General features: G+C 34.0%; 5 protein-coding genes across 9 annotated transcripts; 4 read left to right on the plus strand and 1 right to left on the minus strand.

Annotated features, from left to right (window-relative positions):
* Positions 1-3051: 3051 nt before the first annotated feature.
* LOC105167436 (DHHC-type zinc finger family protein) lies at positions 3052-11487 on the minus strand. Its single transcript, XM_011087152.3, has 10 exons — positions 11300-11487; positions 10959-11116; positions 8113-8226; positions 7166-7576; positions 6624-6692; positions 6440-6511; positions 6234-6362; positions 6066-6146; positions 4987-5187; positions 3052-4602 (listed from the first exon to the last, which is right to left on the minus strand). Exons 2-10 carry the CDS (start codon positions 11001-11003, stop codon positions 3496-3498), a joined length of 2229 nt encoding a protein of 742 aa, XP_011085454.1. The 5' UTR covers positions 11004-11116; positions 11300-11487; the 3' UTR covers positions 3052-3495.
* A 15676-nt stretch (positions 11488-27163) lies between these two features.
* On the plus strand, positions 27164-32481 carry FAR1 (FRS (FAR1 Related Sequences) transcription factor family). 4 transcript variants are annotated; one of them, XR_002287649.2, is made up of 11 exons: positions 27164-27368; positions 27754-27904; positions 27997-28038; positions 28576-30759; positions 30842-30898; positions 31084-31152; positions 31300-31362; positions 31483-31551; positions 31640-31684; positions 31774-31955; positions 32028-32481. XR_002287649.2 is itself a non-coding variant. In XM_011087154.3 (10 exons), exons 4-10 carry the CDS (start codon positions 28648-28650, stop codon positions 31825-31827), a joined length of 2469 nt encoding a protein of 822 aa, XP_011085456.1. In that variant the 5' UTR covers positions 27164-27368; positions 27754-27904; positions 27997-28038; positions 28576-28647; the 3' UTR covers positions 31828-32000. The 4 variants fall into 4 exon arrangements, 1 of the variants encoding a protein (XP_011085456.1); XR_016066641.1 differs by having other exon boundaries at positions 31774-31935; positions 32025-32481; XR_016066640.1 differs by having other exon boundaries at positions 31774-31935.
* Positions 32482-43011: 10530 nt separating this feature from the next.
* On the plus strand, positions 43012-50695 carry LOC105167439 (glucan endo-1,3-beta-glucosidase 3). Its single transcript, XM_011087156.3, has 3 exons — positions 43012-43213; positions 43293-44591; positions 50402-50695. The coding sequence occupies exons 1-3, from the start codon at positions 43153-43155 to the stop codon at positions 50434-50436; spliced, it is 1395 nt and encodes a 464-aa protein (XP_011085458.2). The 5' UTR covers positions 43012-43152; the 3' UTR covers positions 50437-50695.
* Positions 50696-59877: 9182 nt separating this feature from the next.
* On the plus strand, positions 59878-60429 carry LOC105167576 (VQ motif-containing protein 22). The gene has a single exon (XM_011087350.3). It carries the CDS (start codon positions 59878-59880, stop codon positions 60427-60429), a length of 552 nt encoding a protein of 183 aa, XP_011085652.1.
* A 3379-nt stretch (positions 60430-63808) lies between these two features.
* LOC105167440 (choline-phosphate cytidylyltransferase 2) lies at positions 63809-68795 on the plus strand. Of its 2 annotated transcripts, none has more exons than XM_011087158.3 (8): positions 63809-64109; positions 64681-64794; positions 65220-65315; positions 66720-66762; positions 66897-67052; positions 67209-67289; positions 68112-68222; positions 68328-68795. In XM_011087158.3, the coding sequence occupies exons 1-8, from the start codon at positions 63907-63909 to the stop codon at positions 68517-68519; spliced, it is 996 nt and encodes a 331-aa protein (XP_011085460.1). In that variant the 5' UTR covers positions 63809-63906; the 3' UTR covers positions 68520-68795. The 2 variants fall into 2 exon arrangements, with proteins under 2 accessions (XP_011085460.1, XP_088739201.1); XM_088883075.1 differs by lacking the exon at positions 63809-64109 and adding an exon at positions 64228-64334.
* The last annotated feature ends 3294 nt before the right edge of the window (positions 68796-72089 follow it).

The following is a 72089-nucleotide window of genomic DNA, read 5'->3' on the forward strand; positions in this document are numbered from 1 at the left end:
GTCTATAGCGAATTTGCTACATGTTTTGTGGCATGTGTATCATCACAAATGTTTGTTATTTTATTTTTTTTTTTTGAAATTTTTCGATATTTTTATGCACTTGTTGATTATTCATGCCGAAGACGTCAAAATTTTGTCTCAATTAAGACAAATATTTTCCATCCAAATAATTCGTAACAAATAATTATTATTTTTATAGTGAAATACCTTTTAATTAACAAAATAATTGACTAAAATCCCTCAAATATATATATATATATATATTATCAACCCAAAAGTGACCATTTCTTTAAGATTTTCTATCCACGATATTCTATTTATGCACAACTAAAATAATTAATAAAAAATACTTAAAAAGTATCGGTTGTTGGCCAATTCATTTTTTTTTGTTTCATAAAATTAAATAAATATAATAAAATTTTAAATTATATGTATGCATCGAGTGTGCTCCTATAACTAGTATATACAACTTCGTGTCATATACTTGAGTGAGGACAACAACTGCCAAATCCAGCTGTACTTCTGGTTCCGTCTCTATTTATAGACTTTGCTTGAAATTTTCTTTTCCTAAGATCAATATTTTAAATTGAGTCGTGTGACGCTCTCTCCGGAATCATAGTTAATTACCCTGATAAATTTATATTTATCCTCATAAAATAATTGATACAATCAACATTTAATATACACGTCAAGCGAATTAAGTACTTCATCAAAATCTTGGTATGACATTTTTCATTATAACATGAGAAAAATGAGAAACGTTGAGTATCTAGATATTATAAAATTTAAGATACTAATTCAGTCACAATTTAAGATTCTCGTTTCTATATAACTAGAGCTCCCATACTAACGATAGCATTGCTGACCCAACTATAAGACTAACAACTGGCTTACGATCTAACTAGATGAGTCATTGCGTTCTACCTCCTGAAAAAGTACGTGACACGGAATGAGTTGCCAACTCAGTAAAGTATAGCTAATTAGTCAATATATATACGTAATACGTGCGCAGCAAGTAAAGTATAATACAATCAAACGAATCAATAAATATTCATCATATAATAACAACAGATATAAGACGTAACGCATACCTACTATCATATATTAGTCCATGATATCACATATGATATTATCGTTTATTTTCTTAGGCCCTGCTTACCTAAGTTGGAGTACATTATTCAATGGTTTTGTCTACTATCAACATCTCAATCGGTATCAAATAATATATAGCATAGGATACCCGTTAAATATGATATCCTCACACCACCTCAGTGCATAACAATATTAACACAGGATCCACAATGAACATGGCATTCCAACACCATCCTAATGTGTAGCTATCAAGTCGTGTCATAAATTAGACACACGTATTTAACCGAGAAAAAAAATTTACTATTAACTATAATTCTACACTATAAAAAAATTATTTTATAGCAACAAATTTTGTAACAGCGAAATTATTAATTTAGAACAGTTTTTTAAAATTGTAACGGCCCTTGTAACAGTATTTTAAAATTGTAACATTTACCCTAAAAAAATATATTCAAAGAAAGCCTAAATCTTCTGAAAATGAATTCAAAACATTATAAATATAGAAATTAACTAATTGAAGTTGGAAGAAAAAACAAAAAAGATTTTAACTGTAGTGACACGCCGTCTCTATATGTATATAATAAATAATTTTTTATAATTTAAAATATATTATAAATAAAAAAAATAAAATATATAACCAACACATCACATCTCACAAATAAAAAAAGCAAACTTAGGGGTTTAGTCGATACAACCAAAATTTAATGTCTTAGTATCACAAACTGTTGTTTATAAGTGAAAAAGACCCCTTTTTTTAAATTTAAAGTCTTGAATGGGTGAGTTTATAAATTTTTTAAAATGTCTTATAAGATATTTTAGAATTTATAGAGGTTGTAATTTTTTTTTAATTTTTCTAGAAAAATAACTTATAAAATTCAAAAATAAGATGTCAAAAATTATGAATTTTTTGTTTTTTTTTAAAAAAAAAGAAAGTAAAAAGCTCCCAACTTACTTTCAGAATCTTAACAATTAGTTTAATTTTCTTCTGATAAATTATAATTTATAAATTCATTATTAATAATATATTATAAAATTCATAATCTTATTTTATCCAAATACTAAAAACTAAAATGTGACATCTTATTAACTCAAAAACCATTTTATGAATTATATCAACTTATAAGATTTTATAGAGGGACAATTACATTTACATCCGTTGATCTATGGTCGGTGGTTGTATGTACAATCACCTCTGCCCTTTGTATAATTACACAAACCACTCCTAATAGCCAAAAAGCAAGGATAATTTATTGTAATAATATTGATGTTTTTAGAGGATTTATGTATAATTTTTCAAAAAAATATAAATAATTTGTGTAAATGATATAGACGTTTCTAATGGGTGTATGTAAAATTAAAAAAAAATTATTTGTGTAAATATCATTAACATTTCTAATATATATATATATATAATTATCCAAAAAAACATAAATAATGTACGTAAATAACCATAGATAAGAGAATATAAATATATTTATCCCTTTCATTTTAAAAATAGCCAAACACCCGCAAAATCCTCCATAGATAAGAGAATATAAATATATTTATCCCTTTCATTTTAAAAATAGCCAAACACCCGCAAAATCCTCCATAGATAAGAGAATATAAATATATTTATCCCTTTCATTTTAAAAATAGCCAAACACCCGCAAAATCCTTACCTCCACAACTTGCAAATTCTAATCTGCTCATTCAGGTTAAATCGATTCAACTCTTAATGCCACAGTCCGATGGTTTTGATCAAACTTACTCAATTCCATTGCAAGTTTTCATTTTCTTTTCTTTTTTTTTTTGGAAATACGTGCACTCGTTGCAGTCAAGCACCCATTCAAATTTGAACCCAAGACCTCCTAACAGATCGTGAGTCCAATCCGTTGGACTGACCCTTAAGAGGGCCAACCACATTACAAGTTCTATCCATTGATCGCCCTATATCACACATCCATCAGACAACAAGTGTAACCCGTTCACTATGCAGTATGCTTAAGCTCGTTCAAATCCAAATTTCGCTGATCAATAATATACATAAATCTAGAGCATTAAGTCCTCCCGAAATATAGCTAAGAATGAGTATAAATCTCACAGACAGTGGGAGCACAGCGAGCCGCCAAACGGAAATAGCCGTGAATTGATCTCAGTTACAAATACGTACATGACAGAAACAAAATGGCTAAATTCCAGAGATTTTGGGAGTAAAAACTTTCTTGCCAGAAAATAGTCTCGAGTCCGAAGAAACCGCTGGAACCTCCCACTCAGTTGCCCTAAGAAGCTGCCCTTGTAAGAGAGGTTCCTGTGGGGTTCCAAGATCAGCTCCCTTTGAAGAGGTTTCTTCCAGTTTGCAGCTTCTCCAAGTTCAGCTCCGTATTGCTAGAAGGTTTGAAAGAATCGGCTCGGATGGCTGCCTTACTTCAGACCAGATAATGGTGAAGGATTTGAATCTGAATCCCCTGGAACGAAGATAGGAAGCTGGTTTGAGACAGAGTCCCTCTTAAATCTTGATTCTCGTGGCAAAGTTATGGCTAGTTTATCCTGTGCGTCTCTTGAGCTTGAAGCCCCCTCCCGTTTCAGACCATCTCTAATGGGAGCGCTTAGAAGTGGGCCACCAAAGAAGATGGATTGCCCGGTGTAAGTTAGCTTCTCAGACTGCCGGGCTTCAGGCTTTGCTAAGGGCCGCAATGGCTCCTGAGGCGGAACAGCAGGTCTTTTATCTTGGGTGCCCGTCACAGAATGAGGATTTGTTACAGCTGCTGGAGGTGGTAAGGATGGTCGTTTACGGGCCTCTGAAGCTGATACCGGAACAGAAATGTACCTTCCGGCTTCTTGATCCCAAACCACAGACGTCCTTTTGACGTCTCTAATCAAGGAGGTTGCCTGAGCAGCAGGAGCAGAGAGCAGTAACGGGTCTGTGCTGCTGTGCCTTTGCATAATCTTTTCATCAAATCCTGACAAGCTGGGGAAAACAGGGTTGTTTTTACTTGGGACGGCAACTCTAGAGGTTAGGGGCTGCTCTGGGACGAGAGCGGGTACTGAACTAGCAGCAGCAAGTGGGTTGAAAGCACGAGCTTGAGGAAGAGGGCTCAGTGTGACAGATTCATGAACATGGCTAGGGCTGCTGAAACTGCTAACACTTTGAGTGCCTGTTTCATATTCGTCCCGGCTACCTTGACTGGGAGCAAAAGAGTTCCTCAGAGGCGAGAGCCTAAACTCATTCCTCACATCTTTGTTTCCTCCTGTGTCAGTGCTCATACTGCTTCTAACACTTGCATTCTCGCTGGAACTTAATTCAGAATCAGGCAAACGGCGATTATCAACGGGACGTAACACAGAAGACGACGCCCTTGCTTTTGCAGCAGCTTTCATTGCCTCATTCGAATCTAGTTTAGCAAGCTTCCATGCACTGATTCGAACTCCCTTTTTCGGTCCCTTGTTCCACTTGTCACCTAATCCGGCTGCATCTGGATCGACAGTAGACGGGACCATTCCAGGTCCTAACTGGGGTGCAACTTCTTCCTGATATCCAGAGTTTCAAAAGCAGAGCAAACAACTTAAGCAGAAGAATGTAAAATGTCGGAAATATCTGCAGCTTCAGAGAACTTCAGCATCAGAGAAATCCCTGTCCAATGGAATAGGGCTATGCAAAAAACTAAGGCAAAGGTAATAGATTGATAACTGCATTTTAGCACATCGGCAGAGAGGCTTTAGATCAGTAAGAATTCAACAGACACATCTACATCGTAATATCAGGAGTGAATCTAAGTGCGGAGCCAGCTTCTGTGTGTTTTAGTATAAAGGAAATCCCGAAAGGTGATTGGACAGTAGGCATGAATACACCAGGCAATTTTTCATAGGACATAATCCTTGAAGGAACAAATAGACGACGCATGCTGTATATACCTGGTAATCTACAAACACCCTCGGAGGTGTGCACCATGCTCCTTTATATTGGAGACCTAACGAGCTTCCACCGCTGAAACCGGTTGTTGCCGATCCAGACGGAGAATATAGAATGTTCGGCAATTCCTCGTCTACAGATGCTCCTGCTGGTGCTTCGCTCATGGTCCTCATTGCCACAACATACTCATACGTTGTAATGCCCTGTCATAAGAAAGCAACAAATAGGAAAGCGAAAATTCAGACAACTCAAAAGGCATTTTTACATGCATATGCAAAATCAGAAAACCAAGTTTGTCTTTTGGAGATAATCTGTTGAGTTCAACAGTTCAAGAAATCTCATTAGAGGTCAAGTCATAGTCCAACTCAGACAGACTCACGTGACTTGGTACGGTACTCCTATGTTGATCAATGCTCTGTCAGTCTCAAAATGCAAGCTTCTATTTGACAATGCATAGATGAGATGAATAAAGTGAGAGCTTTGTAATCTTACTATTTAACCAAAAAGTAGGGATTGAGGATTAGTAATAGCGACGTCAAAATGCGGTGTTTGCAAAAGCTCAACTTAAGAGCTTATCAGCTTTTTGCTAAAAATAAGCTGAAAAAAGTGTTTTCGATTTACAGCTTATGCTTTTGAAAATGACTGAATTAAGCTCATTTAAGTCAAAGCTTCTCCCAACTAACTTTTGCAGCTATTAATAAAATTATAAATATTAACCTTTTTCCCCAAAATAAAGACTCCAACTTCAACTTTTCTCCACTTTCCACTTTTGTTTTCAAGCACTCCCAACTTTAACTTCACCTAAATTTACAACTTTCTCTTCAACTTATTCCAACCATAAAAGTTAAAACTATTGCAAACACCCCCTAAATACGAGGGCACTCATGGAAATAAAATTTCCACTTTAGGAAATAGTGTCTTATCCTCGGACATCAGGAAAGCAAATAATAGTAGTGACTTTGTGACAAAAGCATAATTCTTTTACTTATCAAAGGGAGAAATACAGACAAGAAGAGATTAATTAGTAGTAAACATACTTATCAAAACAAAAAACACACAAAATAAGACTTTCAGGACATACCTTTCTAATTAGTATCATGTGGAAAAAGAAAAGTTCCCCCAACGGTACACAGGCCAGCAAAGACACTGCTGTACATATAGCCTGCAAAAATGAAATTGATGTTAGGGGATAAACATGCTTTTAGTTTGTAAACTCGTGTATGCATATGGTATATCCAAACGGCATTACCACAACAGTCGCGAACGGAGCACGAGAGAAACCATTTCCTAGTCTATCAACTATTTCAGCCTCCATATGGCTCTTATGAACGAAGCAACGAACTAGAACGCCAATGCCCACTCCAGCTTCGACAACGAGCTGGGAAAGAGAGGGCAGAGAGATCAGTCTTGTAAAATGTTATGGTTGCTAAGAGCTTAGTTGCCTTCAAAACTTACCCAAACTAAACTGATAGCCATAAGTGAGATAAACGTTACATAGTTTTTCCGGCCCACGCAGTTATTAAGCCACTATAAAGAGTGAACATAACTAAGTTAGCTTCTTTGATGGGTAAAATTTATTCGAATTGATTTCAGGAAGGAAAGATGCACTGGCAGAATCTATGGATGTCATGGGATGTACCCGACAATGGTGATCAAATCCATCAACACACTTGTCACAACTTCGACAATGTTTGCTGAACTTGCGAACCTATGAACAAGTAAATATGGTAATCAACACAGGAGCCATAAGACAGAGGAAGAACATAAAAGAAAGATAAGAGACGTCGTAATCAACACCAGAAGGTACATGCGAGGCCTCATTGTATTAAACAAGTTAGAAAACTTTGCCTTAGAAGGCCTATAAGAATGAGAAAATGGAACAGTAACAAGGCTTTTAAATATAATGAAACATCCAAAGGCGTCATCAAGTGCATCACAAATCAGATTACTATAACTGTTTCCCAATTATTAACTCAAGGTATTAGAGAAGCATTGAATACCCTACTTAAAACAGAAATGAGAACATAAAATTTGAAAACTCCAAGCTTTATCTATGGGGCATGGCAGGCAAGTAAAGAGCAACAATATTTAGGTTATTATCATTTAGATGTTAAAAGCAATTGATAGCATTTGACCAATTAATTTTGCAAATGAAATGATCATGGTAACGAAATTACCTACCTCAGCATTGCACAGCGTGCAATACAATGCATCTTCCCCTGTACCTTCCTGCTCAGCTGCCTCGTCTTGTTTCCGACAATCTTCATGTACGAAGACTCCACAGAAAATTCCTACGAAATAATAGCAAAAGGAACGCCTTCTTGGGAAGTTAACTTGAGCATGGGATTTTACAGACTCAACTGAACCTTTCTTGCTAGAATTAGCTCCTGCATAGGAGCTTCGGGAAGCTGAAGATGGGCATGAATGACTTCCATTGCTAACTTCATCAAATTTTCTGTTCAGGCCGTGGGCAATTGATTCGTGCTTTTCCCTTGCTTCGTTTCTTAACTCAGGATAAAATTTGGACATGATACCAGGATCTGCAGGGTTAATTGCAGTGCAGCGAACATACAGAATGAAAACCAATAGAGCCTGCATTTGAAGAAATCCTTGAGCTTGCATTAAGCAGAAATTTCAGTTATGTACAGAGTCTTGATAAAAATTCTCAAATGCAATGTAAACTATGAAAGAGAATTGACAACTGCAAAGTGATGAAGCCAATAGATATATCAAATGAATGCTCAAATACCTGAAGACAATTTTAGAAGATATTTGCCTTCTAGCCCCTCAAAAGAAGGAAATTTGATTTCAACTCAAACTCTTGTTATAACAAATATTGAGGCCGTCTAGATAACTATAGGCAACGAGGCTACTAAATGCTAAAACTTTCTTGATTTCATTGACTATTGACCTCACTGTTATTAAGCCATCAGTTAACTTAAAGCTAGTTTAACTGTGCTACTTCATTCTTCATTTCTTCTTATTTCCTAGGTATTTGGTTTTGATATTCAAGGCCTCCGTTGTGCCCATAAGCGTCTTTTCATCAATAGAATTGTCTATTCTAATATGCGTCCAAATAAGGTAAAGATTGACTTCAATAAGCTATATGTGCAGATAAATTCACATACCACAGGGGAATAGACGCCAATGAGAGCATACTCCCATATTCGGCCACCCATGAAAGGAGCAAAGAAAGCATAAAATGCTACCACCAACAAGCAAAACACTGTAATAGCAACAACCTGCAAAAGAAAAATTCAAGGTTTGGTCAATGAACTTGCATGTAAAAGAGTATGAAAAAGCAAATCCTCAATCAAATCAAACAATAACTTAAACTATGCCATGTCATAGTCATTTTACAGAAAACAATTACCTTTACAAGCTTAAAGTAGAAACCAGGCAACCCACAACCCTCTGCCCACACTTAATCTCCCTATATGAGTTGACAAGGACTTTAAGATGAGGACTAAAGGTCGAAAATATTAAGCACCTTTACCTTTTTGGCAAGTCAATGATTTAAAATCAAATACAGTAAGATATTTTGTATTTTAGGGGAGAGTGTTCAAATAGATATGCTTTCAACAAGGAAAGAAGGATATATGACAATGGACAAAGAAAATATTACTGAATTTTACTAGTCCTTTTTAGCATTTCCTAATAATTCTGTTAGATTCCCCTTTTATTATGATCCATTTTCCTTCATCCTAGTTATGATTCCATAATCTGAATCGCTCTCCCAGCATGATTGGGACTCTTCCTGACCAAAATATTTCAGGTGGTTGAAGGAACAGAAAAGGAAAAAAAGACATCACATATTCTCCACATGCCACAATGGAAAACTATAATTATTTCAACCATCAACAGCCATCAATCTTTTATTCAAAAAGGCTGAAACAGGAATCCTAGATTTAGAATCATGCTGCAACAAAAATGTTTGTTTGTTAAGTTTCTCGAAGATGGTGTCAACATCAGAAACCCGCAAATCAAGAACTTCATTTTGAACCATTGGCATTGCCTTCCTTCACCCCCAACTTGCTCGCCATAAGACATCATGCATTTGGATTTCGAAAGTTTTATGAATGCAAAAGTTTGCACGATATACGAATTCAAGGCAGATTATTTACAATCCTAAAAATTTGTTGATTCATCATCAAGCTCCTTCATGATGATACTCTTGGGCCCTAACTGTCCCAACCATTCAGGTGGTTTGATGGAATTGTTTGTCAACCTCATCAAAAGAAGAAAATAAGTTCCAATATCATTAAGGTAGTCATTTAGTGAATGGAGACAAAACTACCAATTATATTTTCAAATTACTAATCCATCATCGATCGACAAGTCGCTCAAGTTTATCATGTTAATATGTTAGTTATTTGTGACTTTTATTTATCCAATGTGACCAGTGTTCAAGGCTTCAAGCAACAAGTAATCTCTCAGGACTTGCAGAAAAAATATGGAACTTTTGGGCTTCATTGTCGCTTTCAAAATCTTAGTCCACTTACAAAGGAAAAATAAAGGAATGAATGAAGAAAAGAAAAAGGAAGCGAGAAAGACATCAGAAACGAAATGTCGTGGAGGAGTGTCATGAAGCTTCCTCCCCAGTTTTTGCTAGGGTACAGTGGCTTTGCAGGCAGGATTCCTTGCTGCCTTTCCACAATGCCATCATTGAGCAGAGACAAAGGAGATGAGGTGGAACTTTAGAATTATATATGTCACAGATAGAGCAAGAAAGAGATACAATGAATATCACACAATTGTCGTAGAGAACTCATCCGGTGCATGTGTTCCACACAACAAAGTGCCATAAACCTCTGTTTTAGATATTAAAACACAGAGCACAATAGGAACTTCTATTTATTAACAGATCATTGTATAAAACTTCCGCAATGATGACAAAAATGACTCAAGCACAACACAAGAAATAGGAAATCCAAAGGCATCTCAAAGAGTATCGTTACTATCGAAGAGACCCCAAGATAAGGCGACCAAGTAAATTTCGAATTATCACGCAATCAATATCCTGCACATGGTGAAAACATTCATGTAGGGTTATGCCTATAATCAGGCTTCGGGTAATAGCCGACAGGATAAGCACCGAGGTTCTTAGCTAGAATTTAGTTTATTCTGCAGACATTCTATTTTTTCACTCCTAAAAATAGGACTAGAAGGAATTAATTAATTCCTTAACTTCTTGTGATCAAAGCAAATACCACCTAAAGCAATAAACAGACTTTCTCTCAGGCAAGCATTTGTGCAGTTGTTGCTCTCATAGTGTAGCCCCTTAGCACAATTTCAAAGTTCTAAATACAGCTTGCAGTTCACAGCTCATCTGGAATTTCAACAAGTTCCCCTGAAACGATCCAAAGGGAAAGATGATTTTTCTTGAGTTGGAAACTGAATTTTCAACGAGCCCCTGACCTCTTATACTCATGTTGGTATCTAAGGGACTGGACATCTTTCTGCTAGTAGTTCATAAAGGAAAAGAACATATCTTTAAAACAAATTATAACGATCTTCTTGGTAAACAAAATGCTCGTAACAAATTTTATGTTCTAATAAAAAATGCATGCATAACAAAAAGGTGGAGTATCAAAAGGGAAGAAAGAAATACTTGACTGACTTCATCACAAATCTCAGAAAGAGTTCTCCTAAACCTCAAATGAACCAAGTCCTCGTACAAATTATCGATCTATCTATGAAGCACACATCTTCCAAATAATATAATTTGGTAGAGCATGGCTGTGAAAGCTAAAACCAGATACAACAAAAATCAACTGAATATCACAACGTCAGAAATTGTGAATACAGGGATGGCAATCCTCCCCAGCCCACCTACCCCACTCCTGAGCAAGTGTCAGTTCATAAACCTCATAAAGCAATCTACTCACAATTTGCTAAAACCAACACAAAAACTGAACTTTTACACATTAATAATAGATAGATAAAGGTGAACTCTGAGCTACAAGAATTAAACCTGAAAGGTGTGTGCAGGCAGCTGCCAGCCATGCTTTCTCACCATCACTTTCTTACTTCACCACAAACACTTATCCCCTCTGCTGCCCTTTCCCTCAACACACACTACTCCACTGCTTTCTGTGTGTCGATTTCTCTTCTTTTCTCCTTCTCCAAACCCTGAAAATCATCCTTAGTCAAATGGGTCTTCGCTAAAGAACCCAAAAAAGAAAAGAACAAAAAAAACAACTAGGAAGAAAGAAAGAAATTCCAAAGATAACCCCTTTTTTCTTTTTCTTGCCAAGAATCAGAATATTCTACTGAAAATCACACAAGAGTCCAAGACAAAAGCTACAAAAATACCGGAGGTCAACACTTTGTCCGTTTTACTGAGGTGGGACGCAGCGCAAACAAAGTACAAAACGCAAACGGACAAAGCAGACGGCGGGGAGGGGTTGAAACTTAGAAGGGGTGGAGGGGTGCGCTGTGTGTGTGTTTTTGGTGTAGCTCAGCTTTATTACATCCACACACACATACATTCTGATGTAAAGAAAAGAACAGGTGGGCTTAATGTGGTATAGTTGTTTTGGCCCCACAATTATTTATTATTTTCCTTCCCTCCCCTTTACTTTCTATTTTATCATAATTTGATCATTTATAAAAACTTTACACTCACATTTGATATAAATATCAGGAGAATTACATTAACACCCACTCAACTATAATTTCGTATATAAATTATTTTTATTTTTTTAAAAAAATACGCAAAATAGATCATTCTTAATTTTTAAAATAAATTACCACTGCTTTTTAGTTGTCATTCGTCGTTTTTATAATTACGCAAAAAATAAGAATGATTTTTGTAATAAAATATAAATTAGGGATGTAAATATAATTAACTCTAGAAAAATATTTAAGTAACAAGAATTAGGTTATAGTAATTGAAATAATTATTTCTTTCAATAAGTATATGGATAGTGGAATTTATTAATATGGGCTAATATTTTATTTTTTTTTTTATATTTTCTGTCTGTCTTTTTTTTTTAAAAAAAATGGTTTTTTTTGTGCATCCGATATTAATTTTTTAAAATTTGAATTCAAATTATATTTGATCTTGACTATATATCAATTTAATGCAATCTCGTATTAAATTTATAAGTTGGGCTCTGAATTAAATACGTGACTATAGAAGCGTTATCTGAAATATAAACATTTTTAAAAAAATTGGAAAAATATCAATTAAAATGTAGTTTTTAGAAAAATATATTATTCATCATTTATCTTGCATTATTTTTTTTATTTATGGATTTGAAGGTACGAATTTCAAATTTTTAATAATAAAATATTTTGCTTTGTTCGGATAATTTTATAATTGAAAAGTATTTCAAATCTTTTAACTTTCATTTTGAATTATAATTAAGGAATATTGATGGATTTCAAATTCGAAATTTAAATTCCTTTGTTCAAATACAACCTTGGATATTATACTGATTTTGTGGATCCCATATCAGTCTAAAATCGCTCGAGTATTTGTTTTATTATTATATATGCATATTTTTTTTAGTGATATATTGGTTCAATCAATATATCAATATGACGGAAAACAGTAACAAATTATATCGATTTAGTCAACACATCAATATGACTATGAACAGTAACAAATTATAAGAACTTTTTTTTTTTTTTAACAAAAACCACCTAGAGGTGGGGGAGCTTTTCGGAGTCCCCAGTCCTTCTATATTAAAATTCACAAAATGATTACAGTGGGGAGAGCTACCTCCCTAGAATTTCTAGTAAAGTCGTAAATAAGGAGTACTACTCCCTTACAAATAGAGCAATAATAAACAAGGAGTACTACTCCCTTACAACAAAATACTCAAACAGGTGTCGAAGACTCAAACTTGTTCATGGGACCTCAGCCTTAACCTTAACCATTAGGCTAAAAAATCATTGCTATTGTATATAATTTATATATATATATATATATAATTTATTAATAAGTAATTAAATTCCTCACTTTAATTTAGATATTACACATCAAATAATACTTAATTTTTTTGTCCTTATTTCCCCTAATAATTGAATGCCCTAAGCAATCAATTTACTCATAATCAAGATTTATTAAGCCTACACTCAATAATACTAACCCTAAGCCTCCTCATAATTAAATTCACATTCAATTTTTCTCTCCCTAAACCTCTACTAATTTCATTCAAGAAAGTGAGACAAAAAATGTTTTTAATTTTGAATTGATTATATAAATTTTTTTATTACAAAATTCGAGTTTTTTTTGTGCAGTTCTGTCTGAAAATTGTTTTATTTAAGTCGTTGAATCAATCCATGATAATGTCATTAATTATGTGTAATTCAAAAATCAATAGCCCATTTGGATTAATTGTTTGATTTAATTTTCATAATTTGTTTCATGTGTTAATTTAATCAGTTTGATTGGACTGCTCAAACTCAGCTACCCTTATATTTAATGAGTGGGCAAAATGCAAGCAAGGCCCCGTTTGATTCGTGTGATTGAATATGATAAAAAATTATTTATTATGACTAATTAAATATTTTATTAGTATTATTAGAGTCCGGTATTAATACCAGGCCAAATCTTATTAATTATTCCTTCCCTTTTCTCCTATCTTTCTCCGATTAAAATTCGACAAATTCTGTATTCTCTAGGCAAGATTCTTTTGTTGCAGATGGACGACTGAAACAACGAGGAAGATAGTATTATTAACATACGCTTATTCCTCCCCTTTTCTCCCATGTTTCTCTGATCAAAATCCACGAATAAAATAATAATTTAAATAATAATAATAATAACAATAATTTAATAATAGAATATAGTAAAAATATTACTTCTTTCTTTTTTGGACATTTAAAAAATATTTGAGTTTTTATCGTTAATTACTTAAATGAATATGTATTTTCAACTTCGGCTTTGTATAAATGTAGACAAAGAAAAGGAAATATTTCACAAATTAATTTTATTTTAAGCAATTGTATATCAATAAATAATTTAGTGGTTTTTTTTAAATTGTTTTTAAATATTTCACAAGCTACAATATAAAAATATAAATACCTTAAAAATGGATGCCCTTTACTGTATTTTTATCTTTAATCATACGTTATAATCATTTCAACTAAACACCATATTATATTATCAAATGAGATATCCCACATACAATATCTCAAACCAAACATCATATAATACAAGATAAGATTAATAATCATTCAATTTTCCATCATATCTAATCCTATCACACGAACCAAACGAACCCTAGTACGATGTTATAAACTCCTTATAAAAAAAAATAGTACTTTATCTCTCTGTGTTTTCTAAAATACAACAATATTCTTATGATATTTTTACATAATAATGTAAACAATCACAAAATTAATTTAGACCAATTTCCCAAATACTAATATTTTTACATATCAATCAAAAAATTTAAAATAAATTAGAACAATACGCACAATATATACTAAGATTTTTACATAATAATGTAAATAATCAAAAGATTAATTTAGATCAATTTCTCCAATATTAATATTTTTACATAATAATAAAAAATTAGTATATTCTTTTTTATTAACATATTAATGTCAATAAATACTTCTATATAATTGGTGTAGATAATGTTTAGTGGTACGTCGCCTCTACCGCGTGGTCATGGTCGTGGCTCGCTAATTCCACCAGTACTATGAGATGTTTCCCAGATTAGGGAAGCATCCCCTCGACCACCCACACTGTCCCCTGTCCCGCAGACTCCAGATGATGTTGGTACATCTGGAGCTACATGTATGGCTGTGGACGATGCGTTACAGCAGTCTGCCACACCAGTGGCTACTCCACCACCACCATCAATCCCTCTACCATTAGCGCACCAGTACATTAGCCTCTATGATGCGAGGTAAGTTTGTGAACTAATTTTTTTATTGTGAAAGTATTAAAGCGGTTCCACGAGCGCATCAATGCGGTCGTGCGGGGATATGTAACACCCCATACTCGCTACATTTAATTATCAATATTTGATCATTTCTTTAATTAGAACTCATTCTATAAGTAATTTTCTTTCAACCCATAAAATATATTCTAATTTATCAATATAATATATATCACAAAAGGTAATAGATACCTCCAAATATTTATATTTACCCTCACTAGATGACTCATGTGCATAACCTCAAGAAAAGTAGTACCACAACTTTAAACACCAACCCGATAAGAGAGTAGAATATTTAACAACCAAACAGCCAAAAACTCTGGCTTCAGACGTCACGGCTGACCCACCTAATAAAGACGACGGCACAGCTCAAAGTCCAATGTGGCTAGTCAGTGTGACCTATTCCTTGAAAAGTACGTGGCAAGGAATGAGCTGCCTACTCAATAAGTATAGCTAATCAGTCTATATATATATACAGGCAACGATTCACGTACATGCAGTCACATCGACTAACAGTCATTCATCATATAGCAACATCAGATATAAGCAGTAATACATACTCACAACTGTAAATCAATCCACGACATAATATTTGACGTTATCGTTTATTAGCTAAGGGCCCTACTTACTCTAATTGGAGTACATCAGTCAATAGTTTCGCCGGCCATCATCATCTCATCGTCATATCATATACAGCACATGATACCCATTGTATGTGATATCCCCATACTCTTGTACTCCAGCTGTGTAGCAATATCAGCACAGGACATTACAACAAACATGGTATCCCTACACCACCCCAATGTCTAGCTAACATCACAGGATATTCCCCGCTGCCCGGAATACCCTGTTACCCTACGCGCCATGGTACCTAGCTTAATTCATATATTTTTCATATCACATCATCATCAATCACATTATCATAAACCATTGATTGTGTTCCCAACTAGGTAAGCATCATATTTTATTTCAATTAACGATCATTATTCTATTCTTTATAATAATTACCTCTTCAATAATAACTCCCAATTTGATTTCATACAACAATCAATTATATGGTCATCAAATAATCATATCCCGCATGTCCCTACATTACAATCACATAACACATAATAACAATTTCACCGATATTTTGGTAATCTAACAAATAATCCACAATTAATTATATAAACAATCAATATACACAATCTACAATATAAATATAAATCCAAGTTAACGATCAAATATAAGAAACCAATATATATATAATATATACAATCCTACACATATAATTATTTATATAACCAATTAGCTATACTTACCTTAAATCCCAAAATGCTTCGGTTTCACGAGGGAGTGCTCAACCCTCTACTTTGTCGTCACGTCCTATAATAGAATATTATACGTATGATCAATATATATATAGAATATCATAAACTTTAAATAAAATATTATATAATATTCGTACATTTTCTACCATTCTTTTAATATTCTATTTATATTAAAGTCCAAACCCCTATTCCATTTTATTTTAGATAACTACACTTTCTAAGCTTCTCAAACATATATTTAATTTACCAAATAATTCATAAGAATTCATTTAATCAAACTCCTTATATATTTATAACTATCATTTTTAATAATATCCGTAAATTATATTACCATGGAAACCTCATTTTTCCTATTTAATAACATAATATTTCTTAAATATAACTTTTCGAGATATTTCTATGAATTTTCTACCAATTTATCGTTACTATATAATTTAATTAAGCAATAATACATAGAATTACATATTTTAGTTAATCATTCCGATGGAATTGTGTAAATTAGCTATAATAATAATTAAATATAACAAATTTAATAATTTAATTAACCAACTATATCATTTTTATATCAAATGTGATATTTAATTCGACACTAGTTTAAATAGGTAAAATTATAAAATATTCCGGTTAAATAGTATATCGCTCAGTATAAACTAAATTTAATAAAAGGATTGATTAAATAATATAATTATATAAATTAATGAAAATAAAATGCAAATTCTTACCTCGCTGCGCGTCAACTGAAGAAGAGAAAGGAAATTGCCGGAGTTGTGTTGATGGTTTGTTTATATAAATACATATAAGTATGTTTATCATGGGGGATTGGGGTGGTGGGTAATGGCCCACCCCTCCCCCAATTCATTATTCCTCTCTTTTTCTTTTCTTGTCTCTTTCTTTTTTATATATATATAGATATATTATTTACTAATATATATATAAATCATTTACACATATATATTATTTAGTAATATATATTATATATATGATATTATTATTATTTTATTTATTTAATTAGATTTTTCTCAAAATACCCATCACGTCCTTCCTAATTTTCTTAATCAATATAATTTGCCCCCAAATATTATTACGAACTCTAATTTAATCCGTTCAAATTTTATTATATCCCAAATTCAATCTATAATTTATTTATTAATTAAATTTAAATTTTAATTATTATCAATTAGTCTCCCAATTACGTAAAAAAATCTACGGATGTCACATATTTTCCCACCCGTGGTCGTGTCTGAGGCAGGTGACGCCAGACCACCAGTATTCTGGTTCGAGAGCATGAAGGTAATTAGTTTTAAATTAATTTATTTTTATCTAATATATAATCTAATTATTTAATTTATTTTCCTAATATTTTGTTTAATCATATTACTGCAGAGACCTACTAGTGGGACTATGTCGATAAGTCCATGTTCCGAGTCTTTCACATGTGGGTCGGGAAGTACATCTGAAAGACCTTCTTTGTCGCACGGTCCAGCCTGGCCTGACCAGGCTGGCGAACAAGGTCTGACTCCAGCTCCAGTTAACGCGGCAAAGAGGTTAATTAGTGGAATGTTTTGGGGCTAAAAGAAATGGTGGTTGGCAGTTGTTGTGGTATGCTGGATTCCTAGGTAAAGTAAAACTTTTTGGGTGGCGCTTGTATCATGGTGCATTACCTATGTATTTTAATTGAAGAGGAACAACATGTTATCTTGGGTTGCTACTGTTTAGCTTGTGAAAGCTTATTTACATGCTTATCGTTGGATGCATCTGGGCTTAATGGGATGTGTTGTCTTGTGGCTTCTTTTATATGATGCGATGGGTTCTAAGGATGTTGTAATGGTTTTTCATGAAGGAGTGGCAACAATTGGAGTTGCGAAATTGGGGAATCAAGAAACAAGGAAAAAAAAAAGGAATAGAGAAATTTGGAAAAGAAAAGCAAAATCTTGAGGATATTTTGGTTCATTCATTTTTTTGACTTTTCATAAATGACGGTAAAATTGTTATTTAAGCACCTACCGTCAAATTAACTGAAACCTCTTATAAAGATATATTTTATTCTCTTAAAAGAAAGAAACTCTAAAGTTCCCATACTCTCTCTCTTAAGAAAATTTTTCGCAAGTGGGGGGTCGTGAAGGCAAATCAATATCTTCTGAATTTGCTGTTTGTTCTCTCTCTGTGTTCGTAGTTATATTTCTTTTGGAGTTTCTTCGTCTTTCGTAATTGCAATATTTGGAGTCAAAGGATAAATTTGAATTAGAATATCTCACGACGGTCGTCTGAGGCACGCATATGTGCCGCCTTGATATAGACCAACTAACTGGGCTAAACTCGATGGAACTTCACCACACACACTCGAAAACACACACTAGAACCCTAGCTTTGGCCGATCATGGAGAAGGTGGGAATGCAGCCTTGGACGGCGTTGGAGATGGGACGGCTGATGACGGTGATCAGGCCGGCGGTGAGCAGAACGTCGAAGAGGGAGTGGGTACAAAAAAGATGCAGTTTTTTCGAGGAAAACAGGCGCATGTTTGGATTTCTTCGCCGGTGGACTCCACGCCGGTGGAGGAGGATAATCAGACTTCCATGATAGGTATGACATCTGATTTAACGGAATTTATTGATGCATGTAGGCATTTAGATGCGGATAAGGGGATTGTGGGCATGGAGGACGAAAGTACCCGATTTCCAAACCCACTGTTTCACGTCGGTAGGGCGCGGAGATTGGGTCCAGTTGATGTTGTGGAGGAAGGAGATGATGTCCCAAGCGGGAACGATGGTTCTCTCATGGTTGTCTGTGCGTCGTCCAGCAACTTAGGGTTTTGTGGTATTGAGACGCCACCAGTGGGGAAGACGACAACAACTCGTATTTCTACCACCAGATACGAAGGCAGTGGCTTGAGACGGGATGGGAGAAGGGATCCTATGGAGAAATACGCAACCTTGAAACTACTAGATGGAAGTTCGATGCTATGGTTTGAAGGCGACATGCATGGCGCCGTCAATGGTGGCGATGAAAATTCCTTAACACCGGCGGATTTAAATGTCGCAGAATTCCTAAAATTGGCCTACAGAGTGTTAGATGGAGATGTTTCATCCATGGCTGCGCTGAAGGAACTCCAAAATTGTTGGGAACATAAGTTTGACCGGCACTCAATGCAAACGGATATGGTGGCGCTGGTAATAACTCGATAGGCACGACAATGCATTGGTCCAGTGTCTACGATCATAAAATAGACGGGGGAGATTCATATACCGCCGGATCAAAGGGCTACGGCACCAGTTTTTTCAGAAATAGGTTTGGCTGCTGGAAAATTACAGTAGCTGATAGATTCGCAATTTTTTGACGACCCTGACTCGCCGGCGATGGGTCCGGCCACTAATACTGAACGGCGACGCTTGATTGTAGACGTGGACAGCATGGTGGCTGATCATGGGGCTGTGAACGTGGAAGAAGTCCATGTGGATGGTGATGGGTCCGATGACTTGGCTTGTGAGGTGAAGGGTGATATGGCGAATTTTGGAGCTACAACAACAGCTGATGGGGCTGTTCAGGTGGCGAAAGGGGTGTTACATGCTGTGGATGAGGTGGAAATATTACGTGATGTGGCTTCCAAATCATCAATTTCTGACACAGTACAAACTCAGCCTACGGGCCTTTTTGTAGGCAATATTTTGTTACATACTTGCCCCGAACCTATTGTTGACGACAAGATTGCATATGCCTTTAATAATTCGTCTCGAAAGACCTTTTCCTATATTGCCCCGACTATACAGAATGGTGAAGTCATTGTACGTCCAACATTGGAATCTATTCAAACTGGATCTCGTCGATGGAGATCTACTGCGGTAGGGTACTTCCTAGACAAACGACCCTATTTTCATCATTTGAAGGAGTATGCTAAATCAGTCTGGCTTGCATTACGGGAGGTTACTGTGACAACAAATGGGTTCTTCTTCTTTTAATTCAAAACGATTTTTGACATGGAGGAGGTTTTTGAGGGAGGGCCGTGGCTATTTCAGGGACAACCTATAGTTCTTCAGAAATGGGAACCTGTAATGGTGAAGAGAAAACTTAAGCATACGCAAGTCCTTGTATGGATCAGATTACATCATCTCCCAGTAGAATTATGGATAGAAGAGGGGCTCAGTACGGTAGCTAGTGGCGTGGGAAAACCTTTGTACCTGGATGCTATTACGAGAGCATGCACGAGACTGGATTTTGCTCGTGTATGCGTGATGCTTGATATAAGTTCCAAATTGCCGAAGCACATTATTATGATGACTCCGGATGAGGATGGAGGGGAAGCCCTCTAGGAAGTAGACGTTGAGTACGAGTGGCTACCGCCCAAGTGTACCAGCTGTATGACGCTGGGTCATAGTGCCAAGGACTGTATGGTGAATAAAGTCGCTAAACCGGGAAAACCTCCAATTTCTGTTTATGTGTCGAAAGGGAATGTTCCTCGATTGTCCGATCAGGTGACGGATAAGAGCCAATCAACGAGTACGAATGTGCAAATCCAGAATCGTGAAAAACTAGCAACAATGAGGGGTCTAAGTCGCGAGGAAAAGGGTAAGGCCATTTTGTCATATAATGCTTTTGATGCCTTACAATTGTTTGATGATGCATTATGAATTTCCTGGGGGTCCTAAAGCATGCAGCCCCACTGCTATTATACCATGTTGAATGTGAGCATATGGAATGTACGTGGCCTGAACAAGAGAGACCACCAACTAGCTGTCAAGAATCTAGTTGCAGAGTTCAGGTTACATTTAATTGATCTTCTTGAAATGTGTGTTCATTTAAATAATGCTTCCCATATACAACCATTCTTGTTGCCTTAGTGGAAGTGGTTTGTTGATTATGTGATGGTTGATATTTGTATTTGGCTAGCATGGGATGATAATTATCTGGATGTTGATGTGCTTGCGTTGGGTCCTCAATTTATCCATGCACGAGTCAATTTTAGATTATTACTGTCATTTATGGTGCTAATGAGGTGGCTGAGAGGAGGGAACTATGGGAGTCCTTGGAATCTTTTGCCCCCCTTTTGGCTAACATTCCATGGATGGTTGGTGGGGATTTCAATGCTGTAAGGGACCTCAGTGAGGTTTGTGGTATGTCGGGGGATATTAGGATGACTATGGAGGAATACAACTCATTTATTCAGAGCGCTAGTTTATTACCATTACCTATGCAGGGTGAATGGTTCACTTGGCACAATTGTAGTGCAAGTCCACGCAATCTATGGAAGAGGTTGGACCGGATTCTCACTGATGATACTTGGACGATGAGATACCCGACTCTACTCTACACTTGTCTTACCCCTCGGACTTCGGATCACTCGCCCATGGTGATCTCAGGGGATACTCAAAGACACTTCAGAGGTATGTTTAGATTTGACAACTACCTTACACTCTCACCGACTTTTATTTCTAGTGTGCATAATAATTGGCAGCACGAGGTAGTTGAAATTCCCATGTATGCGATCACTCGAAAGTTGAAAGCCTTAAAACCTGTATTTCGAGAACAAAGAAAGAAAAAGGGAAATCTTTCGCATAACGTCCAATTAGTGAAAGGGTTTCTTGATATGGCACAACAGTTGGTTAGCTCGAGTAGACATGATGAGGTCCTCTTATTTTAGAGCACTGTTGTAGTCTGGTTTACGCCAAGGCAACCAAATTGGAGCAGACTATGCTACAACAAAGGGCTAAAATGCAATGGATGAAGGGAGGTGATCAGTGCACATGAATCTTCTTTCAGAAGATAGCACAAAGACGGGCTGCGAGAAAGATCCTTCATATTAATGATCCTCATGGTACTACCCTCACTGAGCCGGATGCAGTGGCACATGAATCTGGCGCTTGAGCCCGTGGGCGCGACACTTATTAGATGAGGAGGAGACCTTGCATCTTACTAAGCCATTCACTGCAGAGGATGTGAAGATTGTTGTCTTTGATATTGCAGATGATAAGGCCTCGGGGCCAAATGGGTTTTCGTCGGCCTTCTTCAAGGCTGCATGGCCTGTAGTGGGAACTGAAGTCACTAAGGCCGTATTGGATTTCTTTGCTACAGGGAGATTCCTGAAGCAAATCAATAGCACAATCCTGGCGCTTATCCTAAAAGTACAGACCCCTTCTACTGTTGCTGACTTTCGCCCTATCTCCTATTGCAATGTTCTTTATAAAGTTATTGCTAAACTCATTGTCCAACGATTGAGTATGGTGTTGGATAAGCTTGTTAGCCCCTACCAGGCGGCCTTCATACCTGGCAAAAGTATTGGAGATAATATCACGATGGCACAAAAATTATTCACTGGCTATAACCAGATGCGATTACCTCCACGATGTGCTTTAAAAGTGGATATTCAGAAGGCTTATGATACAGTGGAGTGGGACTTTCTCCTTGCCACTCTTAAACTCTATGGGTTCCGGAGACATTTATACGATGGATTGAGGAATATATCACCACTGCATCATTTTCAGTGGGTTTCAACGGGAAACCTCATGGGTTTTTTCGGGTGCCAGAGGCCTGCGTCAGGGTGACCCCCTCTCACCATATCTGTTCGTCCTAGTTATGGAAGTGATGCACTTGGTCTTCTTACAAATTATTGAGCAGGATGAACGATTCACCTATCATCGGAAATGTGACGTCTCTAATATCTTTCAATTGGGCTCCGTTGATGATGTTATCTTGTTCTGTCATGCTGATATTGACTCTATACACGTCTTCAAGAAAGGGCTGAACCGGCTTGGAGATTGGTCGGGACTTCATTTGAATTCTCAGAAAAGCCACCTCATTCTTTCCCGGGCTGCGGAAGGCTTAAAAGAGGAGATATTGGCAATACTTGGCTTTCATGACACATCTTCTGATGAGGTATTTAGGACTTCCCCTAATATCATCTAGACTGACTATATCAGATTGTCTTCCATTGTTGCATAAGATTGATGCACGTATTACTGGTTGGGAGGGACTGTCTATTTCATATGCGGGAAGGGTACAAATTATCAAATCTGTCCTCAAATCCCTTAGTGTTTATTAGGCTTCGGCTTTTATCCTACCTAAGAAAGTCATTCATGATATTGAGAAACGGCTGAGGAAGTTCCTATGGAAAGGCATAGGAGATGTTGGCTATGCTAAAGTTGCCTGGAATGAGGTATGCAAACCTTTGAGCGAGGGATGACAAGGATTGAAGGATATTGGCACACTGAATAAGGCACTCATGTGCAAAAAATTGTGTAATGTCATTCACTATGACATAACTTCGATTTGGGTGAATTGGCTCTACCATGGACGATTACGTGATCCCTCTATTTGGACGATTTCTGAACATAGAGGCTCATGGGGATAGAGGAAGCTCATAAGGCTCCGGACTTGGCTGCAATCAGAGGTTGAATATCGCATTGGAGATGGGCAAGACTTCTATTTGTGGAGAGATCCATGGCTCCCATTTGGCCTTCTTATGAAGAGATTCCCATGAGGATCGAGTACTACGGGCTTGCAGGAACATATCCTGTTACATGTTGTCATACGCGAGGGACAGTGGCACTGGCCACTTATCACAGATATGGAATGTTTGGAGATTGTGCATACATTACCAGTGATCCATAGAGGGAATGATAGTATTCGTTCGAGATTTACGAGGGGGGGTTCCCACAACCCAAGCCCTTTGGATTCGAAAGTAGGCTGGTCTTCACTACTTTCGGGCTCTTTCAAAATACCACGTCACATGTTTATACTATGACTCGCCATCCTAGAGCGACTGCCCACAAATGACAAGCAATGGTTATCACACTTGGGATGATGTGTCCTATGTAACGAGAACTATATAGAAACACATTCGCACTTATTTTTTCACTGCCAATATAGCCAGCGCTGCCTCACTGCCATCCGTCGTGTGGTTCGTTTCCTATGGCCTAACAGGGAGTGACAGATGGATATCCAATGGTCCACTCAGAAATGGAGAGGGAAGCACATCGTTAACATGGCTAATCGCGCCCTACTTGGATCATGTGTTTACCAAATTTGGAGGGAATGCAACTTGAGACGATTCGAGCACATTGAGAGAACCCCGATTAGTTTAACGAGATTTATTATAGAGGATTTCAGATTACGTATTCTTAGCATTGACTTACCTAGATCTGTTAGCACAAGTGCACTCTTTAGATTGTGGCGTATCCCTTGGCTTGTCGAGGGAGAACTGACTTTCTGAGCATTGTTGTACCCATTTTTTCTCTTATTTATGAAATTTACCTTTACCCAATCTCTTATAAAGAGGGAACAAATGTAATTTCAATTTCATTAGTAAGTGCGGAAATCTATATATCTATACAAATACAAAAAAAGAAAAGTCCTCTACACTAACAAACGACGGTTAGTGACATCCATTGCACCAATTCTTAAATATTATAATTATACCCCCAATAAGATAATTTTATAAATTAATTATAATTACTTTTTTTATAATAAAAGTGACTCTAGCCCATTTTAAGACCAATACACTAATTCTTTTGTTGTGTTGATAATATTTTAAATTGGTTTTCTTTTGGTTCTTTCTTTCTTTTTTGAAAATATGAATTGCCGGTTTATATATTTTATTTTTATTTATAATATATTTTAAAATATAAAAAAATATTTATTATAAGCACATAAGAACAACGCGCCACGATAGCTAATATTCCCATAATAGGAGGGGATGACAATATAATAAACCTTGTCTGAAATGAATAAGAGTAGTGAGTACTAACACCGAAGTTTGGGGGTCACGTTGATGATCATATTAGGTTGAGGATCATCAAGGAAAATAAACAATTTTGTTAAACTTCCTCTCTTCTAAGGGTGGCAAATGAATCAAGCTGGCCGCGAGCTTTGTGAGCCGATTCAATTTTAAGCTCGACTCAAGCTCGAGCTCAGTGTACTTTGTTAGGCTTGAGAGCTTTATATATATATATATATATATATTTATTTATTTATTTATTTTTAAAATTTTTAAATATTTAATTCCATATTCAATACTTCATCAATGTTATACTCAAAACTGACCATGTATTGTAATTATTTATCAATATCATATATTTTAATTTTAGATAATAATAAACTACGATACTTTTATTTATATTAATCGTTATACAAAAGCAAGCTTAAACAATAATTTAGTAAATTTTAATATTTTTTAAAAGAATTATTTAATTTGACACATATAAATTTTAGGTTATATTTTAATATCTATTTATAAACTCTTATGCTTTTTTAAAATAGCAAGGCCTAACAGTTAACCTATAATTTTTTTATATCTATTTTTGACTTTTATATTTATATCAAGATACATAGGATGCTTATTACTTATAAATTTATGCCAAAAATTGATAATTCTCATGAATTAATCTAAAGATAATAATAATAATAACAACAATAATAATAATGATGATGACGATGATGATGGTTGAACAATTTTAATTATTTTATTTTGTTATTTTATTATATATACAATTAGATCAATCACTATATTGTAGTTTGATTTAAAAAGTTCATCTCTTAAAATTTTGTCGTTTATAATAAGATCAACAACTTTTAAAAAATAACTTATATTTATTTTTTTTAATTTTAGTTTCACTTATTCATCAAACTCTTTTTATTTTCGTAATCTTAAAGTACTTGGAGCTTATAATTTTTTAGTTCACTTATTTGTCAAACTAAATTAAAAATAAATTTATACATGCAAATATATATATATATATATATATATTTATATATCTACTCAATTGGCCAACTTATTTTTATTCACAAAAAGAAAAAAGAAACAAAAGGCCAGTGGTGCCCTCCGGGAGGACCAACACATCCCATGCGCATAACGCTCTAAGAAAGCCTAGGATGTCTCAGCCCACAGTCTAACTAGGCAAGTCCAGACAACCCAAATAACCCATGAAGCCCAACAAGAAGGAAGGAGGCCAGGACATCCTCGACTCGGACCATGATTAAAGTTTAACAAAATATTCAGTCCAAAAGACCCACACACATAGTAGACCCTTTATCGTGACATCCAGTTGGCCTAAGTGTCAGTAACTGCCTCGGACCACATTAGCCCTAGGAGTCCCACATGAGTAAGAAGGGCCTCCCTAACGGCAGAGCTCACAGACGAGAGGTCTTCCAAAACAAAGAGGAATCCTCCTAAAACACTCTTAGCTATGGATAAGGATGATTTATTCCTTATCCCAACCATCTCAACCAACTTTCATAAGATTCTCGGGAGTGGAATGCACCCCCAGCAGACGGGGAACTCTCTTTATAAATACAGGTTTAGTCTTGTATTCAGGGGACACCCTCTTACTCTCAAAATTATCTCTTAAACTCTCCATATTATCACGTGTTCTAGCACTTTTCAACAACTTAATTAAATTCACTTACTTTTTTGCTTTATTTCATTCAGAATTTAACGTCGAAGTGCTAACGCCTTTGTTGTAGGCCCCCACTTCAAAATTTACATTTGCTTCAGCCTAAACTTTGAAAAATTGTCTATATCTATTGGATCCTTGCGTTTTTTGCACGCGTCAATTAATAACTATACAAAATTATATGCAAGATGAACTATTAAAAATAAAAACCTCTGAATTTGGAATCTTATTGGATTCCAACGGAATAATTTATGATATAAATCATACTCTTTTAATCAAAGAGATATTTCAGCGGTTCTCGTGTATTTTGATAATTCGATGTATATATATTTTTCATACTTTTACTAATTATATTACCATTAAACTAATTAATAATTTATATTTATAACAATAAATTAAAATTATTGTATCATACATTTCATATTTTTTATAAATAATATGGTAATATTTAATATTATTTATTTATAACAATATAATTTAATTAAAAAAATACCACCCAACAATTTTATTATAAAAAAAACACAAATTCAATTTTATTATAAAAAAAATACACATTCTAAAACCCCAAATTCTTTCTCTCTCTCTCTCTATTATTTTTTAGGGGTTTCTCTCTCTCTATTCATTTCTTTCTCGTTTCTTCCCACTCTTTTTTTTCTTCTTTCTCCCCAATTTCCAAATCTCAATCCTAAAAGGGTTTTCCCCAAACCAACAATTGCAAGCCCCAAATCCATCTACCAGCGGCAACGAGGAAGCCGATTGCTGTTTTGTCGGCCAAGCAAGAAGCTGGAACAGGTGCGCCATTACATCTCATAGTCTTGGTCTCACCGTTGGCTTGTGTATGGGCGGCGCCTATGAGGAGAAAATGGTTCTTTAATTTTTGTGGTGTTGTTCTAGTCTTTTTATACTTGTTAATATTGTTCTTCTAGAATCAGCACTAATTCATATTATTGAATTCTCCAAAAATCTCCAATTGCATTTCGAGCTATTCTGGAGAAACCCTTTTGGGTGTTTGCAAGAATAACAATAAAATCTACAATCAGCGCTTTTTTTGGGTTTTGAACATATATTTAAAGTTTATTATGTTAGATATTTGTTATTGGAGATGTATGTAATTCTTGAATGCTAGAATATTATTCTTATACATTTTGAATTTTCTGTGTTGGTTTGGTGCTTCAAGAAATGAAAATGGATATGAACTGATTTGGTATGTGAAGGGGAGACTGTTGGGGTGTACGGTGGAGGAGTGAGTTCTGAGTTCTGTGCAACAATGGAGGTTCCCATCATTCCTTCAATGCTTTTCTTCCCCGTTTGTGTTCTCTCCATTGCAGGTAAGATTCACATTCATATGCTCTAATAATATAATGTTGAGAGTATATTCAGATTCTGGTGAATGTTCTTCTGCTGTGTGTATTTGCTGTAGATGGTGGCTCTGTCCGCGTGAACTATGGTCTCTCCATTGCAGGTAAGATTCACAATTTTGTAAAACTTCCTCCTTTTCATATTAACGCACGCCTTTGTGTGAATTTGAATTCCACACTGAAAAACCCTTGAGAAATTAGTACGATATGTGTTGGCGAAGGTTCTATCAGAATAGGAATTTCGTTAACTCAATTTCTGTGAACTTGTCGCGGATGAATTGGTAAGCTCTTGTGTTATTGGATTCAATTACTTTTCTGATTTTTGCTTAATTTTAGGTTTTTCTCATGGGTAGTTCCGATTGATGAATTTTTGGGATTATTTTTAGGTTTTACTGATTGGATCGAATTGAAACCCAGTTTGATTTTGTTGTAATTTTTTAGTTGAAAGCAAGTAGAAATATAGAAGGCAGCTAATTTGGTTTTTGCCCCCCCTCTCTCCTTTGGTTTTTGTTTGTGATGGTTTCATTTTCAAGGGTAGATTGAATTTGTACAGATTTATGGTAGAATGGCAAAAAGTGCAGTTTTTAGCTTTCATTATTTTTCTAGTTCTGTACCTTACTAGAGGTTTGCATAATTTACAGGCGAAAATTGAGTTCCTGTTGTCATAGTGTAATCAACCTTGGAACTGCCTGTTTCTAAATGCTTTAGATGCTATGGTGGATTATGAGGACAATGTGGAATGTGGTGAAGAAGGGATTGGTCTAAACATGGTTGATGTTGTAGATGCTGGAGAAAATAGGGATGGTCAGGTAAGCAGTTCTCACAAGGGAGACATTTTGGGGATTGAAGGCGACAACTTTGAGCCACATGATGGGATCGAATTTGAATCCCATGAAGCGGCCTATTCTTTTTATCAGGAGTATGCAAAGTCTATGGGATTCACCACCTCAATTAAAAACAGCCGTCGTTCAAAGAAAACAAAAGAATTTATAGATGCTAAGTTTGCATGTTCGAGATATGGGGTCACACCAGAATCTGAGAGTGGCAGTAGTAGAAGGCCAAGTGTAAAAAAGACGGATTGTAAGGCCAGTATGCATGTAAAGAGAAAACGAGATGGGAAATGGTATATTCACGAATTTATAAAGGAGCACAATCATGAGCTTTTACCTGCATTAGCTTATCATTTTCGTATACATAGGAATGTAAAATTAGCTGAAAAGAATAATATAGATATTCTGCATGCGGTTAGTGAGCGTACAAGGAAGATGTATGTTGAGATGTCTAGACAATCTGGTGGGAGTTTTAATTCTTGCCTCAGTAAGAATGAGTTCGATCACCAGTTTGACAGAGGTCGGTACTTGGCATTAGAAGAGGGGGATGCTCAAGTCATGCTTGAGTATTTTGTACAAATCCAAAAAGAGAATCCTGGTTTCTTTTATGCGATTGACTTGAATGAAGATCAGCGTCTGAGGAACTTGTTTTGGGTTGATGCCAAAACCAGGAAAGACTATATCAGCTTCAGTGATGCTGTTTTCTTTGACACTAGTTACATTAAAATCAATGAGAAGATGCCTATTGCTCTGTTCCTGGGGGTAAACCATCATTTTCAGCCTATGTTGCTTGGATGTGCTCTATTAGCTGATGAAACTAAGCCAACATTTGTTTGGTTAATGAAGACATGGCTCAGAGCAATGGGTGGGCAAGCTCCAACAGTTATCATTACTGATCCAGATAAACAATTGAAATCAGCTATTGAAGAAGTTTTCCCATATTCACGTCATTGCTTTGCTCTTTGGCATATATTGGAAAGAATACATGAAACTCTTGCTCATGTACTCAAACAACATGAAAATTTTATGAAAAAATTCAACAAGTGCATATTCAAGTCATTGACAGATGAAGAGTTTGACATGAGGTGGTGGAAGATGGTCGGCAGATTTGAACTACAAGAAAATGAATGGGTTCATTCAATGTATGTGGACCGTAAAAAATGGGTTCCCACTTTCATGAGAGACATATTTTTGGCTGGGTTGTCTACATATCAGCGTTCTGAAAGTGTGAACTCTTTCTTTGACAAATACATTCACAAAAAGATCAATCTGAAAGAGTTTGTGAGACAATATGGGGCAATACTTCAAAATAGGTATGAAGAGGAAGACATGGCAGACTTTGATACTTTGCACAAACAACCAGCGCTCAGGTCACCTTCTCCTTGGGAAAAACAAATGTCGACAATTTTGACGCATGCAATATTTAGAAAATTCCAAGTTGAGGTTTTGGGTGTGGTAGGATGCCATCCCAAGAAAGAGAAGGAGATGGGAGCCAATGTTATTTTTAGAGTTGACGATTGTGAAAAAACTGAGAATTTTGTGGTTACATGGAATGAGGCAAAGTCAGAAGTTTCTTGTTCATGTCTAATGTTTGAATATAAAGGTTTTCTCTGCAGACATTCAATGATTGTCCTCCAAATATGTGGTCTTCCTAGTATCCCATCTCGATATATCCTTAAGAGGTGGACAAAAGATGCCAAGAGCAGACAGGCTGTGGTAGATGGAAATGAAAGAATCCAAACTAGGGTGCAAAGATACAATGATCTTTGTAAGCGGGCTATTGAACTAGGAGAAGAAGGTTCTTTGTCTGAGGAGAATTACAACATTGCTTGTCGTGCTTTAGTCGAAGCTCTGAAGAACTGTGTGAATGTTAATAACAGAACTGCTGCAGAATGTAGTAATAACTCTGTGGGACTTCGTTGTGCTGAGGAAGAGAACCAGTTGCTCCATGTGACCAAAACAAACAAGAAGAAGAATACAAACAAGAAGAGAAAGGTTATATCCGTATTTCTTGCTTCCAATATCTTTGTCTTTGTGACTCTTAAGGAATTTATGTGAAGCAATGTTTCCATCTCAGTTACAACCAGAGCCAGAAGCAGTTGTTATTGAGGCTTCTGACAGTTTGCAACAAATGGTGAGCTATACCAATAGAGTCATAAAGTTTGAATTGGTTACTGCGAGTTTGCATGTCAAATAACCAGCCACAATGTTACCAAAATAACCTTGAGTTTGGACTTTCTGAAATTAAAGGGCTAAACATAAATTCTTTTATGCTTGACACAAAAAAAGAAATTATTGACATTAAATTTTTTGTCATAGGAAAACCTAAGCTCGGAAGGAATTACCCTGAATGGATACTATGGATCCCAACAGCACGTCCATGGACTGGTACGGTTTTCTGCAACCCCCACCAATATGATAATGAAAAATTTTGGTGACCAAGTATCATACTTGCTGAATATATGATTCCATGGAGCGTCAAATTTTTATATTAAGGCATGATGAATGACAATACACCTTTTGTTAATGATCCAGTTAAATTTGATGGAGCCGCCACATGATGCTTACTATGTCAGTCAACAGACGATGCAGGGGCTGGTATGTCATTGATTTTCGTTTGAGATAGTGCCCTTTACATCTATTGCCTTCTTAGGCTTCGCTGTCTCTTTTACTCATGAAGTAAGTTGGGACTATATGTGGTTTGTGTTTGTATTGTAGGGACAGTTGAACTCGATTGCGTCTAGCCATGATGGTTTTTATGGGGCTCAACAGAGCATGCCCGGACTGGTATTGTAGTTCATTATGACACGATCTTGTAATGTGATTATATGGCACAAGTTAGATTATCATTTGCCTCTTTCCTCTGTTTACGCAGGGGCATCTCGACTTCAGACAACCAGCTTTCACTTATGGCATGGCGGTCAGTTTTAGGAACATTATGTTTGAAGTTGGTAATTACTTTATGAACTTTCAGTGTCACCATAACACACGTTTTCACACTGATTCCAGGATGAGCATAATGTGAGACCGGCCCAGTTGCACGGCACTGCTAGACATGCTTGAGGAGTTCAAGATGACGGTCGCAGATGTAGATAAATTAGAACCTCAGAAGTCTTTTAAGAACTCTGCAGCTTCTGAATTTCTGCAGAGAAGATCCACTAACTTTTTGATGTAAAGTCACATTAAAATTTGTAAGTCAGTTTCTGTATCCAGCTTTCACTTCTTTTCCCCTGTAATTATTTGATTTATCTTTCTTTTAGCAGATCATTTATGAAGAAATCTCTGATTTCTTTCTACCAAATGAGCATGGGGCCTCTGTACTATGCAAACATGCCCTTGAAATTCTAATTAGGCTGAAGGAATGGGAAGAAATGAAGAATGAAGTGTGTCTCTTGGATTCGGAAATTCTAGCCTGAATTGGGTTTTAGCTGCATCTAATCCAACGGTACAGATTGAAACTACTTTATGGATAATTACGTCGCCTTCCTTTGAGATATGGCCGTTAAAAGAACCCTAACGTGCTTGATAAAATCACTCTTTTACCCTTCATTGTAAATCACACAAACCTCCTTGAGGTTTATTCAAATTACGTGGACATCCCCTATGTTTTGTCATATTATAATTGCCCTCTTCAAGAAAATATGTTTTATAACTAGATCCCTACAATTTGATCTTTATTAAGATGAAATAATAAGAAAAGATAAGTATTTGTTTTAACCATGAACAAAATTAATATCCGAATTCAAAATTAAGTCCAAATATTATATTCAAATTTAAATCTCAATTTGGGTGATTATCTTTTCCTTTTTAAATTTCCACTTGCCTAAATCATGTTTTATTGTCAAATGTAAGAAAATTTAAGTTAATTTTTGATAGTTGATTCAGTATTGATATACATAAAAATAAGTTGGCTTAAAAAGGTTTAAACGGTCCAAAAAAAGAAGAAAGAAATGGAAGGCTCATGGTACCCCTGAAAGGCCCATAACATCTCCCAACTCAAACCATGATAAAAGCCTGCCAAGATATTCAGTCCAAAAAACTCACACGTGACAACCTACTCTTCTACGTGGTAATTCATCAACCAAGGTGTCAGCAACCATCTTGAACCACATCAGCTTAGGAGAACTTCTCCGACGGCTGGGACTCCTCAGAAGAGGGGGGTTTTCTAAGACAAAGAAACCTACATAAGCAAGGAAGGACTCCCGGATGGTTAGAACTCTTTGCAGGTCTCCGTAGATTGAAGAAGACTTTCATTAATGCATATCGAGCTAAGGATAAGGATAACATACACCTTATCCCAACCATTCCAACCAGCTTCCGCATGAATCTTAGGAGTGGGATACACCCTAGCAAATGGGGGTACTCCCTCTATAAATACATGTTTACTCCTCCACACAGGGACACCCCTCTCACCTCTCTCTCACTCTCTAAACACCTCTTTTACTCTATACTACCTCTTAAGCTCTATCTAATTATAGTATCATGTATTTTTACACTTTTCACCAAATTTATTCACCATATGCCAATTCATTAAACTCACATACTTTATTGCTATATTTTATCTCGAATTCAATATTAACTTGGGCATCGGAGTGCTAGCGCCTTTTTTGCAGGTCCCCACTTCAGGATCCAGATACGCTTCGGCCCAAACTTTGAACAATAATCCATAACCATTGGACCTCTGGATTTTCTGAACGCATCATTGATGTCGTCTACAGGAACATTGATGTAAGACGTGAGAATAATGGAAGCAGTCCATGCCTCCTCGGATGACTCCCCCGGAAGGATGGTCCCCCTCACATTGGAGGACCTCCCGCAGATAATTACTACCTTTGTTAACTTCAACGGCTCCATCATTATCATTATTTATTTATAATGTTCTTACTAATTTGATTTTTAATGTGCAGGATGTCCCCATGGAAGAGCAGGAGGGCATCCTCCTCAGAAAATAAGTCCTGCCCCCTAAATAGGGATCCTACTCAGAAAATAAGCTCTGCCCCAAAACAGGCATCCTTCTCAAAAAATAAGCCCTGCCCCCAGACAGGTTTCCCCCTCAGAATGTAAGCCATGCTCCCAGACAGGCATCCTTCACGGAATAAACCTTGCTCCTAGGCAGATATCCTCCTCAGCAAATAAATCTTTACATACAAGCTTCTCTTAAGGAGTATCTTTAATATTTTAACTTAATAATCTTGGAGATTTTACCACTTTCGATGTGTTTACATGTGCCTTCTTGTAGGGATTTCAAGAAGGAGGCATCCTTCTCAAATTTTTCAGATTAAAGCCCTGCCCCTAAACAAGCTCTCTCTGTCTCTCTCTCATAAAAAGTCTTGTTTTCCTCACAGGCACAAAAGCCCTCCTCCATAAGGCACCCCAGCCCTCCTTCATGCAGGCACTTAGGTCCTTCTCAGGGGAACTTGTAAGCTTTGTCCCATGCATGCACCTAAGCCTCCTCAGCGGAGGCACCTACCCTGCTTTTGGCAGGGCACTTTATTCTTTCTCCGACAAGGTCCTTAAGTCCTGCTCCAAGGAGGCCCCCATCAAAGAAGCTCTCATCCGAGGAGGCACAATAAATTTGCTCCATGCAAGACCTTTTTGTAATATATACATGTCTTTATTATTTAACATTCTCTTGTAAAAAATAAAGCCCTAGACTAGAGTACGCAGAAAAGGCACTCGTTAAGCCCTCTTCCATGAAGGAACCTTCATAAAAAGTCGTGCTCCGTATAGGCATGAAGTAGGCTCTTCTTTTTCTAAGCATACTTATACTGCTAACATTCTTTGTAGGAACTCAAAAAAATAAATAAATAAATAAATAAAAAAGCTCTTCCTTCAAGCCTCACCTCTAAAGACATGTACTCTAGTAAGTGTCGAAATTTCCATTTATTACAGAGGGGGGCTACTGATGTGCATAAAAATAAACTAGCCTAAAGAGGCTCAAGCGGTCCAAAAAAAGAAGAAAGAAATGGAAGGTCTAGGGTACCTCTCGAGTGGCCCAGGACATCCCCCGACTTGAAGGCTCAGGACATCTCCTGACTGGGATAATCAACGCCCACTAAAACATTTGGGCCTAAAAGCTCATACACTTGGCAGCCAACTCTCATACCTCATCAACCCAGGTGTCAGCAGCCACCTTGGCCCACATCATTCCTGGGAGGACCTCCTTGGCGCTAGGACTCCTCACAGACGAGGGGTCTCCCAAGACAAAGAAGCCTGTATAAGCAAGGAGGGACTCCCTAGCGGCTAGGACTCTTTGCAGGCGAGGGGTCTCTCTAGACTGAAGGAGATTCTTATTAATGCACATCCAGATCCGGATAAGGACAACCTACCCCTTATCCCAACCATTCCAACCAATTTTCATAAGAATCTCGAGAGTGGGATACACCCCCAGCAGATGGGGGCTCTCCCTCTATAAAATATAGGTTTACTCCTCCACAGGGAGGACACCCTCTTAGCCCTACTCTCTAAACACCTCTCTTATTCAATAAACTATCTTTTAAGCTCTATTTAGACATAGTATCACTTGTTCTTACACTTTTACTAAATTTATTCACCATATCTCAATTCTTAATTAAATTCACTTACTTTTTTGCTATATTTCATCTCGAATCCAATACTAACTTGAGAGTTGGAGTGCTAACATCTTTTTTATAGGTCTCCCTTTAGGATCCACATACGTTTCGGCCCAAGTTTTGAACAATAATCCCTATCTATTGGACCCGTAAATTTTTTGAACACATCAAATATATATATATATATATATATAAGATTAATCAATTATTTCATATGATTATTGTACTGATGTAGCCAAATCACAAATTTAATTTTCCAAAAGCAAGATAAATGGATATCAAATTAGAACATAAATTAATGTTGAGTGCAATAATCTAGAATATACTTATATTTTTTATGAATGTCATCGAAATATTTTATCACAAGTTAGAAACATCAATTTTTAAGATACATATATATATATATATATATATATTATATAAATAAATCTCAAATAAGTTAAATCTAGACAAACTTTTAGAAAAAAAATCACCAGTTTAGACTAACAATTAATTCAAAACTTATTGTTTTACTAAAATTATGATGCTGATAAGGTTGTAAAATGTTATGATTATTTGTAGGATGATAATTAATATTAGAAATATTTACAGCCACTTTCCTAGAAGTTTTGTATAATTTCAGATATCTCTTTGTTGTTTGAAAATTACAAATACCTCTCCCCTTGATTTTAACTTCCGTGTAACAACGAGCCATACGGATAGGTTTTCATCCAATTTTTTTGGTGAACTACCCAAATGCCCTTTCAAATTATGAACTATAATCTAGGTTAATTACACTTACATTCTTTGTAAAAATGCTAAATTATATTTTTTCTAAAAAACTTTTGAAATTACACTTACACCCTTTTTGAAAATTCTTGTGTTACACTCGACTTCATTCTGTTAGGATTTGGATGAAAAATGTTGTCGTAAATAAAAAAAGATTACATAGATTTTTAATTTTGCCCCTCATTCATGTATATTGTTGTACTTGTAAAAGGCTAAATATAATATATATAGAGAGAGTCAGGTTTTATATATATATATATATATATATATAGAGTGAGGTTAACATCAATATATTTTGTCCTTCATAAATACAAAACTATTACATGAAAAGTTAAATTAGGGGCAAAATTAGAAATTTATAAAATTTTTTTGCTAATGTTAATATTTTTCGTCCAAATCCTAACAAAAGGGATTCAAATGTACTCAATGAATTTTTTTAGGGGATGTAAGTATAATTTCAAATTTTCTTTGAAGGAAAATATAATTTCGCATTTTTAGAGGGTCTAAATATAACTAACCCATATAATTTTATATAATTTTTAGAATTTTATAAAATATTTTTATGAACCATATTCTCAATAGATTATTTATGTTACCCACCATTAGATTCTTTTTTACATTTCTTAAAATATTTTTTTAAAAATATTAATAAGGGTAAATTAATAGTTTTTACCTCACTATCTAAGGGCTACATAATTATTTTTAATTTTTCAAACGATAAAAAAATATTTATATTTATATCAAATTTCAAGAAAGGTAGCAGTAATTTATCCTAAATATTAATAAAAACATATGTAATTTTAAAACCTTTAAAGGGGTACATGTCATATAGCTCGAATTTTAAGGGGTGTGTATGTGATTATCAAAGAGTTAAATTAGTCAACTCAATAGTAAAAATTGAATTTTTATTTAATTTATATGACGGTGATGTCAACAAATTCCATTAATACTATAATAATCGGGGTCTATTTGTTAGATAATAGTAAATGACACGACTATTAAATATAATTTTTTTAAATTTAAAGAAGTTTGATCAAATTTGAAAAAAGTGTCAAACACACAATAAATGCTAAATACAACACTACTTATTTTGATATTATGCCAAAATGTAATTTTACTTTGTTGAGAACATCAAGAAAGAGATAAATTCTGCTGTGTTTGGTCCAACTTTTGAGCCTTTCTTGAAAAGTCTCACAACATCCCAAAAAAGCAATTGGTTTATTCTACAATTTAATAATGCAATAACCAAAGACTATGTCTAAATTTTGGTATAATTATAAATATTTGATCGACTAAAAAGTTACTAAAATTATTCTAATATTTGATGAAATTATATAATGCTAAAATGGAATTTAAAATTATCAACTTTGTCTTCACTGTATTTTTTAAAAAAATAAAATTATAAAAAAAAATCGAACAGGATAAGTGAAAAACTTTGAAAAATTGCAAAAAACTGTCCGTTTAATAATAAATATGTTAAAAAAATTATAATAAATAAGTAAAATTATAATTTATAATTCATAAGGTATTTTGATTAGTTTACTACAATATAGATGAAAATCTTACATAAACGATTGCTATTATTGTTATTGTTATTATTATTATTGTTGAGAAGATAGAGTTCGCTGTCATTTTACGTGGATTAACTTTGTTGTCGATGGCCAACTTATAATATCTGATTTAATAACAATTGAGGTTTAATTAATTAAAGAGTAAATTACAACGAGTTCTCCTGAAGTTTGATATAATTACAATTACTCTGTTGTTTGAAAAATTATTAATGCATTTTAATTTTAACACTTCCAGCAACTAGCCTAATCCATTAGTCTTAATTAGGTTTCCATCCATTTTTTGTGGTAACCTCATCAAAACGTCTTTATGCACTATAAATTATAATTTTACTTATTTTAATTTTTTTATGGACTAATTTCAAGCTTTCCGCCCACATCGTTCGATTAGTTTACAATTCTTCAAATTTTTTAACAAAAAAACTCCAGCAAGAGAAAAGTTGACAGTTTTTGGCCTCCATCTAAGAATTACTCAAATTTATCAAATATCAGAGTATTGATAATTTATCGAACAAAGAAAAGATATTTCAAACCTCATAAGAATTCATTTTAATCTACACATTAAGTAATTTTCAGTATATTGATGGGGTTAGAGTGACTAAAATAAACAATATTTTAACAGATTTTGGGCAAACATTTTTCTAATGAAAAGTATTTAGTTCTTCCTAAATCAGCCAAAAAAAAGTAAAATTAAATTTTGGGTAAAGTGTTGTTTTTTGTTTCTTTTCCTTTCCTTCTTTTGGTCCACAAGAAAAGTGGGAGAATATTTTTGTACATAAGATACTCTTTTCATAATGTTCTAAAATAGATTTTCCAAAGAATATTAAAGGAAAAAAAAGTTGGTATCATTTTGCACTTTCTTGAGATCCAATTTTTATTTTTCTCTTTTTAGGTTTGGATAAGTAAAAGGCAACTCAAAGTATATTCAATCTCCTTCACTCCACATGCAACTTCTTATATATAAAACATTAAAAAATACATTTTTTTTATACATATGCTTTTTTAATGCATTGCTTTAATTATATCATAATTTTTAATTATTAGTGATTATAATAATTAATATATAAATGGTCAACATCGAATACTTGTAACTAGCTTAAAACCACTGTAAGAGGAGCCGACCACTATTATTAAAGTAGAATAACGCCCACACATTATTAGAATTTGAACTCATGATATAAAATTTTCAACATGACATTATTGTCTTAGTTACCCTTTTAATCACTCTTTAACTATTTGTAACGTATTGTGTATTCGAATTTGGTGAGGTTTTTAAGGTGTTAAATATCACTGTTGGCAAAATTGAGACTCTTTGATCTTAGAGGTTAGGGGTTCGAACCCTGCTATATGTGTGGGATATTGTTATATTGTAATGATAGATGTTATCTGGATTTTATTTATTTGATATTGTTGATCAGAGAGTATGCTTGTTGTAATTGTCTTTGTTAAGTTTGATATTTGACAGAAATGATTGTAATCTACTTATTTGAATTAATAAGTTTGTCGCTTTAGATAAAAAAAAAACAAAAAGATCTTAAATGTTTAAGTAAGTTTTTGGGTTTGTTCACGAGATCTGCAAGAAAGAAACACGCAAAAGGAATACAAAAAATGCACCGATTCTAGCCATCTGATACTTTAGCCATTAAAGTCGTACGTGAAACAATTTGAGCTTGTAAGAATAGCGAAGGTAGCAAAAACTGCACCTAGAGCATGAAAGGTTAATATTTATAAGGGAAAATTATATTTACACCCCTTGATCTATGGTCTGTTTACACAAACTACTCCTATTTTTTAGATAATTACACATACATCCACTAAAAATCACTATCACTTACACAAATCACCCCTTACTTTTTTGAAAAATTACACAGACCCCTTTAAAAATATTAGTATCATTGCACAAAGTACCTTTTTTTTTATTGTCAAGGGTAGTTTACGTAATTATCCAAACAATAGGGGTAGTTTACGTAAATAGACCATAGGTCAGGGGATGTAAATATAATTATTTCTATTTATAAATATGGTTGAATCGTACGTGGAACATTGACATAAAAGTAATTTTAGTGCCATTTTTGAGTCTGCATATACTTGAATTTAAGTCAATTTCAAACTAGGTGGATACGACCCGAATAAAATAACACGAATTTTAGACCAGTTCTTATATTAAACAACAATTCAAGGGTATTTAAGCAATTTTCAAATATTTAGGTGTGTTCCTCACATCACAACTACTAGGAATTTAAAAATAAAAAAGCTAAATCAAATTTCTTTCAACTCCAAATCACATTCCCAATATTTATTTTTGTGTTTTTACACCTTATCTGTGTGTTTTTTTTTTGTTTTTCAACTTTTTATATATAAAATATATATACATTTAATAATATAAAAGAGACATGATTTGATAATAAACAGTGATTTTTGTCTCCAAAAATACAACATTAAATATACAATATTTATATATATACATATTTATAAAAGAGATGTGATTTGACAATGAACAATGATTTTTGTCTCTCAAATCCCAACATCAAACCTACACCATTTATTTTAAAATATTTTAAATTACATCAAAACACAAATTCAAACATACCATCTATTTTCAACACACACTTATTTATCTCTATTTTTGTCTCACTATTTCCAAAACACAAAACAAAACACTCAAAACACAAATTCAAACATAAGGATTGATTTTGTTTAGTTTCATTGTGGGATCTTCGATTTGGGCCAAAAACACTCACATAATGTGTGGATTCATTTTCTGAGTGTTTTGTTGTATTTTATAGAGATAGAGAGAGAAAAACAAAAATAAATAAGTGTGTGTTAGAGATGGTATGTATGTGTGGATTTATTTTTTAAGATAATTTAAAATAAGTATTGTATGTTTAATGTTGTATTTTGGGAGACAAAAATTACTATTTATTGACAAATCATAGTCAAATTATATCTTTTTTTATATATATTTAGGTATATGTATGTGTATATACATATGTATGTATTCATGCTTAAACAGTTTAAAACACCTAGATAAGGTGTTTTTGAATGATGACAAATATTGAGTATGTTTTGACTCGTTCCGAAAATAACTTGAAAAATTTATCTGTGCAAATTTTTGATTTTGGACTTTATATGTATAACATAGATAAATACATGCATATATAAAAATATAATATAAAAGAGACATAATTTAAGAAAAAAGAGTGATTTTTGTCTAAAAATACAACACACATAAATATATATACATATATATAAAAGAGACATGATTTGATAATAAACAGTAACTTTTTGTCTCCCAAAAAACAACATTAAACATACAACACACATAAATATATATACATATATAAAAGATACATGATTTGATAATAAACAGTAACTTTTTGTCTCCCAAAAAACAACATTAAACATACAACACTTATTTTTAAATTATCTTTAAAAACAAATCGAAACATACACACTATCTCTAACACATATACTTATTTATCTTTGTTCTTCTCTCTCTATCTCCACAAAACAAAATAAAACACCCAAAAACTACCAAACACTATGATAATTTTCTATATTAAACTCAAAACAAATAATCACAATAATAATAATCATCCAAACAAAGCCTCAAAAAATTTCCATAAAAATTATTCTATGAAAATACCATACACAGTATTTACATCAGGGGTTAAAATTAAAATGTAATCAGGGAAATAAAGAAAAACTATCCGTTGAACACCTTTTTCTGGCTCCTGTCTACTCAATACCTCCAACGGCTAATAACAGGGGAATTAAATTGCAAGTAATTATTAAAAACCAAAAAATTATGTAATTTCTTTTTTTCAAAAAAAATAAAAAAGAAGAATCAAGAACTATTTTGTTAAATTAAAAAAAAAATCAACTTACTATTATAAATTAATAATGTGTTTTTAATTATTAGGGAAAGAATTACGTAGCCATACATCAATGCCCGTAAAAGGGCACAAAAATATGATCAATATCACGCACTTTTTATTCGAATCCGACTGTAATAATATTATTTATATAATTTAAATTTCAAAATATATATTAAATTTATGATGTCAAATTGCATAACTTATCTATGATCTAAGTTTGGATCACAAAATCCCTCTCCCAAAATCTTGTTTGGATACTACACAAATTTATAATAGATTAACTGAATTAAACTAATATAAAGTATAATTATAATTTTTTTATATTATTAATTACTTTACTGAATTTAAAAATCAATCACATAATAAATATAAATATTTAATTGAGATTCGATTAGAATTTTCCCAATCATAAAATTAAGCAAATATCATAAATGACTCTCGTAAATTTGAATTTTTAGAATTATTTTGTCTCTTGTCTTTATTTTTTAATCTTTATAAAATTCATATTTTATTTTGTTTTAATTTCTGTATCCAATTTTCAATGAAAGAGTTGTCGGAATCAGGCCATGTGCCCCGCATATTTAATTAATTATGTACTTTTATAATTATTTGAAAATATTTTTAAATAATTTTTTTTATAAAAAAAACATATTTATCCATTAAATTATAGTATGTGCAGGTCATAAAAATATATTTTAATAATTCTTTTTACAAAAAATTAATTGAGGAATTGAAATAAAAAAAGATCGAATATAAAGATGGGCTAAATACAATACCTTGAAGTATTCATCCGACATTAATTACCCTTTAATAACACTTAAAAAAAAGACTCGACTTTAAATTTAAATTAAAAATCTATTTTACCTTTAAATTAAAAGTCTATTTTACCCTTATAAAAATTATTTTATGGAAAAAAATAGGGATTTTTAAAATAATAAAAATCACCCTTTATCAAAGTTTTGTATAATTTTTTTAATTTCACTTATTTATCCAACTCTTTTATTTTTGTAATTTTAAAGTATTTAAGTTTATTTTAATTTAGTTTTATTTATTTATTGAATTAAATTAAAAATATATTTTTTATATATAAAAAATTAGGATTAATAATTTTAAATACAGATATATTGACCGCATTAAAATTTGGATGCAATTGTTGGTAGAGTAAGGGTTAAAGAAGCACAGAAGAAAATGAGTTTTCCAAGACGACACTCGTCAACAAATCCTGCCCACAAATAGGAAGATACATCACGAGGATGCATCACCACCGTTCGTACTCCGCCCTAAGACAAAAAGACAAAATAAGAAGATCCCACTCGTCCACTGGAAGTGTGGGTCCCAACCATCGAGGGACCACGTGCTGTGCTGTAGAGTATAGCAAAAGGGCGCAGATGGGCCGCACACCCTGCCGGGTCCCACCCCGACATCCTCGATTACCTCAACACTCCCTCCCTCCATTATAGAGTTTAGCCACACACACACACTCTCTCTCTCTCTCTCCCCTTCTTCATCCTCACTGCCTCCCCACTCACTCCACACACACTCACCCTCCATTTTCGTTTTCTCTCTCTGGAAAGAGGAGTGAGTTCTGAGCTCTGTGCAGCAATGGTGGTTCCCAACATTTCTTCAATGCTTTTATTCCTCATCTGCGTTGTCTCCATTGCAGGTAGATTCACATCCATATATGCTCTAATAATATAAAGTTGAGAGAGTATATTCAGGTTCTGATGAATGTTTCTCTGCAGCTGTAGATGGTGGCTCCGTCGGCGTGAACTATGGGCGAGTAGCCAACAACCTACCATCCGCAACCAAAGTGGTGGACCTCCTCAAATCTCAGGGTGTAGATCGAGTCAAGGTCTACGATTCCGACCCCGCTGTTCTCAAGGCTTTATCCGGCTCGGGTATTAAGGTCACTGTCAATCTCCCCAATGAGCTGCTCTCCTCCACCGCCCGCCGCCCCTCCTTCGCCTACACCTGGGTAATGAAGAATGTCGCCGCCTACCACCCTTCCACCGTTGTCGAGGCTATCGCCGTCGGAAATGAGGTCTTTGTCGACACCCACAACACCACCCGCTACCTCATTCCGGCAATGTACAACGTGCAAAAAGCGTTGGTGAAGTACAATCTGGAGAAAGTCATTAAGGTGTCGTCACCCATTGCTCTCAGTGCGTTGCAGAACTCGTACCCGTCTTCAGCCGGGTCGTTCCGCCCCGATTTGGTCGAACCCGTTTTCAAGCCCATGCTGGAGTTCCTCCGCCAAACTGGATCCTCCCTCATGATAAATGTGTACCCGTTTTTCGCTTACGAGTCCAATGCTGACGTCATCTCCCTAGACTACGCGCTTTTCCGGGAGAATCCCGGCGTCGTAGACGCCGGCAACGGGTTGAGGTACTTCTCCTTATTCGACGCTCAAATCGACGCCGTTTTTGCGGCAATGTCGGCTTTGAAATACGACGACGTGCCGATCATCGTGAGCGAAACCGGGTGGCCGTCCAAGGGTGACTCGAACGAGGTAGGCGCCAGCGTGGAGAACGCCGCAGCTTACAACGGAAATCTAGTCCGCCGTGTGCTCGCAGGCGGCGGGACTCCCCTACGGCCACATGCGAATCTGACTGTCTACCTCTTCGCCCTCTTCAACGAGAACAAGAAGCCGGGGCCGACGTCGGAGAGGAACTTCGGATTATTCTACCCCAACCAGAAGAAGGTGTACGACATTCCATTGACGGCGGAGGGATTGAAGAGCTACCGCGATATCCAGTCTCCGGTTACCGGCGGAGAGCAGAGAGTATCAACGGCGAACGGGCAGACATGGTGCGTGGCCAAGGAGGAGGCGGGGAAAGAAAAGCTGCAGGCAGGTCTAGACTATGCCTGTGGAGAAGGAGGGGCTGATTGCCATCCGATCCAGCCAGGATCCACGTGTTTCGATCCTAACACGCTGGAGGCGCACGCTTCGTTCGCTTTCAACAGTTACTATCAGAAGAAGGGACGCGCTATTGGCACGTGCTACTTTGGTGGGGCCGCTTACATTGTCACCCAACAGCCCAGTGAGTACCCTAAACTTGCTCTCACTGAATTTATTTATTTTCTGTTGTTAATATACAGTAAATTTTAGTGCAATTAACCAAAAAATTAAAATTAAAATTTTAATATCATTGCTTACTTTTATAGACATAATTATAATTATTATAATAAAAATGATGATAACGACATTTATGCTATAATTTGCAAAATTATAATACTATGTCCTTTAAATTTTTATTTTTATGGATATATTCATAATATATCATAACAATATAACGAATATACTACAAGTTAGGGTAAAATTACAATATTCTCTCGTTTTTTGAAAAATTAAAAATAATAGTCCCTAATTGCTTAATATATACCCTCTCAAGACAACATGTATGTTGTAGGGGATATTTATTAGACCGTTTTTAATTTTAGAATTTATACTTACGAATATTACTATCGAGGCAAAGGTCTTGTTTGGTCACTCATTTAGTGGAATAAATGAGTGTCTTGTTCTACTTATTTAAAACATCTAATACGCTCCTACGTATAATGAAAAATTTATAAGCTCATTGAACCACCCTTTACATCAATCATAATTAGGGGAAAGCTTTGCTTCGAATCCAAGCAAAATTCTATGTTTGGCTGAATCAAATCAATCACAGAACAAGTGTATCTCATTTGCTATGTGATTGGTCACTTTTCCTAAACTGTACATGGATCATACGACAATCGTCGTATGATTGGTTTAGATTCGGCTAAATTCGGGTCTGGATTACATTTTTTTCAAATTGAATGTGATAGTTCGGGTTAATAAAATATATTGAATTTGTCACGTAGTTAACATAAAATGTAGAAAAAGTTTCAATATTTTCAAAAAATAAAAAAATTCAACCACATTAGTAGTTGTAAAAATTGGTCGAACTAATTTTTTTTTTTATTAGTTTTAAGTAATTGGCCACAGAGGAGGAGGATTGCGATGCTGATCGTTGGTTCCTGCCCCTCTGTAATTATCCAAAAAGATGATTGAGTGTTATATTTTTTTTATTTTTTTATTGTGAAGTGTAAATAGATAATTAATTAGTAATTAAAAAATTATTTATTTAGAAAAAATAAATTAAGGATTAAATACAATTTATTTCTTCAGATATGTGAAATAAGTAAATACCCCTTGTAAAAATAGAATTTGCAAATTACTCCATGTGTTTCAAAAAGTGAAGCAAATAACCACCCTATCATTGGTTTAGATGATGGGTGATTTGTTTCTTTTTCCGTAATACAAGGGGTAATTTGTTTTATTTTTTAAAGGAATTTTTTTATTGTTCATTTCTCATATCACATGAGGGTAAGTTGCATTTTTTCAATAAAAAATAATATTGTAGAATGTAAATTTACGTTTTTATTCTTGAAGGGGGTTGTATACTGTTGTACCTAGTGGGTTTAGGGTTCATTATTTTTATATTTTTAAAAAAATTATATACATATAATTTATATAAATTATATAACAAATTTATGTCGAGTCGTGGATCGACTTAAAACATATTTTTTCTTAAAAAAGAGGGATGTCGTAGATAGCATCCAAGTCGTGGATGTCAGCCACGCTACCCTCTTTTTATTTTTTTATTTTTTTAGTTTAGTTTTATTTTTTATAAATTAATTATATTTAATTAATTTTTAACAACATATTAAAATTCAAGAAATCACAATATTAAAATTATATTAATTTTAAAAATATAATAAACTATACCAATGTAATAGAATACAATTAAAAAAGGCAATTATTATTGAAAATTCCGCACCGGCATATTTGACTGTCTAGAAGAATCTCATTGTTGGTTTTGTTGTCTAGAAGGCAATTAACATAAATTGCTATTTTAAAAAATATTTATCACTTTGTATATTTTAAAATGAAATAATTTATATTTATTTAAAATAAATTGCTTCATGAATTCTGAATCTAGGCTCGGGTTTCAATCGAAGGGTTCCAATACTATCGCAAACTTATTGGTATAGTTCATTGTATTTTTTTAGAATTATATAGAAATATATACGCCATTACATTTGTATGCTTCATTATATTTTTAAAATTAATATAATTTTAAAAATTAATTGAATATAATTAATTTATAAAAAAGTTAAAAAAAGATAATGCAATTTGTGAATTGCGGTTGGCCCAATTCACGACTTGTTTAATTCACAAGTCGTGGATAAAAACCACAACATGATGTTGTGCTTTTCACCCACGACACCAAGTCGTGATTTCAAATCGCGACTTAGGTAAATTTTAAAAAGAAAAATATTCTTTTTAATTCGAGTTGCAGTTTTTAACCGTGACTCGTAATATCTTATTATTATATTAAAATAAATTATATTAATATAATTTATTTATTTTTTATTAATAAAAAATAATTAACCCGGATGATACGAAATTCCTCAACACTGCAAAAATAACATACAATAAGTGTTGTGGCGCATTTTAAGAGATGTGAAGGGGGGTGAGTGGCTAACATGTGGGGGGGGGGGGGGGTCAATAGTGGTGAATGAGGGCCCAGCCCACTAGCAAGAACTTGAAATTGGTGAGTGCGTAGCACGTGATTTGACGGAAACCTCTTTTCTGACATGTCTTGGATTACATGGCTCAGCCCCACCCCACCACTCCTTAGTTATCTTTTTATTATAAAATGAAATCTGCAACACTATTCCCGTTTTTGGGTTTAATTTTTTAAATTACTACTCGTTGCGGCATGCGGCATGTTGCTCTTATGTACATATAATAAATAATTTTTTATATTTTAAAATACATTATATGTAAAAATAAATATATAAATCAAGCATTATATTAATAATCAATTCATGTAAATTTTGAAAAATTAAAAAAGTTAGTTTATGAAGTGCATTTTTAACTTTTCAAAAATTTGGTACAGCGGTGTTATTACCCTGCGTTTGTGAGTGTGGAGGGACTTTTCTTTTTATATTATTATAAATTATAATAAATAAATACAAGTTTACGATAAAATGGAATAGACTTGCATTTTTAACGGACTCTGTTGAATTTAAAAGAAAAAATGGGATAAAAGGGCGCCAGTTGAATTGACAACTTCGTTGAAATTAAAAGAAAAAAACAAAGTTGGATTGGCAACCATTAGAAATGCAAGTCTATACCATTTTACGGTAGGCTAGCATTTATTTATTTATGTTATAATATTTAATAAATAAGCCCCCACTTTTCGGTAGTCTTGCACAATTTACAAGCTAATTACTCACTTTTTTCTTTTTTTTTTTATATTTTTACTTTTTTCTCATTAAGTTGTTAATTGAGCTAACGATTCATGACCTTTTTTTTATTTAAATTACACCGGGATCGTTATTTATTTTATAAATTCAAGCAATATTGAATGTTAAATCATTATCCTGATAATGACTTTGATCAACATTAAATATTGCTTATATTGATAAAATATAGAAAGTGAACATAAATAAGCCAAAGTTTACTACATCACGTGAGCTCTAGCTTATTTATCTAAGTAATTTAAAAAATAACAAAATAATATAATTTTAAAATTATTAACACATTTAATACAAGGCGTTGATGGTATTGACGACTTGCAATTAATTTTTAAAATTTTATGTAAACATCGATGATGGCCGATGGCGTCTACAATTTCAATAAATTATAATTATTATAATTATTTATAATAAATATTATATTTATTTTTTAATCAATTTATGGATGAAACCACGACTTTATTTTAATTATAAAATTTTATTTATTAATTGTTATAATTGTTAGTTAATTAATAATCATAAATTTAAATATATAGCTAATTATAATCATTACTAAATTTTAAAGTTTACCATATAGATAAAAATACAATTAGCTATTAAAAATTATTTTATCATTTATGACTGCACACTAACACATTGTTTATATTGAAGTAGCTTCGCTTTGTAGAGATTGTTTAGAATGTGTCAGTGTGGGGTCATAAATGATAAAATAAATTTTTATAATAGTTGATTGTATTTTTATTTGTATGTAAGATTTTTAAATTTATTAATAATTATAATTAGTTAAAAATATTTGAAGTTTTAATTGTTAATTAATTAATAATTATAATAATTAAAAAATAAAAGTTTAAAACTAAAATAAAAAAACGTGAAGGTGTGGATGGCAGGATCCACAACTTGATTAAAAAAAGAAAGTTAAGAAATATAATTATAATGATTAAAACTTATTGAAGTTATCCACAACCTTTACATAAAATCTAAAAGAATTTTTTGTTTTTTGTAAGTTGGCAATGTCATCAATGACTTGCATTAAATGTGTTACTAGTTTTAAAATTGTACTATTTTTGTTAATTTTTTTGAATTATTTAAATAAATAAGCCGGTGCGATCTTGTTGGGTCCTCGGTTTTATAGAGTTTTTGGATATTATCATCAATCATGAAAGAACTAACACATTGAATGATGGTTGTGATGTCTCGAGATTGAATATGTCCAGGTCTCAACAAGAATGACTTAATTACTCTCTTCTTGTTGGGATGGTCATGATGTCTCGAGATTGGATATATCTAGGTCTCAATAAGAATGACATAATTACTCTCTTCCTGTTGGGTTTAGGGCTTTCGAGTTTCGGGACATTATCATCATCCATAAATAAATCTTGTATAATGAATGGTTGTGATGTCTCGAGACTCGAGAGCTTTAAGTCTCAACAAGAATGACCTAATACTCTTTCTATTCAAAACTTTAGTATTTGTTTAGTTCGATTTGAAGTTTTAGATAAGAGTTGATAACTGTTTTGTACTGCATAATTGTCCTTGATGAATTGGTCGAGGATGAAATATGGGAACCAATACATAATGCCCTGAGGTTAGTTCTGGTTGATCCTTAACTACTATGTCTTGGGATCTTTTCTATAATTTAACTATTATTTACTTTTTCTATTTTTGAGAGTGAAACAATTTCACTATTATTTGCTTAGTGGTGTAAAATCTTGATATTTTGGGCATGATCTATATAAGGCACATTTACATAGATGCATAATAACTGATCTTTGCCAAGCTTTGCCCCCTACAAGATTTGAAAAATTATGTCGGTTTACATGTGAGATTCCCTGTGGATTCCACATGATAAATGGCCATAACGTCTCGGGATTCTGGATATAGATCTCGTCAAGAATGGTTGTATACCCTGTAGGAATGCAGTCTTGCATGGTTATAAGGTTGTGGAGTGTTGAAAAGCATTGGTTCACAGTGACCATAGTCTCATAACCAACAAACAATGATCGCAGATTAATCATCTTGGATTGTTGTAGTTTTGAGATCATTTAATGATTGCGCTGCTCCATTAGGTCAGTGTAGAGTACATCACAGAGCTACATGTTACCATGCATATGAATTGAGTAATTCTTAGATGGTCTTGAGATCATACTGGTCCTACATTTGGATGGAGTGATTATGATTTCAGGATTTAAGAAGACGATTCCTATATCAAAAGAATTCGAAATCCACCAAAATTCCACAAAAGAATAGTTCAAATTGAGAATCAAAGTATTTTTGAATCCACTCTAACATGAAACTACCCGAACAAATCCAAAGAATCTATTAGTAGAGACTTGAAGTCCCACTGTCGAAATCGATCAATACTTTTACAATATTAGATTACACTCACGCACACGGTAACCTATTTCTTTTTTAGAGAAAAACACGGTAAACTAGTTCACGGGCACGAAGGAAACTTGATTTTTCATTTATTTGCTATAAACTTTCATTGGTATGATTATAAATTGGTTCAAGAATTGAAAGTTTAACTGTTCCTCTAATTGTTTCTTCTTCCCCCTTTCAGAATATGGGAAATGTGATTTCCCCTTTGGAAATTGAAGACAATGAAGGTGGGAAGGCAGACAAACAAACAAAGCCAAGACTATTATGACGGGCTCAAAAAGTTGGAGAACATATCTAAATCCATTGTAAAATTTTTCCTTCTATTATTGTTGTTTTGTGTAGTTACTATAATCAATAGTTGTAGTAATAGTAGTGATGTTAAGATAAGTGCCCAATTGGATGGACTTTTAGCTAATTTGTTCCAAAGTAGAATATTGTTTATTAGTGTCTCTATTTGTTATTGTACTTACCTTCATTCTTTTTGCTAATTCCTATATGTATATTTTTGTTTGCGGATTAAATGCAATTTATCCTTTCTGATATGTGAAATAAGTAAAAATTTTCTTGTGAAAAAAGAATTAACAAATTACACTTTTGTGTTTCAAAATAAAGGGTGTAATTTATTATTTTATTTTTTACAGGGGTTTTTTTGTTCATTTCTCATATCAAAGGGGGATAAATTGCATTTTTTTCCTAATTTTTACCCCTATGTAATGTCGGCTTGAGTGATAAGAGTTGCGGAGAAGTTGGTTTCAGTGAAGAACTGATATATATTAGTGATTGTGGCACATTCGATGCGTTTAAATTTTTAATTAATTACACGTAGCAATTTTTTTTTATTCCATAATTGGATTTTACCATTAATTTATCAAAAGTAATACAATAAACTTTCTTTAAATGTGTAGGGACGAAAAATTGTTAATAAAATTAATTAACAGAAAAAGATGGTAATTTGTAAAAGAAAAAAGATATAGTTAAAGGCATTTTAGGCAATTTGTAATTTGCCAATTCCGGTAGTTATTATAAGGTCTTCGCCTTATAAGTAAAATATATATCTTTTTTTAACATTTTATAGAAAAACTTGTTTTCTTACCTTATCTTATCCTTTTCAGCATTCGCAATAAGAAATGATCTTGGGTCTGCATGTTTTTGATCTGATCCACAAAGTCTGGTCTAAGTTGCAAGGCTGCTAACAAACCCGCTACCTGATCAATATCCAATTTCATATTCATAGACCTCATCTCCAGTAGCATTGTTTGATTGTAACTCTCCAAATTAGCTAATGTACTTGAACTCTTTCTACTAGGGGTGTGCAAAAAAACCGAAAACCGGCCGAACCGAACCGAAACCGAAAATTCGGTTCGAACCGAAAACCGAACCGAAAATTCGATTCGGTTTTCGGTTTTTTAAAAAAGAAATATTCGGTTTTCGGTTCGGTTTTTTGGTCACCAATTCGGTACCCGAACCGAACCGAAAATCGAAATTTTGTAAATAATAAAAAAAAATATATTTTTTATACATATAAAAATTATATAATTATATATATATATTATAATATTAATATTATATAATTTATATTAGTAAAACTAAAGAAAAGTGTACTATTTTTAGATATTGAATATTAACATATTGAAGTTGTTCTACACTTGTGACTTATACTATTAAATTAGAATTTAATTTTGGTATTTTGGTATTTGTATTTTTGGATAAAATTGCAACATTATCACAATTTCGACTTAAAATATCAAAATATATTATTTTTAAAAATAAAAAATAAAAAAATGATTTTTTTCGGTTTTAAAACCGAAAAAACCGAACGGAACCGAACCGAACCGGTACGGTTTTCGGTTTTCCAAACGGCCGAACCGAATTTTCGGTTAACCGAAAATTCGGTTCGGTTCGGTTCGGTTAACCGAAATGGACACCCCTACTTTCTACTCAAGGTATCTGCTACCACGTTTGCTTTCCCTGGATGGAAGTTAATAGTGCAATCATAATCCTTCAGCAGTTTTGTCCATCTTCTTTGTCTCAAATTCAATTCCTTGTACGTCAAGATATATTTCAAACTTTTATGGCCAGTAAGGATCTGAAAATTTTCTCCATACAAAATAATGTCTCCAAATCTTCAGTGCATGCATAATCACAACTAACTCCAAGTCACGTGTGGGATAATTTAACTCATGGTTTCTCAATTGGCAGGATGCGTAAGCAGTTACCTTTCCGTTTTGCATTAACACATTCCAAACCCTGTTTAGAAGCATCTGTATACACTATATATCCACCGCTATTAGACGACAAAACCAAAATCGAATTGGAGGTCAGTCTCTTTTTCAACTCATCAAAACTTTGTTGGCACTGTTCACTGAAACTCTACCCCCTTCCTCAGCAGCTTGGTCAGAGGACCAACAATTATAGACAAGCCCTCAACAAACCTCCTATAATATCCAACCAACCCTAAGAAACTTCGCACTTTAGTTGCATTTTTTGGTACTCTCTAATCCATAATAACCTTTACTTTTGAAGAGTCAGGCATAACCCCATCACCAGATATCACATGCCCACGGAAAACCACCTGATTTACCCAAAATTCACATTTGCTTAACTTAGCATTCCTTCTCTTTCAAAATCTATAACACTATTATTAGATGTTGCTCATGCTCGTCTCTATTTCTTGAGTGTACCAAGATGTCATCTATAAAAACAATAACAAAGTGATCCAGATATTTTTGAAATGTACGGTTCATCAATGCCATGAATGTCATTGGTGCATTTGTTAACCCAAAGGGCATCACCAGAAACTCATAATGACCATAACAAGTACGGAAAGTTATTTTCGGTATGTCATTCTCTGCTATCCTCAGCTGCCAATACCCAGACCTCAAATCGATTTTTGAAAATATTGTAGCTCCCTTTAACTGGTCTAGGACGTCATCAATACTCGGCAATGGATATTTATTCTTCACTGTTATCCTATTTAATTGGCGGTAATCGAAGCATAACCTCATACTCCCATTTTTCTTCTTCACAAACAGCTTGGTGCTTCCCATTGTGAAGTACTCGACCTGATAAACTCTTTCCCCAATAATTGTTCGATTTGATTTTTGAGATCTTATAATTCACTGGGGCCATTATGTACGGCGCAATAGAAATTGGGGCAACTCCTGGGAAAGTTTCTATGGAAAAATCCACTTCCCTATGCGGTGGCAAACTTGGTAAGTCATCAGGAAATACTTCAGAAAAGTCTCACTACTGGGATTTCCTCCAATGTGGTATTAACCCTCTTGGTATCTACCACATGGACTAGATATGCCTCACAACCTTCTAGCATCAATCGTCTTGCCTCTATGGATAATATTACACAAACTGGTACTACCTGACGATCCCCCACAAATATTACTTTCGATTTGCTGGAATATTCGATCATCACTTCTTTTTTATAACAGTTGACTGTTGCTTTATATTGTGCTAACAAATTCATCCCCAAAATCACATCAAACTCCTTCAAATCCAACACTATAAGGTCTACAAGTAAATTTACATCATCGATTCCCACTAAGCTCTCTTTCCTAAATATTGTTTACTACCACACCCCTCTCACGGGCAAATAAACCATCAAATTATATCCTAACGGGCTATTTTTCCCCGATATTTTAGATGTAAGTTCTGATTAAATATATGAATGTGTAGAGTCAGGATCAATCAAAACATAAGTCACAATGTCAAATAACAATATCGTACCTGATATCACGTCATTTGATGTTGGGGATTCTTCTCTAGTCATGTTATATATCCTTGCTTACGTCTGCTCCTGAGTAACTTGTGCTCCAGCCCCCTTCATACTGCTACTAATAGTGTGGTCACTATCTTTCCAGTGCCTCTACCTATGCCTCTCTTAGTAGCAACACTTCCAATCACACCTATAGTCTAATTCGAACAATTTCTGGCTTTGTGTCCTCTACCTCCACAACGATAATAGGTCTTAGGTATATCATCCCATTTCCAACATGGCCCTAGGTGTTGTCTTCCACAGGTAGAACAGCTCGGAGGGAAAATTGGTCCTCGACCATAACTCTGTCCAGCTCCCCTTCCCGATCCAGTTGAAGACGTAGCAAATGAGCTGCGTTCAAACAAACCTCTATTAAAGCCCGTGGATCCACTGAACCTTTGTCCACTACTTCCTCGAAAAATGGGACCACCACGTGTAAAATTTTCACTTTCCGCTGAGAATGAACGGTCGATTCCCCTCTTCGTCAACCTACTCGATTCCCTTATTGTGTACGTTGATTTCCTCTTCTCTTCCCCCTTCTTCTTGTCTTCAATTACTGCTTCTCCATCTGGACCGCTGATTCAACAAGAATTTTAAAATTCTAACTGCGAGGCCTCTTTTGATCTCTGGTCGTAGCCCCTACTCAAAACGGTAACAATGATTCTCCTGCGTCGCTATTGCTTCTGGTGCATACTTGGCTAGTGCCGCAAAACGGAGTTCATATTTTGCTACCGTCTGATCATTCTCTTGTACTAAATTTAGAAACTCCATCCTCTTCCTATCTCGGTACATCTTGGGTCTTCGTGCTTTACGTGAATGACATCTTACTCACTAGGATTGAAGTCAAGATGTTAGATGGCACGAAAACATAATTTTCTTTGCAATTTTCTATGAAGGATTTAGGTGATGTTTCCTACATCTTTAGTATTAAGAACTATAGAGATAGATTTAAAAGGATGTTAGGAATGACCTAAGCCTCGAGAAAATCTTGAAGATGTTCAAGATGGAAAACTCGAAACAAGGGTCATTCCGATGAGTTATAGGATTAAACTTTCCAAGACTCACTCTCCTAAGACTAATTAGGAAAATAGAAAGATAAGTGACATTTCCTGTGCCTCTGTCATAAGCAGCATACAGTATGTTGTTCAGTTCACAAGGCCTGATATCGCATTTGGTCTAAGTGTCACGAGCAGGTTTCAACCATATGCTGGTGAAGCACATTGGACTGCTATCAAGCCTATTCTTAAGTACTTGAGGGCTTAACAAATGTTTTTGTTGTATGTCGATGGAGATTTGGTATTGGAAGAGTATAGTGATATCAACTTCTAGTCTAATGTAGACAACGCTAAATCTCAGTCTAGTTACGTATTCAAGCAAAATGGTGGTCTGATAGCTTGGAAGAATTCCAAGTAGGATAGCACAACTGATTCCACCATAGAGGTTGAATACATAGCGACTTCGGAAGCAGCTAAGAATGTGATTTTGATGAAAAACTAGATCTAAGAGTTGGGTGTAGGGCCTAGCATTATCGAGCCCATAATTATCTTTTGTGATAACAATGGGGAGATAGAACAAGTGAAGGAACCAAGATCTTATCACGGATCCAAGCACATTCTTAGACACTATCTGCTGTGAGAGACGGTAGACAGAGATGATGTGAGGTGGATTGCGTCACATCGGCAGAAAACACGACAAATCTACTGACCAAGCCCGTATCACATATTGCCCATACTTAGCATCTTGATAGAATGAGATTGCAAATGAGTGGTTGACTTTAGATTAAGTGGGAGATTGTTCGAATATGTGATTAGAAAGCAATTAGATTAGCTTTTTTTGTAATCTATTTAAGCAATTTCTTTTCAATTTGTAATATTGAATTAAATGAACAAAAGTAAGTATTCATTTGGCCTTAACTTTTTTGTTCTTACTCCTGTATTTTTCATACATTGCAACAAATCCCACGAATCAGTAATTAAACCAATGAAGTTGGGTTGCACATTTGATAACAACTCTGAAACCAGCTTACAAGGATTGAATTTGAAATGTTCCATGTTGAGAACCCGAAGAATGGACATCAAGATTTTTATTGAAACTTGCACTGCACTGATTTGTTGGGAGTCGTCATATGGAAGCCCCTACCACTTGGCCTAGCAAAAGATGATTGTGTTTTGACGTGATTATTATAAGCCTTGTTCTAGTGCAGTCAGAACATGTGTGAAGATTGGTGGATTCTAAGAGAGTATCCCCCACCTGTCATGAGACAATAACGATCTCCTATGTGTTCTGATGTGTGTTGTGCTCTTGGGAGTCTGTGGCCTCAATAGATGATCAAATAAGATAGTAATTTTCTATGTTGATCAAGTGAACAAATACAATTGGAATATTAAGCAATTTCTTTTCAATATGTAATATTGAATTAAATGAACAAAAGTAAGTATTCATTTGGCCTTAACTTTTTTGTTCTTACTCCTGTATTTTTCATACATTGCAATAAATCCCACGAATCACTAATTAACCAATGAAGTTGGGTTGCACATTTGATAACAAATCCGAAACCAGCTTACAAGGATTGAATTTGAAACGTTCCATGTTGAGAACCCGAAGAATGGACATCAAGGTTTTTATTGAAACTTGTACTGCACTGATTTGCTGGGAGTCGTCATATGGAAGCCCCTACGACTTGGCCTTGCAAAAGATGATTGTGTTTTGACGTGATTATTATAAGCCTTGTTCTAGTGCAGTCAGAACATGTATGAAGATTGGTGGATTCTAAGAGAGTATCCCCCACCTATCATGAGATAATAACGATCTCCTATGTGTTCTGATGTGTGTTGTGCTCTTGGGAGTCTGTGGCCTCAATAGATGATCAAATAAGATAGTAATTTTCTATGCTGATCAAGTGAACAAATACAATTAGAATATTAAGCATAGATATTTAGTCCATGACGGGAATCGACGATCAATTCCATGTACTAGACTACGATCTAGACAACGGCCGATGGAATGACCTTACCTATATGACACTCGGTGGCCTTAAGGTTCTTGCGATTTTCACCTATTGTTTAGTGTCATAAACTGTTGGTAGACGGCCACCCATAGTGACGAGCGCTTCCAGATTAAGTGTTAGTTGGAAGTAATTAATTAAATATGATATCGTGTGTGTATAGTGTGTAGACTTGTGTATATATGCAATGTCCATAAAATTTTATACATAATTAAAAGATTATCGGTAATCATTAATAAAATTTAAATTTTATTATAAATAAATTATATGTTCAAATTTGAATATAAAATCTTGAAGGGACAAAATTGGAGATTTATAAAATATTTGGGGACAAATTATATTAATTAAGAAATTAGAGGATATCAATATTTTTTAAAAAAAAGTTTATACAAAAAAAATAAATAAATGGAAATTGGGGGTAGCAGCACGTCCCCCCCCCCCCCCCCCCCCGCATTTTTATATTTTACACATTAACACAAACAAAAAATATATTAACACACACAAAAAAAAAAAAAAACATATAAACACACATTAACACGCACACATTTGACAGAAAAGAAATCGAGAGGTAAGAAATTTGATTTAAAATTTATTATTAATTTCATTAATTATATTATTTGATTACTGTATTTATTAAATGTAATTTATATGCTTATTTTTATGCTTCGGTTGCGTTCTTGCCAAGTCCATGGCCATACCAATTTTCTCAAATAATATCTCAGAATTTTTTTAAAAAATATGTAAAATTATAATTTATAATCGAAAAAGACATTAATATTTTAAATAATGATAGAAACCTGATAAAAATTATGATAGAAACCTGATAAAAATTAACGGAATGAGTTTATTGTTAGACTATCGCTAAAATCATAAAAATATTTATAATATTTTAAATAATAAAAAAATATTTATAATTATGTCAAATTTTTTTTAAAAAAAAACTCTAATTTACCTTTTATTTATTGACGTACTTTGTGAGTTTTCAAAATTTTAATATATTGACGGTGTAATTGATTGTTTGTATCAAAAAAGAAATAAATAAATAAATAAATAGAAAGAAGCTCAATTAATCATTCAATCCAACCATTAAATTCTCCAAAATCCGTATATTCTCATCCCAATTATTCAAACATGGGAATTTCCGAGTTACTTCTTTTGTCTCCATAGTCAATTCTTCCTTTTACTATATAGGAGATGGTCTTCTCAAAATACATAAGCTTTGTAATAATTATAACAGAAAAACAAACACTTAGTACAGGTCATTGCTTACGCACTAGTGCTCTACATCACCTCATACCTTCGAACAATTCTTGTCCGGATCACGTTTGGTAGAATCAAATCAATTAAGAAGCAAGTGCATCACACTTGTTATGTAATTGCTCATTTTCCCTGAGAATGTACGCCACATGACAAATGTATTGCACTTGCCGTATGATTTGTTCCGCTTGGTCGAGCCAGATTTTTCCCATACATTCCTCAAAGTACGTCGACATTTCATACAGTCAGGCTAAGTACACAAATATTTTTTATTCTGTGTAAAAGTTAGAGGTACATCGTTTGGAAAAGTGTTAGTTTAATGCACTTTAGGGACGTAAAAGTTTGTGTAATTAAATCTAACATCAGGGGGTGTAAATGTAATTTACTCGTTCTTATAATTCAACTTTTAGTTCACATCCAATTTCATTGGCTTTAAGAAAATTTTTGCTAGTAAGATTAGTTACAAAGTAAATTATGATTAATAATATTTATTTAGGATAAATTACATCAACATTTCTTGAGATTTGACATAATTACGAATATTCTATCGTTGTTCGAAAATTAAAAATATCCCCTGATGTTTGAGAAATTATGTAATTCTTGGATTGATTTATGAAATTGTCAATTTTGCCCCCTTACTGTATTTTTTTCTTTTTTAATAAAAAAATCGAACGAAGTAAATGGAAAAATTTTAAAAATTATTAAACAATTATCCACTTAGTTCGTGAAAAAAGTTTAAAATAATTAATTAAATTATAGTTCACAGTCCACAAGGGCATTTTGATCACTTCACCATAAAAAATAGATGAAAACCTAACAGATACTAAAAGATCGAGCTAACTGTTAGACGATCGTTAAGATCAGGAAGTATTGATAATTTTTTAAATAATAAGAGATGTTCATAATTATATCAAACTCTAACAAAGATGATTACAATTTACCCAATTATTTATCATAAAATTTGAAATCATAATCATTAAAATGCAAAAAATAATAAATTTTCTTGTGGGATTTCAACAACCACTTCGAGAAACCCCACCAAATGCCAAAAATGATTCATACCCACGTGAGCCCTCACTTGACATCATCTCTTGCTTTATGAAGACCAAATGACCCATAAAAGTCTTTGCTTTGACCAGTACCATAGGGTTGACCAAAATCTTTTTTGTTTTTTTATTCTTTTTTTTATTTAAATATATATACATCTAATATAATCATGAATAATAATTTTTTAAGTAATTATTTTGGATATTTTTTTAGTTAAATATATAATACAATATAGTATATACATCATATTAATATTTATAAAACCCAGTAATTAAAAAATAAAAATAAAAATTCGACCGGAAAATTGTATTTTAATTTATTATATTCATATTTTTAATATTTATCAAGACTGAATATTTAAAAAAAAAATGAAAAATTGACCATGACTAGTTAGATTCCACTCTTTGTATATAGGTCTTTCAACTCAATCCCACAACTCTACTCTTTTCCGTTCCTCCATACTTGCTGTTGTTTGATCCAAAGTGCTCTCATCAAGATCACCTCTCTCTCTCTCTCTCTCTCTCTCTCTCTCTCTCTCTATATATATATATATATATATATATAATCTAATATTTTAGAATCAATGTCAAATCCAAGTGATTGGATGCAATTATTTTCAAATAATTTCACGAATATCAATCCGATTGAAATCCCTCAATCAACCATCACTACCACCGACGTTGTCGTCGCCACAACCACAGGTGCCGCCACCACTTCAAGAAATGATCATGACTTGACCCCTAATCAGGGCCGTGTATCGAAACCCGTCCGCAAACGGTCGAGGGCTTCCCGACGAACCCCCACCACACTATTCAACACTGACACGACCAACTTTCGGGCTATGGTGCAGCAATTCACGGGAGGCCCTTCCTCCACGTCGACCGCCAGACCTCAGCTCCCTGTCACACTCGGCACATTCAGGGTTACGCAGCATGTGGCTAGCACGGCGGCAACAATGGCTCCAACGACGGGCAGGTTTCAGGTGCAGTACCCTAACCAAATGCAACAGCAACACATGTTCATGTTGAGTAGTAACATGCATGGCGGCGGCGGCAGTGGTGGCGTGTCATCACACGCGCCACCAGGGACGTCCCCGACCAATGAGAATCGGAATTATGATAACTACATGCGTTAATAGGAATTGGGGCTGATTTTTCTTTTGTAGTTTGTAAATTCTTTCTTATTGTTCTCACTTGAGAACTATGATAGCTAGTTTGGCATTTTATTTTATTTTATAATCTTCAAAATAAAAAATAAATGTTTATAGTGTTAATATATATACTTGTTTGGCGAAAATTTTTGCCCAGATTTGGTTTGGCTGAACCAATCAAATCACATAGCAAGTGTATTACAATTGCTCTGTGATGGGTCATTTTTCCTAAACTGTGCACCAATCACATGACAAGCGTACTGCACTTATCGTATGATTAATTTAGATTTGACGAGTTACGTCCAAACAAGAATTTCCCCGTTGTTTGGATATTCCTTAATTAGTTTGGGTTAGGATCTTTTTTCTATAAGCAAAAATTGAAAGAGAGTATTGAAAATAAATTGGGAAATATATTTTTTTTTATGAGAAATATGTTTTTATATACTAAACGTTACGGCACGTTGTTCATGCATTTATATATCTACGCGTTAATATATGTCATAAATAAAAATAAGATATACAAACTAACACATCATATTTTTTTTAAAAAAAAGAGATAAATAATTAATAAAATAAAATTAATTTAGGGATATTATCAAAAAAAAAAAAATTGGCGCGAGTGAAATTCTCATATTAGTATTGATAGATAGTATCGATCAATGAGAAGAAGAATTCGACTGCTGGTGGTTGAAAATATATAAAGATAATTTTTATAATTTAAAAAATTAGTGTCGCGGTGTAAGTAACCATCATTTATGAATAAAAATGGAATTTTATTTTTTATATAATATAAATACATAATCAATAGTTTTTTGCATGATTAATTGCATTTTACCACACTTAAAAGTATACCATATGTCGCAAGTACCGATCAAAGAATGTCAATTTCATTTGACAAATTGTTAATAAATCATAATAAGTTAGAAAAGTAAAATATTTGCAAAGCATTAAAACTTCATCTGTAGTGGTGGTTTTCTAAATGGGTGAACAACAATTTACCCTCATGTGATATTGAAAATGAGCACATTACTCCTCTATGAAAAAATATAGCAATTTACCCCCTATACTTTTTAAAATAAAGCAATTTACCTCCTTATATAGGGAGGTAAATTGTTGTATTTTAAAAAATACAGAGAGATAAATCGCTATTTATTTTTTCATAAGAGAATAATTTGCTCACTTGCGATATCACAATGGGATTGCTTGCATTTTTTCCTTTTCTAAATAGGTGTAGTTATTAAATCATGTCGTGGTGCGATGATGGATCCAACCCAGGATTTGTAATTTTTTCTTCTGAAGTGCATTTATATTTTTAAATTAATTAATAAATTTAAAATAAACAAAAAATAATATATTATTATTTAAAATAAACTGAATATCTGTAATTGTAAAACTCGAATTCACAATTTTTTAGTTGGGGAGATCTCAACCTCACCATTCAAACAATAAATCATTAATCGTAATTTTTTTAATTATCATAAAACTTATTATTTTTATATATAGCCACCCGAATTTTATAATTTGTTTAGAAATTATACGTAAATTTTATTTGTTTTATATATTAATCCCATCATACGAGCTATGATTATTTTCTTCCTTAATTTTTTTTTCAGATTTCTTGATTATGTATATATATATATATAATATTTTCATTAGAAAATCATATGGGCAATTTTGGTCAATTCAACCAATTGATGAATTAGTTGGCGTGCTAAGCACTGGAAAGGGACTGATTTAAAATGTCAGTCTCTCTTCTTTTTTTGGCTTTTGAACTGTTGACTCACTTATATAAATAAAACAATTTAGATTCATAATAGTAAATTGATGGAACTTGTTTAGACCAATATTTAGATTTCATATCACGATTCCGACAATTCAGTTCAGTCAGTCGAGTACCTTATCAATCAACCAGCTAAAATTACATAGACTATCTATGTCTCCCGTCAATGAAACACGATACTGCAATACTTAGTGAAAATCTCTATAGAACTCTTAGAGCTTGTTTGGTTGTGTTTTCAATGAGATTTTTTTCCACTTTTCACTATTTGGGTAGATAGGAATTTGTTTGGTCAAGCCATTTTTAGTGAGAATGCATTCCCATTTGAATTCTCAATTTCAAATTTATATAGATCACATGTGCTTGCCATAGTTGTCTTTCTGTCACATCAAAAATACATATATCTATATTCAACATTCTCATACCTATATATCTATATTTGAAAACAACTAATCCAAACATATTCTCAGTTTTCGCACCAAAATCAATAAAGCATTTCTACACATTTCCAATTGTTGGAAACTGAAATGAAAATGAAAATGAAAACACAATCCAACGGGCTCTTAATGTCTCGTCTCGAGGTCCTCGACTTGCAATATTTCAGACCGACCCTCAGAAATTTTGGTTCATAGTTGTCAACCTATACATAGTCCAACTCCACAGGTTTAACCTTTCGACTTGTGGGCGTTTGTTATGACATTTAATATTTCTTGCACTCAATATTAAAGAAATAATGGTAGACGCATTACAATTAAATAGATTAGTCCGTTTGGTTGTCCGAATTATCTTTTTAATAAAAAAAATATTATCTATATGTTTATTGAGTAATAGATTATTTCTTATGTAGATAAAATACATATTCAATAAAATATGAATAAGTAATTCTTTTTTAAAAAAAAATACTAAATGGAAAATTTGTCATCAAAGTAATTTGATTTTATTACTAATTATTATTTTTTAATTATCAATTATGTAAATAGAATCAATTAAGGAATTATAATCCTAATACCTTCTAATTATTGTATATATCAATCATACAAAAAGTAAGAACAACGTTGATAATTTCATACCTCCATTTAAAGTTTATATAATTTTATCAAACATCAGGGGGATATCCATTATTTTTAAAATATCAAGGAAATATTAATAATTTTTCAAATAATGAGGGAGTATTCGTAATTACACCAAACATCAACAATACTTATTACAATTTACCCAAATTTTTAGTAAGTTTTGAGACTTCACTTCTATTTCGACCAGACTATTACCCAATCTTGGACCAGACTATTTCGAGCTGATTCATATCGATTCTAAACCGGCCCAACTCATTTTTAAATATATATATTTAAAATTAAAATATTAAATCAAATTTGATGAATTATTACTTTTATATTCATTTCTTTTTATTTAATTAAATAAAATTTAAATTACACATAAACATCAAACATGTTTCAATCGCTAGTTGCTATTAAATGAATGGGTGAGGATAAATTTCTATTTAATTCTCTAAAAATAAATTAAAAAAATAATTATTGATGTTATAAATAAAAAATCTACACACACAATTACACAAATACACATACACAATACATATTTCCAACTTACTTTTCTCTACTAATAATAACAAGAGGAAGAGAGAGACAGAGAAAGGAGAGAGAGGAGCGGGAGACAGGGCGAAGTTTAGGATGGGGGAGAGCGGTGTTGGAACAACAGAGTCGGAGCGGAGGCAGACCGCCATTAACAACGCTGCAAGCACCGAGAACGGCAACGGTAGAAGTTCTGCAGGTTTTTCTTCCTCGTCCGACCACCCAATTCGTGTCTATGCTGATGGGATATATGATCTCTTCCACTTCGGCCACGCTCGCTCCCTTGAACAAGCCAAGAGGCTGTGCGTTCTCTTCTTTGTTCATGACGTCATTTTTTCTGGGTTTGGTTTTTATTTTTGATTTGTGCTCCCGTTTTGGTGGAAATTTCACGTGTAACTGAAATCATGTTGTTAGTTGAGCAGGCGTTTGGTTTTTTTGGGCAGGTACTGTTATTTGTGGTTGTTGATGGGTTGCCAGATATTATGCCCCAGTGTTTGGTTTTTTACTTCCATTTTCTCACGTTACATGTTAGTATTTGTTTTTGAAACTTTGAATTTTTCTGAATGTTTGTGGGTTTGTTCTTGGTTGTTGAAATTTTGTTACTTTTACTCGTTAATCTCGTGTTTGGTTTTCTCTCCGTGTTGCTTTTGTTGGTGAATAGGATTATGTAAGATCATGTTTCCGTATTTTGACCCTTTCATTTTAGTCTTTTGAATTAGCATCAGCGTAATTTTTCTCTTTCTGGGATCAAATTGATGTTAAGATATGAATTCTGCCTGGGTTGTTAATTTCTCTAGGTTAATGAGTATGTACCTATTTGGTGCTATTTACTAGTTATTGCGAATCGTCTTATGGTGCCATGTGTCTATGCAGGTTCCCGAATACATACTTGCTGGTGGGATGCTGCAATGATGAGACTACGCATAAGTACAAGGGCAAGACTGTTATGACCGAATCAGAGCGCTATGAATCCCTTCGTCATTGCAAGTGTGGTTCTTTTCCCTCTTGTGCATTTTGTGTGTCTTTGTTTGCATTTGTGGAGGCTTCATTTGACGACATTTATAGCTTACTTAATGCAGTTTAGCCACTGTCAGAGGGTTGGTTGTATTTGGTAGTGTACATGAAGTGGTATGTAACTTCTTGCATTCTTACTTGAGGATGTCCATTGGAAGCTTTTGGCATGATAAGATTAATGATTATGATCTGGTGTTCTAATCATTTCCGTTCTGCATGCAAGCTATCATGAGTTGTGCATGACCGCATGCATTATGTTATTCGTGAAGCATGATTCTTGGAATATTACTTTTAGTAATTGGATGACTCGTAGTTTGTTCAATTTTTATGCTTCTTTTAATAACTCCATCGCTTGTTGATTACATGAAATTATTTGACATCTAGCTTTTCTTTCTCAGGTGGGTTGATGAGGTTATTCCTGATGCCCCATGGGTAATAAATCAAGAGTTTCTTGACAGAAACAAAATTGATTATGTGGCTCATGATTCTCTACCGTAAGAGTTTCTCATTTCGAAAGTTTCCTTTCACAACAGAAGTTTGGATAATGTTATTTGAAGATGCTGAAAAGATAAAAGAAGGCTTTTATACTTTCTCTCCTTTATCTGTCAGTGGCTTTAGCACTTTGATTTAGAAATGATAATCACTTTAACTTCTAATACAAAATCTGCTAGGGGTTACAATGGAAGTTGGGTTGTTAGCTAAAATCATTTAAGTCAAAATGCTAACTCTTGCTGTTGTTTGCTGAGCTCTTACCTTAATGCTTATGAGCTTTTAGCTACATTAAGCATTTTGAGTTGTTTTCATTACCTCCATCCTCTCCAAAAGTTAGGCTGAAATATTAATTAAGAGCAGGTCGAGACTTATTCAACTAATGGTAGTTTTTTCAATCTGCAGACGTTTTCATAGAGAATTAACAACCCATTGAAGTAATAATGTTCCTGAACTGAACTGGCCAATTTATTTATATATGTGTCTTTCCGTATCTTTATAAATATTGCATCTATGCAATTGACATGTTTGTCCTTTACTATGCGGTCATATTCTTTTAGTTCATCACGATTTCAAAGAATTTAACTTTCAAACTTTAAGCTGCTGTTGTAACTCATGACCAAATATTTTTCCACCTTTCTCCTCTTATTTTAGTAGTTCTGCAAATATCCCCAAAAGTTTTCAATCTTATTACTTCTTGATATTTTTATGGATTTCAGCATATATTTAAAGCATAAAATTTGCCAAATGGTGCCTTGATGAACTCCCTGAAAGAAGTTGAAATTGAGTTAGGTTTGGCTATCTGATTTGTTACTCTAAAACTCCTTATTTTTGTACCACATGCAGTTCTTTTTAAATTAATGGATAGAATCCAAAATTTATTGGATCCCCTATTGATATGATGTAAAAGCTTTCTAGATACTTACCCTTGATCAGCCAATTGAGTTATACTCTGTTCGCAAAAATTAAAACACAGAATAACCTTTGTTTCTCTTGTAGTCCTCTCCGTCTCTTCAGTTTTATCATAAGAAATTGTATTGCATGCGGAATGATCTTGGATCAAACATAAGCATTAGATGAAATACGATTAAAATAAATTCAGAATAATAAGTTTTTGCATGCAATCACAGAAACTGTTTGTAAGAGCACTTCTTTTCGTTATTATGCATCAATATGCCAAGAACATAGATTAGCTTGATAAAGATTTGCATTGATTAGTGTAATTGACTCTCAATTAAGTGTTGATATCAGAAATGGTACGGTAATAACCATGTGACTGAATTGAACTGGTTTCATGATAAAAATTTCGCATTTCACTTACTGAATAAGTAGGTTTGGCTTAAAACTATTTATTCAAAATTCCAGCAACCATTCATTTATGCCCTTGGGGCAATGTCACCTTTTTACAGTTATGCTGATGCAAGTGGAGCTGGAAAGGATGTTTATGAATTTGTAAGAATTTTATTCTATCCATAATTTTTTGATTTGATAAATATTTTCTCTAAAGTTTCTATGCTTTTCAGTGGGCGGTGTCTCTTTTGCTTGTTGACACCTAATTATCATAGGTTATTAACCTCTAAATATAGGTGAAAGCTGTTGGAAGATTTAAAGAGACTAAAAGGACAGATGGAATTTCTACATCAGATGTCATTATGAGAATAGTAAAGGATTATAACCAATATGTGATGCGCAATTTGGATCGTGGATATACAAGGAAGGAGCTTAACCTCAGTTATGTTAAGGTATGACAATTCCATATATTCTTGTTCGTTGTCATGAATTGATAACGATGTACCTCAATTCATCTGCCTACTTGGGTTACTAAAACCTGGTTTGGTATTAGTGACTTTGGTATCAATAACACTGGTGATTTTTATGATTCTCTCTCATATGGGCAGGAAAAGCGACTGAGAGTGAATATGAGACTGAAGAAACTGCAAGAGAAAGTCAAGGAGCATCAAGAGAAAGTGGGTGAAAAGGTACTCTTTTTGATGAAAATGTTGGCTTATTTGTTCTCTTGTCCAATTTCAACTTATTATCTATACTGAATCACAAAAGTTTAAGTAGAATAATGCCTTTCAGCATATTTATGTTTTTAAAGTGGCAGGTGATAAGAAGAGGAAACTATTAAAATGGAGCACAATATTATATACATCTGGCATACAACTCCACATAAGTAGCGCACTTGTCTTCACCATTTACAGTGGGTACTACAAGCAGGCTCTATAGCCAACTCTTTAAGTTCGGTTGATAATTCAAGTTCAGAACATAAATTTAGGGTTCCAGGTCATTCCTTTGACAACTATTTTGGAGGGTCGGGAAAAGATAAGTAGGAAGAAATCATAATCACTTTAGGCAAAAAAATGTGTTTTCGTCTTTCTTGGCGGATGTGTTGACTGTTGGGCAAGAAGGTAGGTTTAATTTATTTTAATTTAGTTAGGTTTGATATTCATATTGGTACCTTGATTATGCTCATGGTAAAATGTTTCTCTCTGACCTTTCTTTTTCTTAAAGGTTACCTGATTTGAAGTTTTCTCTAGACCTGAACATAAGGGAATAAAATGCCACCACATCAGACTATCATCAAAGTTCTCTCTTTTGATGATAATAATACGATTGTTAATTGTACTCCTGTAGGACCTGTACTCAGTTATTAAACCCTGCATGGTCGTGTGAATTCAAATATCTTGGATTTAGCATTGATTGTATTCTATTTAATGTCAAGTTGTTATCTATATCATATTGTTCAGCCTTCATCAATCACGTTTTCTTGCATGTATTCATTTAAAACTGTGTTTCAGATACAAACTGTTGCAAAAACAGCTGGTGTGCATCCTAATGTGTGGGTTGAGAATGCTGATCGATGGGTTGCTGGGTTTCTTGAAATGTTTGAGGAAGGTTGCCATAAAATGGTGAGTAACTCTCTCATGAACTTTTGAGTTTTGACTGCCTATGATCTTCCATATACTCCAGTTTTTATGCCTAATATCAACTTTTCGTCTCAACTTTTGTTTTAGGGGACTGCTATTAGAGACCGAATTCAGGGGAGTTTAAGAGGACAACAAGTGAGGGGTTTGCTGTCAAATGGCCATAAGAGTAGTAGTGACGATGACGACGATGACGGTGATGATTATGAAGAGTACTATTTCGAGGACGATGAAGAATATTATGATTATGAGGAATACTATGACAGTGATGGGAATATATGAGTCCCTGCTAATCATGCTGTCGCCTAATCTGTACTTGTGTTGTACAAAGGATCAAAGATTTTCATAGAGTAGATTAAAAGTAAATCCTTTTGTGGACATGGCAGTAGATGTTACTCAAGTCTTTTTAGGCTTTTATTTGATCTGCTGCTGTTATTTCTCTTCAATTGATGTTTTTGGTTCTTGTTGTTTTGATAGTCATCAAATTGTAATTAGTGTGGATGAAGATTTTGCCAAAGGAAAAATACCTTAGGGGAACTATCAGTCCCTTCTCTGTCATATTCAATTACTGTCATATTTTACAACTTGTTTATATATAATGAAATTTACATTTAAAATAAAAAAAATATTGCAGAGAAGAACATTTGTAGATTCCAGTTGATGTGCCCACATTTACTGTGACAAAGATGGGCGAATTCTCTGGAAAAGATGGCTGACTTTTACCTTCCTTTAAATTATTATTAGGTTAATAAACAATAGTTTTATTAGGAATATTTATTTTCTTCTAGAAAGGAAAGTGGTATCTAGTTTTATTAGGAAATAAATTAGTATAAATAGGTGATGTAATTTAAGACATCTCTCATCTATTATCGTTGCATTTTATAAAATTCTCTCTCTCTCTCTCTCTCTCTTGTGTTTCTCGTTAAAATGCTCAGCTAATTTCTATATTTTTTGTTAAAGATACGTAATTGATTTCATATATTGTGAGATCTGATTTGTGATTTTCATTTATTTGGGTGCTTGTGTCGTTCTCTAAACTCTTATTATAAATAATCTAATTTTTGAATGATAAAGTCAATTGTTCATTACATTTTGACTCCTTGCATCTTCTTCCATGCAGGTTCGCATTATCAACATTTCAAGAGTCGTTTCCTTTTGCTTGTGGCGCATTGTTCTATGAAATTCTTTCCATGAAGGTGGAAGTTTGTAAATGATGCGACACAATGAGGTTATCTCCAATTCTGATGTCCTCCAACTTAAGCTCTCCAACAATCTAATAAAATCTTGAGCTTGATCAACAACTGATTTGTTATCTACTATTGGAAGAAAAAAAAATTTGCTAGCAGCATATTTTTTCGCACCCGCCTTTTCGATATTATACTTACTCTACAATACTTTTCAAATTTTCTTTACAATAGAGTATATTCTATCATAATAAACATAATTATCATATAAAAAGTTCAGAAGATAATACCGATATTTGAACGCATCATTGTTGTAGTTCTCCACTTTCTCTTGGTAGATAACATACTCATCATCATTCATATTACTGTCATCGACCTTGTTTGGATTTTTCTCAATGAGAATATAAGAAACCTTGAGAAGGTTTAGGTAAAAAATACTTTACCCTTCCATATCTTGAAATGGGTACTATTGAAGCGAAAGGACTTGTTGAGATCTCCCTCACTGACATCCGTTGATTTTTTAACTGTACCCATTTGAATCTACTTAAAATTATTGTCTTAATAATAGTTGCAGTTGAAAAAATAAAAACAAATCTTCAAGTTGAGGTGTGAATATCTCGCTCTATTTAAGGAGATTCAAACCCACTGCACCAAAATATTCTCATTGGTCTAGCAGTATCACTCTTAACTTGTCCACTGTAAGATACAACGGCCCGACAACATCATATGATCTCTCACTCTAGATAAGTAGTAGAGTCCAAAGCTCCACAAAAAAAAAAAAAAAAATACCTTCCTACAACAAATATAACTCTCTTATAGAATAATCGTATGTAGTATATGTGTATATGTGTGTATAAAAAAAAAGAATGATGCTCCCTATTATAGGTGTAAAAATCATCCATTATTTTAATATGAATCAGTGGACAATTATGTGATGAGTTACAGAGATAGTGGGGATAAATTGCTAGTAATATGTATGAATATGGTGTAGTAGTGGGATGATGGTATTTAAGAAGAAATATTACAAATATTATGACCATAATCATCCATCAATACTACTAATCTCAACATCAATTCATGGAATATGAAGAGCTATATGTTATAATTTAAATATTAAAATGCAATATATACTAACATTTGACAAACACTTGGTACCACGTAAGTGAAGCTAACAATTCACAGGTAGGAAGTTGCTTAAGGTGGTTCCTTGGACATGTGATGTGCATGTGACGACAATTGTGACTGTCTTTACCCAATACAACTGTTGACACATGGTGTTGATAGGTTATTATTGCTGGACATTTGATTCCATTTGTTGGTCATGTTCCTAACAATGGTTGTCATTACGTTTATGTAATAATAGTCTGTGTGCTTGGCCTGCTAAATTGATTCGCTATAATATTCAATTTGTATTCAAATGTGTAGTAATGCAAGATCGGGATTTTTTTTCTCTCGTTATGGTAGCTTTTTTCTCTTGTTAAGAGAGATCTATTTTTCTTCTTACTTCTTGAGAGTGTGTCTTTAGGATAGCCATAACAGAGACCTTCCTTGCTGTTTTTGGTTTTATCCCTTTCGAGGTTTCACCATCACTATCATACACTGGTATTTATTCCGATGCTTACGAGCTTCATGGATGCTAATTCCCCCTTAATCTATTTATTTTCTCCTTTTTCCTTATCTCTTACTCTCGCTTTCTTTCATGATCCTTGATAGGGTTGATACTTTGATTTTATGCTTTTTTGGTTTTCACTCAGGGTACAGTAGATCTACTTAATTGTCTTTTCCACTCTGTTTGATACAAACTTAGGCCAGCCCTAGTACGATCTGGGGCTATGGATTGTGAAATCTCAAAACTCGGGAGACACCTTTCACTGTCTCCGGATGAGGCAGATGGTGTTGAGATCCCCCTAGGTCTGTGGCATGGAGATTCAGATCTGCCAGGATTCTGTATGGTGGGTAGACTTTTGTCGCATAAATCTTTCTTCGAAGCTTTTCGGCCCACAATCACCATGGCTTTTAATCCAATTAGAGGGCTTAACATACAGATGATAGAGGGAAACCGTGTTCTATTCCGATTAGATAATCATATGGATAGAACCTGAGTATTTGACAACTCTCTTTGGGCTTATGAGAAAAAACTCCTAGTGCTAAATTAAGTGGCCGCATAAGAGAATCCGGTGACATTGGACTTGGTGGTGTGATTTTCACGCTTACATTCACGATTTGCCATTCGAAAGATGAATAAGGATATCACACGTTTCATGGGCAATCAAATCGGGCAATTCAAGGATATTGATATAGATCATTCCACTGGTTTATTGGGTGCCTCGTTGAGAATCAGAGTCAATTTAAACATCACCAAGCCTATTAGAAGAGTCCTTCGAATCCGTGACGATTGTTGGGGATGAACAATTAATCTCTTTTACATATGAGAAACTACTAAATTTCTGCTACCTATGTGGTTGTTTAGGACATCTGGCGAAATCCTATGAGAAGTAGCTTCGACTAGATTTTATTAATCCAGAGGAGGATACCCTTTGGTCCATGGCTCCAAGCTCCTCATCCACACAATTCCAGGAACATACTAGAAGCTTCCAATTCTCAAGGATATGTTAGAAGCACACAACGACCTACCTTCACTACTGAGTCAATCTAAAGGCCCTTCGGT

This window comes from Sesamum indicum, linkage group LG8 (assembly GCF_026168435.1).
Source record: "Sesamum indicum cultivar Baizhima isolate 11 linkage group LG8, ASM2616843v1, whole genome shotgun sequence".
NCBI classification, from domain to species: Eukaryota; Viridiplantae; Streptophyta; class Magnoliopsida; order Lamiales; family Pedaliaceae; genus Sesamum; species Sesamum indicum.

Coding starts and splice junctions, on each gene's coding strand:
- LOC105167436 (XM_011087152.3), bottom strand. CDS start 11,003: ATGGTGAGAAAGCATGGCTGGCAGCTGCCTGCACACACCTTTCAG. Junction 7,577..8,112: donor TTGGCGTCTATTCCCCTGTG/GTATGTGAATTT, acceptor CTTCAAATGCAG/GCTCTATTGGTTTTCATTCT. Junction 6,363..6,439: donor TGGCTATCAGTTTAGTTTGG/GTAAGTTTTGAA, acceptor TCTCTTTCCCAG/CTCGTTGTCGAAGCTGGAGT.
- FAR1 (XM_011087154.3), top strand. CDS start 28,648: ATGGTGGATTATGAGGACAATGTGGAATGTGGTGAAGAAGGGATTGGT. Junction 30,760..30,841: donor ATACAAACAAGAAGAGAAAG/GTTATATCCGTA, acceptor TTTCCATCTCAG/TTACAACCAGAGCCAGAAGC. Junction 31,363..31,482: donor AACAGACGATGCAGGGGCTG/GTATGTCATTGA, acceptor TTTGTATTGTAG/GGACAGTTGAACTCGATTGC.
- LOC105167439 (XM_011087156.3), top strand. CDS start 43,153: ATGGTGGTTCCCAACATTTCTTCAATGCTTTTATTCCTCATCTGCGTT. Junction 43,214..43,292: donor CTGCGTTGTCTCCATTGCAG/GTAGATTCACAT, acceptor GTTTCTCTGCAG/CTGTAGATGGTGGCTCCGTC. Junction 44,592..50,401: donor CATTGTCACCCAACAGCCCA/GTGAGTACCCTA, acceptor TCCCCCTTTCAG/AATATGGGAAATGTGATTTC.
- LOC105167576 (XM_011087350.3), top strand. CDS start 59,878: ATGTCAAATCCAAGTGATTGGATGCAATTATTTTCAAATAATTTCACG.
- LOC105167440 (XM_011087158.3), top strand. CDS start 63,907: ATGGGGGAGAGCGGTGTTGGAACAACAGAGTCGGAGCGGAGGCAGACC. Junction 64,110..64,680: donor CTTGAACAAGCCAAGAGGCT/GTGCGTTCTCTT, acceptor GTGTCTATGCAG/GTTCCCGAATACATACTTGC. Junction 66,763..66,896: donor GAAAGGATGTTTATGAATTT/GTAAGAATTTTA, acceptor CTCTAAATATAG/GTGAAAGCTGTTGGAAGATT.